A 72,089-nucleotide genomic window follows, 5' to 3' on the forward strand; every position below is an offset into this window, starting at 1 on the left:
ACTTGGGAAAGGATTTATTCCTGTTCCAAAAGTTGGTAGGAATGCTATAAACAAATACTATTTCAAAGTCTTTGGAGCTTCAGTATATTATCAAACTTCTACATTCATGCAAGCACTGAGATACTTCTTTGGACACATTTTTGCATCTGAGGATCTGACCGATAACGGTCCCTGTTCTTGAAAAGCTGGGGAGCTGTCTTATTTGTCAATCTCATCTATCAGCTCAATAGCCCCCACTCTCCATCTTATGCTCCACTCAGTTTTTCAGGCTCATCTGACCAGCTCATTTTAGCTTGTTAAGGTAATAATTACTAATTTGTTATAAAATTCCAGTCCCTGGAAGCTGGTTTTGCCCATTAAGCTTCCAGGAGGCAAGAGAATTAAAGCACTATCAGTTCAGGTTTCTTCTGAGCTCCCTCAACATTGAGCCTCACTCCTGATGCTCTAGAGCCGGATTGAGGCAGAATTTCAACTTCCAGGACTCAGTTTGGTTTCAGGGATTGGACACTTCCTTTAAAAACTGGTGCCACCCCATTTTGATTACTGTAGCTTTGTACTGTATTTTGAAATCAGGAAGTGCAATGCCTCCATCTTTGTTCTTCTTGCTCAAAACTGCTTTGGCTATTTGGGTCCTTGAGATTCTATATGAATTTTAGATTTTTTTCTCCTTCTGTAAAAAAAAAAGTTATTTGGATTTGGATTGGATTGAATTGAAACTGGAGATTACATTGGGTAGTGTAAACATTTTAATAATAGTAATTCTTCCAATACGTGAACATGGGATGTCTTTCCATTTACCTGTGTCTTTTTAAATTTATTTCATCAATGTTTTATAGTTTTAAGTGTACCAGTCTTTCACCTCCTTGGTTAAGTTTATTCCTAAGTATCCCACTCTTATCTTGAAGAGGTATCTGCATTCCCATGTTCACTGTAGCATTATTCACAATAGCCAAGATGTGGAAGCAACCTGAACGTTCATTGACAGATGAATAGACAGATGGATAAATAAAACTTGTGGCTTTTACATACAATGGAATATTATTCAGCCTTAAGAAGGAAATACTGTCATTTTGTGACAACATGGATGAACCTGGAGGACAATATGCCAAGCGAAATAAGCCAAACACAGAAGAACAAAATACCACATGATCCCACTTACAAGAGGAATCTAAAATAGTCAAACTCATAGAAGCAGAGAGTAGAATGGTGGTGGGGAGCCATGGGCTGGTGGGGAGAGGAAAATGGAGAAGTATCAGTTAAAGTTTCAGTTAGGCAAGATGAATAAGTCCTAGAGATCTGCTGTACAGCACAGTACCTCTAGTTAACATTGTATTGTATACTTAATTTGCTAAGAGGGTAGATATTATGTTAAATGTTGTTAATCATAAAAAAAACAAATAAAGAAGGAAACTTTTGGAAGTACTGGATATTTTTATGGCATTAATTGTGGTGATGCTATCACAAGTAAGTATATACGTTTCTCCAAACTCAGATTATATACATTAAATATGTACAGCTTTTTATATGTCAATCATACCTTAATAAAATGGTTTAAAAAAAAAAAACTAATGCCACTATCAAGCTTAAGCAATACCTGCAATTGCCACTAGGTAGTACCAGCAAGCCAAACATGTATGCAGGAGCAGAAAAAAAATGAAAAAAAACAGAGAAGAAAAGCATGAATGGATATAATGAAATTAGCTGAATATTTACAAATTATTTATAACAGACCTATATGAGATAGAATCAATCTGGTAGGGGAGGGGGAAATGTGCCCTCTGATTTCACATTATGATATATCCATGCACATCCTCCTAATTTGACTTCCAAAGCCCTCAATTTAATCTCTCACTATCCCTGAAGGAGAAACGTATGTAGTCATCAGACAAGTGAGAGACATTAAAAATGAGAGCAGATGAAATCACCAGCATAGATTTCTAAATACAAGTCACTGTTCCATTGACTCTACCACTGTATAAACTTTAACTTGTGCCTCACTCCAACTCTATCACACTTATGTAAGTCAAGCTTGAAAGTCAGATATTATTTACCACTCCTTCCCTTGTATAGTAAAGGGGGTTGAGGCTTGAATAAAGTTGCCCACAATCATAGCACTAGCAGAGCTGGAATTCAAATCCAGATCTGTCTGACTTTAAAGCCTTTTGTCTTTAAATTAAACCATGAAACTGGGGGACAGGATTCCTGAATCATGACTACCTTTATGTAAGGTTTCCTGGGGAGGGGGGTGCAAAGAAAGAAAAAGGCCACTTTATTTCTAGAAAGGTACCTCAGCTCATATTTCATCTGAAATTCATTTCTGACAAATACGAAATGAGTGACTTGGCCCAGACCACCCAGCAAGTCACACACAGAGCTACAGCTGCAGTCCAGTTCTCTAATCTTGCTAAATAGGAGAGGCAGGCATTCCAGGTGAAAGAAGTAAAGGTGAGGCAGCACTTCTAGGCAGAAAGTGATTTTAGTATGACACCAACATAATAATCATTGCTTATATTTATCTATTCCTTCCAATGGTCAGGAATTCTGCTAAGACCTTTACAACCACCATCTAGATACTGTTGTTGGTTGCCTATCCTAGAATCATTTTCTCCCCTTTTCCTGGAACAATAGGCATATTTTCCTTTGGGGAATGGCCTCTGCTATATAGCCTTTGAGTGATGTTTGATGTGGGTTTGACCTCACCCTCAGCTCTAGAAGTGACCCTTATATCTATCATCCCACCCCTTTTGCCCAGTGATTGTTCAGAGTGTATTCATGAGCGAATTCAGGCCTTTGAGACATAAGGAGACATCTGTTGAGGGCTTTTTGGAAAAAAGGTTCTTCTCCGTTCCATGGGAACTACCAGAAGAGAAACTCTCTTCTTTTAGATAGTGGGATATGAGGATGTAAGGTCTAGAACTGCCGCAACTACTGTTGATCCCCTGAGGTAAGACAGCCTGAGGGCACAGCTGATGCAAGAAGGAAGGCACAGCAAGAGAATTGTAATGAAATACAACTAGAGGCCGGATGAAATTGTATCTGGACCAAACCACACCTGAAGCTGACATACTTCAAGACTTCACAGATACACAGGCCAATACATTTCCCTTAAACTACCTTGAGTTTTCTGTTATTCACAACCAAAGGCATCTTAACTGATTTGCATAAGTACTAGTATTATCCCTGTTTTAAGAATAAGAAAATGGGGACTTAGAAAATTGCCCAATATTATACCGTTTGTAAGAAGATTTGACCCAGAACTTTGTGAACTGAAAACCTTAGCTACTAATCACAAATTACAGCTTTCACATGCTAACATTCCAAAGGGAGGAAAACGCCTCTTCCCCTCTGGCTTTAGCTAGGAGCTCCTCCTTAGTCCTTCTCAATTCTCACTTTCTATGGAACTTTGTTAAATAGCCTCAACTAGTCACACATTCACTGGACTAAGATGTTACTAGATTGATAATGTGAGCTCACAGGAGCAAATAAGATTGTTCTATTTGCTTTCAGACGTGAGATATTAGAATGACTCCTAGCCCAGGAATTGATCACGTGTCTTCACTATGGATTTCTGATTGTTTCCTATACTTAGACACAGTCATTTCTGTGTCTAGTCATTGACATTGCTGGACAAAGCAGAGTCAAAGAAAACATTGTGGCAGTGGCCGTGTAAACACACTACTGCTCAGAGTACACTTCCCCAGAGGGTGAGAGGGTGATCACAGACAAACCCACAGCATCATTGCAACACCTGTGTGATGCCAGTTTGGAACTTCTGTCTCCACTCAGATTCCACCTAGAAAAGATTCCCAAATGTCTCCACCCCCAACTATGCTCAAATTGGTCTTTGCCCACTTAACCAAACCTATAAAATCACCCTTTTCAGTGGTACCAAAAAAAAAGCCTGTGGAAGGGAAGATCAAAACACTTTCCAGTGGGATTCACCAGAAAGACATTCCAGAAGTATCTTCTCACAAAGTAAAATGCCAATAAGAGGTCACATATGCCTCTTGGAAGCTAAACTCTCCATTCTCTGTGATGGAAATACTCTGTCTCACTCTCTCAAACTTGTTATTCAAGTTGTTTTTTTTTCACTACCAATCTGACCTTTTCTATCTTTCTGTAAAGATCTCCACCTCTATAGCCTCCTCCCTGTACATGGCCTCCCCAGTTAATAGAATTTGAAAGGAATACTCCGACAACTGGGCTTTTGAGGTGGGTTTTGCTACATGGTTTTCTTATTGACTATTCAAAATAATTTCAGCTATTTTTTTCAATCATTATATCTGGTTTTCTGTTTGTACTTTAGAATCGGTTTCCCCAGAGAGTGGCAAAACAAGACGAGTCTGCATTTTTCCACCACGTGACAGCAGGTCGCAGGGAGGGAGAAGAGGGGGCGAGGATAGGAAACCCTGCAGAGGCATGAGTGGAGGAAGATGAAAGATAAGGCTCTAAATAGCACCAACACAGCTTATGCCAAGAGGGAAAGAAATAATGCCTCTTAGGGGTTTTTATATGGCTCTCTGGAGTAAATCCCAAAGTCTACAAATCAGTAACTTACCCCTCAGTAGTCTAAGTGATACTCTATAAGAACAGTTACTACAGTATATTAAGAAGTTCAAATGCTGAATCATGGGCAAGTCAGTTGACTCTAACTGTAACTTTCACGACAAACCCTGGATGTAGTCCGTGTCTGCCAGATGACCTTCAGGACTGTTCTGACTCTACCTCTTTCCAGAGCCCTACTCTGATGAAGTAGCAACTGGATTTTGTTTTAGACGCACTGCCCAGGTGTCTCCCTGGAGGCATACAGAGGAGTCCATCAGGAGAGGTCACTGCTGAGCCTCTAAGCCCCTAGATGAGCCATGAAGAAGTGGTACTATGGAGGCAGACCTCAAATAGAAGAGCAAGATAAGGGTGGACTCCTTAAAATCACAAAACCCTTATTTTCCAGTTAAAGAAATGAAGACCCAGAGGTTAAAGTGACATGCCTATGGTCACAACCCTAATATATTCAAGACAAAGAGCAGAACCTAAACCCACCTTTTTCCCACCATGCCTTGCTTTTTATCAGTTTTGGCAAATTTCTATAAATCAGATTACAAGACTGAATTTCCTAAAATATAATCTGAAGGTTTGGAAAAGAACTTAAGGTCAACTGATCAAACCTTCCTTGCTGGAGTCTATTCTATAACATAACTCTTAATTTCTGTCCTGTTTGTGCTTGTATACTCTCAGGGATGGGGAACTTATTACATCCCAAAGCAAAATATTCTGTATACAGAGACTTCGAGTTGGTTAAAAATAATTCTTCCTTACACTGGAGAGAAATCTGACTCCTTGCAACTTCCCCCTGTGAGCCTTAGTTTCGTTTCTGGGGTTACATGGGGGCAAAACTAAACCTTCTTACATCACAGTCCTTTAGTTACTTGAAGAGGCCTATAATGTCTCCCATTACTCTACTCTTCTCCAGGCTATACCCTCTAGTTCTTTTAAACACTCTACCTACCTAAGGGTTCCAAATCTCAACATGTATCCTGATCATTCTCCACTGGACATGCCAGTTTGTCCAGGACACTCCCACATGGGACTTACTGAAACAAATGTGAGCTCCAAGTACAGTCTAACCAGTACAAAAAGGAGAAGACCACCTCCCTTGTTTGGGTCAACAGAGCAGCCCCTGGAACCACATTTGGGTCAGCAATATAAAAGGGCTCTTTCTAACTTCCCTCCACAGCCTTCTCCCACAAAAGCGTAAAATATCTAAATGTTATCATCCACTGAACTGATATGCAGTTGTCCTTAGTAATCTTTCAATTCTAGACCAACCAAATGCAGATCAGCAGAGCAGAACTGGCAGTCTATGGAGATTATAAGAAAAAAGGGGGAGCCAGTCAACAGCCATTTAAGACAGACTTTCTTCAGTTTTGCATGGTTAAAAGGCAATTGATAAATGAAGGAACTTATCAAAGAAACCTTGAACATCATGAAATAACAGAAGCAACTAGGAGTGATGTTTCTGGGGATCAGTTTCTGGGGGTTTATTAAAATATGAACTGATACCCATCTATGCATCATCACTGAGGCAGTGTGTGTAAGAGGATGGATGCTGTTATACTTCTCAAAGTCTCTTGCAGCCAGTTTACAAATGTCAAATTGGTAAGTCATACTTCAAGACACTATATTTTGAAGTGATGCTACAACATTAAGTCCAAAAAAATGACAAAGGTTTAAGGATAATGTAAATTGACTAATTCTTAGGACGAAGAGTCTAACCTGTAAAAACAGGAAAGCAGACCATTCAGATGACTGATAGAAAGGAATTATTATCATTCTGAAACAGATGGTTTCTCTAATATTTAGGCCTCATCCCCCTTTAAATCCCAATGGTTCCAAGAAAATGGTCAGTGCCTGAATTAACTGCTCTATAGACAGTTTTTAAATTGTTGAAATGTCAAATGAAATGCTTTTCATGTGACAAATTCATACCACGTGTCTAGAAGATAAGCTGAATGGTGGTAAAAAAGTTCAGCCCTGTGTGGTTTTAAATGTTGACTTTGTAGGTAAAAGGGAGACCAAAGAGGAACTCTAAAGCCATCAATTATTTTGGCTTCAAAATAAAATTTCAAAGTCTACTGTTGTGTTTTTAAATTTTTATTTTATTATTAGGGGGAGGTTTTTAGTTTACCTCTATCTCATGAATTTCATTGTGTTCAAATAGAGTCATACCTATCTAATTTTGTTTTACTTTTATGTTTACATTTAAGGAAGCTTCATTTCTGATCATGGTGTGTGGAATATGACTAGAGAGATGGCTGGATAGGGAGGGATCTTTCAGTGTAGTTTGGTATGACCTGGGAATTAACAGAAGTATCATGGACTGAAAAATAGCATGGAAAAGTGCTCTAGAAAATATCTAGGTGAGTGAAACTGTTTTGGACTGCTTAACTCAAGCTTCACAGAACGTCTTCATAAAATGGAAAAATGAATTTTTACCATGGCCAAAGTAAATTTTGCTGACAAAATAAAAGGCAATATCATAGAGACCTTGCTTTTTGAAAGCCAATATAAATTATTTGGGAGTTGGTTTTATAGTTCCTTCTCTCTGGATAACATAAATGACACGGCATATAGCCGTGGATAAAAAGCTCCCCCAACACACTCACATACTCAGGATGAGCAGGAGAGCTTGCTTCTACCCATTTTCTTTCTTTTAAGCTGAAGAGAAGAACATGAGGCCCCTGCAAATTAACTCAGGAGTGCTGCCTACCATGCTTCCTTGCTAATAATTGCCTGAAAGGAAGAAAACATTTAACCTATTGCTTGGCCAAATGTTAAAATTCCTGAATTCCAGTGCATTAAGTATATTTGTGAGTGAAACAGCAGATTTTCTTTCTAGCGTGGGGGGAATGGAATTAGATTTACCTTGCCTTAGCAAAGGTCAAGCAAGTTTTGCTCTCTCATCAAAATCAGTGGTTCTCCAACTTTAAGGGGCATTAGAACCACTTGGAAAGCTAGCTAAAATGCACAGTCCTGAGTCCCACAGGGATTTTGACGGAGTAAGTTGGGAGAGACGCCCAGAAGACCGTACTTGAAACAAATACCACAGATGGTCCTTGGTCCATACTTTACAATAACCCATTCTAGAAACCCCACCACGCCACAGATATACACAAAACAGCTCCAAGTGGTCCATGAATGATGGCTTGACAGTGAATGTTCAGCACAAATAGAGATTACTTTCCTTTTTCTCCTCCCACTCTTCCTTCTCACCACCCTTTCTGCTTTCCCCTTTGTTTCCTTCCCCTCTGTCTTTGCATTCTCAGCTATGAATCATGGAAAAGCAGAAGAAAGGGTGAAGAAGAAAGGGTAAGCAGAAAAAAGGCCTCACTCTGCTTGATTTTCTGAGCACCAGACTGTCATTTGTTGGTGTCCTTCTTAAATTCAAGAATTGTCCATGAGTCCGGTACTGATGACACAACTTCCTTATCTTTCAGATCCATGATTTCTCCTTTCTTTTTCCACTGATAAAAGCTTTGGAATCTCCACAAGCCAATAAATTGAGAGGTAAAATGAAAGGAAATTCCATCTAATACATTTTATTTATTACAATACTTGTTAGCAGCTCAGAGATTTACTGAAAGAATTGAAGCTAGAGAACAAAAGTATCAAGAACAAATTTGTTCATTCATTCTTTTATTTATTCTAACATCTATCTTTTGCCAGGGCATAAGAAAATTAGGTAAAATAGTTTTCATTGTTGTTAAAGAGCTGTTCAGGAAATAATTAAAAATAAAGACATCGAAGAAAATCAACCAGAAGACTGAAAAATGCTTTCATAATATAACATCAACTTTGTTTCTCATTTTCTAAAGATGATGGATCTCCCTTCATTTACAAAGAATATCTTTACTTAAGTCACTCAATCAATCTTGGATTGACTCATTAAGCTCCTGACAAAAACAAATGAAGTTGAGTACTTTCCCTATTTTCAATTATTCTAAGTCATTGGTCATTAACATGGTGTCCTTGGATCCCAAGGAGCCCGTAGATAGAATACAGAGGATTCATGAACTTGGATGAGAAAAAAAAAAAATGCGTCTTGATTTTCACTAACTTTGAACTGGTATTTAACATATCTTTCATGAATGTAGGAAATAAGCCACAGTAATATTAGCAGTATCTGTGACTATTAATAGAGATCACAGATTTTTCTTATATTACAGTTGCACAAATGTTGAAATAGTGTTTACATTCATCACTATATTAAACTACAGTAGTTTGTTGACCTGCTGATATATTGTGTTACTTATTATTAATGCAACACAATTTTTTGAACGTATCAATCTGTACTTCAATATAATTGATTTCATTATAATCCTATGTACTTCATTTCATGTATATAAAACAGTACTTTAAAAATAGGTCTATAGCATAAGAAAGGTAAGAACTCCAGCAATAAACTCTCAATACTCTAATTCTGTGTCAAATTAAATAATCTTTAAACAAAACATATTAGGTTAGGACTCCATACAGGTTCCTTAAGTGAGCACAACTTAATATTATGCCCTTGGATTCTGAAGGATCTTGAATGTAAGAGACATTTACTCAGGACATTTCTGCAGACATGCCCATTTCTTTATTCATTATCCTTTATAAAGAAACCCACTAAGTTAATTTCTCTTAGGAATTCAATACCAAAAAAAAAAAATACTCCAAATGGATTTTTATGATTCCCTTTATCAAATAACAAGAACTATGTCTCTGTTTTTTAGTTGTTCTTGTTTTGCTAAGGCTGCTAAGAAGATCAGAACCAAATTTAATATCTGATTTTATTGACAATATCATCCCAGTTTTGGTGTAAAATTACCTCCTTTCACTTAAAATAGTTTGCTGTGCTGTTTTAGCTGACCTATGCTGTAAGGTCTTTTTTTAATTATAAGTTGACATAAAACATTTTTTGAAGCAGGAAAGATGAGAATTATGAAAAATGGTTTCAAAGAAATATTTTAAGTCCTTCCATCTAGATATTTTCCGAGTTCTCTCTTATCCTGGGGAAAGGAAGATTTTTTTAATAGGGACTTTACTTCCCTCATGTAACTTCTAGATGCATTCTGAGTCAGTGTTCATGAGCTCTACAACCTCTAATCAACTGCCAGAAACGAAGGCGCTTCTGTACCGGATGATGGAAGTTGTTATGTTATGGGGGCTCAGCAGGCCAGGCCCACCACAGAAAGATTCCACCAGTCTTGATAGAAATAAACTGCCCCCATGACATTCCAGTGATTCAGTTCTCCCAAGCATTAATGAGCTGTTATGCAAATACTCATGAACTGCAGAAAGACTCTGTCTTATAAGGAGTTACTCTTGAAAGCAGCATCTGATTTTTTAAATCAATGTAATTGTCACCCACCCACTATACTGTTCCTCCCTCTCCCATCCTCACTTCCATCGCCCCATAGCCCAGGTTCACTCACCTACTCATGTAACCTCCCAGAGGCTTCCCAAGCTTCCAGAAAAGTCAAAGGAATAAAGGTTCTGAGAGAGAAATGTGAACCTATTTGGGTCACTTCAAATCAGGCATGAGATTCCTTGAGATTTCACCCTAAATGAAGCACCCATTCTCTCCACGCACCAAATGTGGACCTTGGCCTGACCCGCTGTTATTGAGAAGAAGAAACAAGTTTTCTTAGTGAGTTCCTGATAAAGAATAAAGAGAGCTGAGGGCTGTAACTTCAATTCTGCCCTTGACCCTCTGAAGACCCTAAACTATTTTAGGCAACAGTTTCCCAACAGATGCTAAATGGTTGAGCTCTCCTTTGAAAGTACCCTGACCTCTTGAGACGAAAAACCATAATCACAACCCACATAAGGGCTTGACTTATGGTAGCAAAGCGTAGGAATGATTTTCTGCTTAGGGAGTAGTGGTCAACTGAAAAAAAAAAAAAAGAAGGGGAAAAAAGGCAAAACAAATCAAAATGCTAAGGCTGAGGCTTAATTTCAAAATTGTCCTTGCACATTGTGTTTGCTGAAGTCTATTTATCACAATGATTTGAGTTGCATCTTAGAGTCATAATTCCTCAATAAAAATGCCATCCTTGAGTAATTGACAGATGGCTCTCAGGCATTCAGAACAGGGAAAAGAACATTAAATCCTTCAACAAAGAGATAATAAATAGCTACTGTGTGTCAAGCCCTGAAATAGAAATCAGGTATATTTTAGTAAATAAAACATGGACAACTTTTTGGTCACTTTTTAGAAGGTTAAATATACATCTACCCTGTGACTCAGGAATTCCCCTTCGAGGTACTTGCCCAAGAGAAACGAATACATATGAGCATAAAAATACTTGTATGAGAATGTTCATAACAGCCTTATTCCAAAATCTGGAAACAACTCAATGTCATCAACAAGAAAACGGAGAAACAACTTTTAGTATCTTCATACAGTAGAATGTTAGTCAGCAATAGAAGGAGTGAACTGATATCTGCAGCAACATGAATGAATCTCATTAGGCATTACATTAAAAGAAGGCCAAGAATAGGCAAAACTGAACTAAAATATGTTACTAAAAAATAGTCATGTAGACCAGAAAATGGTTACCTTTGGTGAAGAACTAACGAGAGAGGAGCATAGAGGGAACTTTCATGGATAATGAAAAGACACCATCTTATTATGAGTGGTGGTTACATGGGCATACATAATTGTCAAAGTCATCATACTGAACATTTAAAATCTTTCCTCCTTGTTTTATGTAAATAAATAATCTATAATGAATTATTTCTTCTAGATCATCTCAAAAAACAAAAGAAAGAAAAACGAATAGGCATAGCCCTTGTGGTACAATAGGGAGAGACTGACAATGCCCGAGCAAATAAGCAAGTTGATAAGTACATGAACAGGATGCAGTAGTAGTAAATAATAGAGGGACCTCATTAGTGTGGCTGTGGAAGAGAAGACAGCCTAAGAGCCAAAGGGTGAAAAGAAACAGCTGTGTAAAGAGCCCACAGGAGAAGCATTTCAAGTAGAAGAAATGGTGTGTGCAAGGGCCCTGAGGTAAGAGAGGGTGATGGTTCCAGGAAATGAAGGGGCCAGTTTGGCTGAAACATAGTGGATGCTGAGGAAGCTAGCATGGGGAGGTAAAAAGGGGTCAGAAGATATCGGTCAGGAAGGCCATGGGCAAGAGTGGATTTTTAACTTTAGAGCACTGGAAAGTTATGGAAGGATTTAATACAGGTGAATGGTGTGATCTAATTTATGTTTTTAAAATATCACTCTGATTGCTAGGGTGAAAATGGAGGAGCACATGAACTATGTAAACCAATTTCTCTCTTAAAAGCTATTAACCTGTTTCAGAATGAATTTTGTTCAATTATACAGAGCAATTTTACTCTATCCTATCAGTCTTCAAGGCTTGGGTGTCGAGTGTAAAAGAAGGATAGTTCTCTACTAAATGAAACAGGTTTGCCTTTTTTTATCCTTTCATTTTATCCTTCAACCTGAAGGGAAAAAGTACTCAAATACTCTTCACTACAGAATGAAGCTTGTCTATTGGGAAAATGCAGCCCCAGCTGTTGAGGTTGAAGCTTCAGGAGGGGGATACAAAGAGCAACTATAAACAAAGAAGTTACCCCAATCAGCCAGTCCCACCTGCTGAATCAAAGAGTCCCAGAATCAATGAGTATGCATGTGGGGAGAGGCACAGACTTCAAAGCCAGATTACCCTCTCAGGCATTCTGCAGCTATCTTTTAAAGGCTAGGTTAGCAGAAAATAAAAAAGCAATTTTCTCATCTCTTCTCCCCCGCACCTCCACCTTTCAACCTCACAAAGAGGAGACAGCTCAGCCTGCAAAACTAACATGAAAAATACCCATCAGATCTGCAGCTAAGGAGCCCCAGAGACACAGTTATTTTCATCACCAAGGACTCTGCAAACATTCTCAAGTTATCTGATTATGCACTACTTGGAACAATGAATAAGATTCCACCCCCATGGGGTTGCCTGATTAAACAAAAAGTAAAAGTTGACAAATAGAGGGAAAGAGTGACACACTCAGATATCTTCTATCTGCAGTGGAAATCAATGCTCAGCAAATGAGGTGGGGAAATACTTCATAATGGGAGCGATCAAAAGAAAAAGCTCCAGCAGTTTACTTTGTTTTCAGCCTGTCAGCTGAAGCAGGTGCCTTCTCACTCAGAAATCAGTAGAGCAGGGAATACCCATGGTGACCCCCGCCTCTTCCTCCCACTCGGAGAGAAAACTTTTACTTGAGAAGAAACAAATTTCCCCAATATCTTTAAAGCACTGAATTGTTTTAAAAACAACAAAATAAACACAGGTAAAAAAGAAAATGCAGTCTAATCGAGTTATAAGCAGGAAAATTTAAAAACTGACAAGTCAGAGAGAATGAGCTCTAATTATAGACATATTCAGAACCTGATTCCCATATTTCTGGCCAGGAATACTTTTTTTTTTCCCGATAATCCACCAAGCAAGGATCTTCATTTACTCGACTATGTTATTGTCTGCGAGTAAGTCATTCAATGAGAATTAAGTCTTAGACACAGTACTTGCCACTTTTTTATCCCTAAAGCCAACCGCTGATTTACTATTGAGATCTCCCCACCCCCCTTTCTCACCTCATATACAACTCTTTTTAATTTAAATGTTTTGCCGAAGTAAAGGATCTGTGCGTTCGGTAACCATTGGTTCCAACAGACTCTTGGAAGAGCATTAAGTCTCTTCTAACTTAAAACATGACGCTTAAACTCAGTATACTGAAATTCAAAGTATTTTGAATTTACCTAAAGGAGAAAATAAATGCTAAGCACTGCTTGTTTCGATTTAGAACCTAAGCATCTCCGTATGATTCTAAAACGAACACACCATAGTATTTTAAGTGTCTAGAGCAGCCAAACATTCAGGAAGCCTCCGTACCTCTTTCAGGAAAGGTGAAGCAGGCCAGTGACAGAGAAGGTCACGGAGGGGACTTAACCATCGGCTGATCTGGAAAGTAGATCCGGGCGGTCAAAGACTTCTCACCCCCTCCCCTGCCCTTGCAACCTATATACGCGCACAGTTCCCACAGCTGGAACCATTTTCAAGGACGCAGCCTTGAAAGGGTAAGGTGTTATTGAGACCATCTGGATTGAATACGTGACTGCACCTCGTTAAGGCCTCATAAACTTTTATAGGACCTAGCAGGGAGGCGAGAGAGCCACTCAGTTGCAGCCGTCCAAGTCAAGTCTTGCAAGTTCCCTTGCTTATTAAATTAAACCTACCGCCTACCAACCTGGAGTGATCTCTTTCCTCCGTCTCCCCTTTTCCAACGTGTAGGGGGCCTGTTTATAAACGAGCAGTCCATTAATAGCTCTCCTTGAAAAGAGAAGTTTCTCGAAAGTGCTTGAATTTGAATCCTTGGGAAGAATGGGAGCAGCCTGATGGGGGGATTTTGCTGTCACGCTCATTTCCTTTCACTTTTAAACTTTTAATTATTTTTATTGAGGTATAATTGACATACAATATTATATTGGTTTCAGGTATACAACACAATGATTTGATACTTGTATGTATTGTGAAATGATCTCCATGAATTATTTATTTGATAACAGGGAATTTTGAACTTTGTGACCCCCCTTCACCTATTTCATCCATTCTCTATCCCCCCGACCCCCACCCCTCTGGCAACCACTAATCTGTTCTCTGTATCTATTAGCTTGGGGTTTTTTTGTTTTGGGCGTTTTTTTAAAGGAGGTCTGAGAAAGCCCTCACTGAACTGAGAAAGTGATGGTCAACACTTTATTTAAAAGATAAAGGACAACATCTAAGTGCTAGTTTTTATGGAATCTTGTCAGGGGGCGGTCTTTGAAACCATAGCTGAATTAGCAGCACAGGAGGCAGGGAGCGCCATGGTCAACATTTGGAGCTATTTCTACTCTGGAGGTCCCAAGCCTGGGTTCCCTGTAAAGTGTCCATGATTGTGGTCACTTCCTTCTCAGCCTGGCTGAGCAGCGAGGCAGACTCTGGGAAGTATCTGACAACCACACACGGCAAGTGACCCAAGAAGAAGCCCCACAAGATAGGAAGCAGAGTGGAGAGGTCACTTAGGACCCATTAGGGCTGCTAAATCAAAACAAGTCTGAAGTCTGCCCTGACTCTGAACGTTCTAATACGTGAAAGAATTACAAGCCGTATTTTAAAGGGACATTTGAGTCTGGGAATGCTGCTACTTGCTGGCAAACCATCCAGATACAGGGTGTCAGCATTAAGCAGAAGATGTTTTTTTGGTTCTTCCTATGTGTCAGGCACAACCCCAGGCACTGGGTCCACAGCAGTGCAAAGAAAAGGAACTCCCCTTTATGGAGTATACAGTCCAGTGGAGAAGATACAGTCTAAATACACAAACACAATTCAGAAAGTTCTAATGTGCAAATACTGGGGCCTAGAGGAGCTAATAACTAGGGGGCCTAACAGTCTGAGGAATCAGAGAAGGCCTTCCTGAAGGAAGTGATGTTTAAGCGGAGCCCTAATAGCAAATGGGAGTTATTTAAGCTGAGAGTGTATGTGTGTGAAGCTGAGGGGGAGGGAGTAATGGTTGATAATTTCCAGGTAAAGGGAGGCCTGGAGGCAGTGAGAATCTATCTGTCATCTGTCATATTTAAGGAATTGATAACCATCAGGTACTGCTTGGAGCAGAGAGCCTGGGAGATTCACCTGGGGCTGGAGGGTGATAGTGTAGCTACACAGGGAGCTGGAGACTCGAGCAGTAGGTAAGCCGTGTTAAGAATTTGAAGCTAAACTCTTAAGTCAGTGAAAAGCCATAGTAAAGGAGTGAGTGGCACAACCAGGTGTGTGATTTTAAAAGAATGTTTCAATAGCAGGGTGATGAATGGCTTGCTGGAGTTCAAGAGTGCAGGAGAAGGACTTCCCTCGTGGTGCAGTGGTTAAGAATCCACCTGCCAATGCAGGGGGCAGGGGTTCGAGCCCTGGACAAGGAAGATCCCACATGCCATGGAGCAACTTAGCCCACACACCACAACTACTGCGCCTGTGCTCTAGAGCCCCTGAGCCACAACTACTGAGCCCGAGTGCCACAACTGCTGAAGCCTGCGTGCCTAGAGCCCGTGATCTGCAACAAGAGAAGCCACCACAATGAGAAACCCGTGCACCGCAACGAAGAGTAGCCCCCCGCTCGCCTCAACTAGAGGAAACCCGCGCGCAGCAACAAAGACCCAACTCAGCCAGAATTAAGTAAGTAAGTAAGTAAATAAATAAATAAATAAAAGAGTGCAGCAGAAGAGCAGGGGAAAAAGGACCATGAGGGGAAAGTATCTAAAGGGATGGAAAGCATATAAATGGTGGACTTGATAATGGGTTGGATGTAGGGGTGATGGAGAAGTAGTCATCAGAAATGACCCCAAGATCTCTGGCCTGGGCAAGTAGGGAGAGGGCAAGGCCATTTACTGAAACTCAGGACAGGGAAAGTAGAGCAGGTGACAAGCAGGGGGAGGAGGACCTGAGCTCAGTTAGAGGTGCATGAGAGACAGTAAAGTTTATTCTCTCTGTAGAAAACTACGTTGATCAAAGATTAAGGGGGCTCAGAAATCTGGGGACCTAATTTACAACAGTGAATCTGGGTACTTGGGTTAGTTAGACACAGAACTGATCCCCCAGATCAACCCACCCACCCGACCCTTGTGGATTTCCAGCTGACGCAGCAACTCAGCTGGGTGTGGGGACCCATAGCGTGCTGCACGTCCTCTTTCCAGAAGATCATCAAAATGACCACAATACAGGGACTCTGCACTGCTGAGATGACTGCAAGTGATCTTCAATGAGGTCAAAAATTAAAAAGGAACCTAAAAAGGACTCTATCCCACTGCCTGAGATTCAATACAGGTTATTTCCTGTTCAATACAGGTTATTTCCCTCCATGAAAGTCACACCATCTTAACAATCATTGTTTACTCTGTTCCAGAGGGCATCGCAGGCCATCTCAGCATGTTACCTTTCATTGGTCCCACTGTTCAGATCCACACAGGAAGACAGAGCCACAGAAAATGGTGTGGATACTTCACATTTTCTCTTGGGAGTGTTCACTGGCACAGTTAAAGAACATGTCTATTGCATCAAAGAAATTCAGTTTCTAGAAAAAAAAATTTCCCAGATTTAAAAAGAAAGTTCGTTTATCAAATAAGAGAAGCAAAATTGTAATATTTGACCATGCTAGTTTTTCATTACTCACATAATTATACATACAGTTTTTCAGAAAAGTGATTTCTAAGATTAAAATATTTACACCCAATTTCTATAATTAGTTTCTCTAAAGAAATGAAACCATAAAAGTTACTATTTCAAAGATAAATGTTCAGTTTCTAGTAACTAGAGTTGCCACATCTATTCTGGCTGAGAAAAGGAAGTATAGATTAAACACCTCATCTAGTTTTAACAGACTTTGTGTTTTAATAGCAGGTCAGTTTACTGGGATTTATTTAAAATAAAATTATCAAGACAAATCATTAATTTTATTCACAAATCAACACTTAGATTTTTTTTCCTGTGTGTTTCCAGAAGTATTATCTTATGCAACCATTCAGAGCATCTTCATGCATAAAACAAAACAAAAGAAACAAAAAAAAAATGTCTATACTCTCAGGTGGGGAAAACCTATGTCATTTATATTTGCTGCTGTATATATTTAATGACTATTGATCACTATACACAAGGCACAGGGACACGCAAATGACCTGAATTATGTTTTCCTTGAGAAGGAAAAAATTGAAAACAACCATCAACCATGTTAAAGTGTTACAAAATTCCTCTAATCCAGCCATCTGAAAGGAGTATCCTTATTTATGGCGTATGTTACTTGGAATCTAGTTGGGTTTTTGTTGTTTTTTGCGGTACGCGGGCCTCTCACCGTTGGGGCCCCTCCCGTTGCGGAGCACAGGCTCCAGACGCGCAGGCTCAGCGGCCATGGCTCACGGGCCCAGCCGCTCCGCAGCATGTGGGATCTTCCCGGACCGGGGCACGAACCCGTGTCCCCTGCATCGGCAGGCAGACTCTCAACCACTGCGCCACCAGGGAAGCCCGAGAGATACTTTTAAAACACAAATCAGATCATATCACCCTATGATCAAAAGTCTACAATGGCCCCTATTTCACTCAGAGCATAAGCCAAAGTGCTTACCGAGTCCCACAAGGACCTACCTGAATAGTTCTTCGCCTACTCCCTTACCTCTCTGACCTCACTTCCTATGACTTTCTTTCCTTATCCTTTATTTCACTCTAGACACACTGACCTCCTTGTGGTCCCTGGAGTATTCCAGCCACTCTACCGCCTCAGGTCCTTTATACCAGCTGTTGCCTCTGTCTGGCAACATGCATGCCCCCAGATCTGCCTGGTTTACTCCCTTACTCTCGTCAAGTCTCTCCCCAAATGTCACTTTTTCAATGAGACTTGCTCTGACCACCCTATTTAATATTATAACCTGCTTCCACCTCATAGTCCCATATTTCCCCGACCTCATTCTACATCTCCTTTTTCCTGAGCCCTTATAAACTTGTAGCATATAATATACTTATTTATTTAATTTACTATTTGTCTCCACCAGCTGCAATAAAAGCTCTATGAGGATAGAGGTCTTCTTTGTTCACCAATGTATCTCAAGTCTCTGGAATGATGCTCCCACAAATATGCTGAATGAATGGATGAATGTGTTCAGGAACCCCCTCCATTCCAGAGCAGTAAGGAACTGTCTGCTGCATATGGCCCTAAATGAGAAAAGTCAAACCCAAAAGAGACTTGACTGTTAATCAAAGTAGAAGTTCAAGTCTTAGGATTTCATTTTCCCTTTTCTTCTCCCACATAGGTTGCCTATCACTCTCTTCATGTGGGTAACTATACAGGAAAGAATTTTTACTTTCCTGGAACATGGACTCCACTCACTTACCCCAGAACTGGGAAGGAATGGAAGACTGAGACTATGAATTCTTACCTACTCTCCCAAGCAAGGACCAATTCTCTTCCTTCAATAATCATTGAGCTCAACTCTGTGCCAGGAACTGGAAACGTGTTGGTGAGAAGGACAGGAAAGGACCCTAATCTCCTGGAGATTAAATTCTAGTGTAATTACATATCCATACCAAGGTCTGTGCCCAGATGCCAGTTATAGAACTTATTTCCCTTGTTGGGGAGAGAAGAAAAACCTAGGTATTCTACGTTACATTCACCCCTTAGAACACGCAGCTCATAGTGTGGTCCCCAACTAGCAGCATCGGCTCACCTGGGAGCTTGTTAGAAATGCAGACTCACAGACCCTATCCCAGGCCTATGAATCAGAAACTGCTCTTTGAATAAGAGCCCCAGGTAATTCTTATGCACAGGAATGTTCGAGATGCACTGCCTTGGAGCTCTCCACTGACTGCGAGCCCATTGGTATCACGTGAATTGTGGCCAAGGGAATTAGAGGCAGAGAAAGGAGAGAATTCAGTTCATTTTCCCTTTTGCTTATAAACAAGGACTATCACTTGATGCCATGGATGATAGTAGGAATTGTAGTAGATGATTCTAGATTAATGTCCTGGATTATTTAAAAATCCACAGCACACAAAGCTGATCTGAAATAAATACATGAAAATCATTTGCTGACACTTTGAGCTTTCAAACACGTTCAAGAGGCAGTAATTAAAAGTCTTCAGTAAATATGTTTGAGTAGAGGTTCTGAAGCCAGACACCCTGATCTCTAAGCTGTCACTCTATCATTAGTTGTGTTTCCTGGGCCAATTTGCTTAGCTTCTCTTAAGTTTCAGTTTCCTCTTCTATAAATTAGAAATAGTAATAGTACTTACCTTCTACATTTATTATGAGGCCTACATAAGGTAATGCGCATAACGAAGTAAGCATGCAACATACATACAAACTTTCAGTTTTAAGGTGAATAATTTCTAGAGATCTAATGTACAGCATGGTAACTATACTTAATAGTGTATTGTATACTTGGAACGAGTAGATCTAAAGTGTTCTCACCACAAAAAAAAAAAAGGTAAAGAAAAGAAAGAAGCATAATGCTAAGCATATAATAAGCACTCAATAAATTTTAGCTTTTATTATTATTTTGTTATTCTGATCAACATTTATTCGATAAATATCGAATATGAGTATGAAGAGCCTACTTAGATTAGCTGATCAAACAAGACCTCTCTGGGGAAAGAAGGTTTACATGGAAACCTGGAGGATAAGAAATAGCCAATCACATTATGAGTCATAGAGTCAAGCCGGGCAAGGGAAGAGCAAGGTACAGATCATACGGGGCTTCAGAGTCCAGAAGAGGGGGTTGGAATTTATTCATCATCAGTGGAAAGCTACTGAATCCTTTCAGACAAAGGAGTCTGAAGTTAAATAAAACTGAAGTTAAATAAAAAGTCTGAAGTTAAATAAAAAGTTAAATAAACATAAATGTCTATTGAGGTGCCACTGGGGGCAAAGGTCCGGGAAAAGTCCCTGGGACATATGAAGATGAATCAAACATGGGGTCAGCTTCTAAGGAACTGTTATTCTAATAGTCTGACTGGAGACTTAATGCCAAAGACTCCACCTCTCATGTCCTCCCGCCCTTCCTTTTGCTCCTGAGCCTTCCTCGTTGAACACTTCCAGGGACCCGCTCACACTTAGATCCTTTCTGGAACTTGTGCGGACCTCTGTCCCCTGCACCCCTGGTTCCTCCGTCTGATCTCTCAGAGCACCTGGCACACACCTGTGGAATAGAGCGTCTATCTCGTGTGGTTGTAATTAGCTGCATTCCTTTCTATATTTATTTAAGGCTAAATCTACGCTTTCCATTTCTGTAGTCTTACTACCTGTTATGATGCCAATTGGACATCTCCATAGGAAAGTCTCCCTGAACCTCAAACTCAACGTGCTCAAAGCCAAACTAATTACACGCACTTTAAAACTGGACTCTGTGCCCCCAAAACTCACTAGACTCTGAAATTCAATATTTCTAAAATTAAATACATCATCTTCCCTCATAACTAGCTGTTTATCAGAACTTCCCCCTTTCTGTTAAAGGTCTGAACTAAGTGGATGAGTGTCAAGTCATAATCTCAGCAAAGGAAATGACACTATCTTTCTCCTTTCTTGTTTGCATAAGTAATTCATTCTGGTTTGTTCCTCATGAGAACAGGAAGTTGCTCTGAAATGTTGGTTGGGAGAGAGAGCATCAGCAACCACTTCATGAAGTTTGGTTTACATGCAATTCTGTGGCTGTCTCTACCTAGACTTAGAGCAGAGGCTCCAGGCCCCAGTAGAATGAAAGCATTTTTGTGGTCAGTGATGCTACTGTGATTCTGGCAGTTAACAGGAACCATGGCATTTAAAAGATGAACACTGTATCACTGTGTTGGGACACAAGAGCAAAAACAACTGTTAACCCTCTTCTTAGTACCTCAAAGAATTAGAAAGTGTCATTAAAAAAAGGAGCAGAATGGTGGAGTTCAGGCAGAAGAGTTCAAGGAGAAGAGAGAGGAAGAAGAAAAGGAGAGGAGAGGGAGTTGGGAGGAGGGAGAAGAGGAAAAGAGAGAACGCTAAAATAAAACAGGAACCTCCAACCTTTGCAGAACAAAATTGATTTTTCAGTGGCCTAGAGCAAAAAAAATAAAATCTTCTCAACTGAATATTGAGGAAAGAGAAATAGAAAGTGACTAATCAATCTCAAAGATTGACATACAGAATGGTTTCTAATGGAAATTGACCTGGAAGTCTGGAGAGATTTTTGTTATAGAGGCAAAATCCAGCCAAGCAAAGAAGCTGGAATGTAAAATCAAAAGAAGTAAGAGCGGGGCCTCCCTAATGGCGCAGTGGTTAAGAATCTGCCTGCCAATGCAGGGAACACAGGTTCGAGCCCTGGTCCAGGAAGATCCCACATGCCGCAGAGCAACTAAGCCCTTTGCCACAACTACCGAGCCTGTGCTCTAGAGCTGACATGCCACAACTACTGAAGCCCACGGGCCTAGAGCCCGTGCTCTGCAACAAGAGAAGCCACCACAATGAGAAGTCTGTGCACCGCAATGAAGAGTAGCCGCCGCTTGCCACAACTAGAGAAAGCCCGCACACAGCAACGAAGACCCAATGCAGCCAAAGATAAATAAATATTAAAAAAAAAAAAGCAGCAAGAGCAATTTACCTTTAAAATCAAAATATTAAGACCTACATGGGAGAGAAAGTGTCTTATTCAGAAAAAAAAAATTACAGATTGGTATTTTATCTTATCTGGGTAATCCAGAGTCCATGTGTATATTACAGCTCTAAGTGACTGGGTAGCATATACAGATAATTCTTATAGTAATATATATCCTCATGTATGTTTTAAATTAGATAATATCATCACCGAGCAAAATATCTTCAGTACTCAGAACGAAGCATGTCCAAATGACAAATTGTCAGTATGTTAATAATTCCCAGGGTTCTGTCTTTGGTCTTTCTTTTATTCTATTCTTTTTCCCTTTGTGATCTTCTCCTCATTTTGAGAACTGCATATCTACATCCATACTGTGTATTTTCATGTGTGTGTCCCTCAGGGTTTTGTTTCCATCGTATTGCCACATAACAAACTACCATACATTCAATGGTAAAGAAACATTGATTCTCAGGCTCATGAATCTGCAAATTGACTGCAGTTCAGCTGATCTAGAATGGACTTGGCTAGGCAGCTCTGCTCCAAGCTGAGGGTTAGGCTCAGATCTGCTCCATATGGGTTTTGTTCTGTGACCCAGAATGAAGGGGGTTTTTATTTTCATGGCAGGCATTAGAAGCTCCTTCTCTGAGTGGAAATATACAATGCCTCTCATGGCTTAGGCTTTGAAAGGGCAGCTATCATTTTCATTCACATTCTGTCCGTCAAAACAAGCCATGCACCCAAGCACACCATCAAAGGCTCAGAGAAGAGCAGTTTTCTCATAGAGGCTGAGAAAGAGGAAGTGAATATTTGCTGAATGATATTTAATCTGCTAAACTCAAACTCAGTGTCTCCAAATCTCTCATCCTCCTTGTTGTTCTCCTTTATCTAATGACTGGCACCATTATCCATCCAGTTAGAAAACCAAGAGTCGGACTTCCCTGGTGGCACAGTGGTTAAGAATCCGCCTGCCAATGCAGGGGACAGGGGTTCGAGCCCTGGTCCAGGAAGATCCCACAAGCCATGGAGCAGCTAAGCTCGTGCGCCACAACTACTGAGCCTGTGCTCTAGAGTCCGTGAGCCACAACTACTGAGCCCGTGTGCCACAACTACTGAATCCCGCATGCCTAGAGCCAGTGCGCCCCAGCAAGAGAAGCCACCACAATGAGAAGCCCATGCACTGCTACGAAGAGTAGCCCCCACTTGCCGCAACTAGAGAAAGCGCGCGTGCAGCAACGAAGACCCAACTCAGCCAAAAGTAAATAAATAAATAAATTCTTTAAAAAAAAAAGAAAACCAAGAGCCATTCTAACTTCTGCCTACCCTCAGTAACTGTTTATCAAATGTTATTGATTCTCATTTTTACATTTTTAAATTATCTGTACTTAATTTAGGCCTGTAGTGAAAACTATAATGATTTCTCTGATTACTCCTACTGTCTCATTTCATAGCTGGTTGTTCTATTACCCTCAAATGAAAAATATTAGAGAAAGCAAGTAAACCTAGATGATCATTAAAAGCTCTTTTTTAGAGAATTCCATCTAATAAATGTGGAAGAAATGATAAATTTATAAATCCTTATGAGCTATTGACTCAAGGAAAGATCATCGATAGTTGAAGCCATTAGATCAGGGGTTCTCAACCTCAGCACTACTAACATTTCTCATCATCAGACTTCTTGTCTGTTTTCAATTAACTGACAGCATCTAAGTTCATTGTCCTTATGATTTCACATCCCTTGGACTTCTCAAATGCTGGAGATACTGCACCTGCCAGCACATTCCCTTCACCTGTATCCCATCCCAGTTCCCAGAAAAAGTTTTAACAATTCTACTCACCACATGCCAGAGTCTATCAGAACACTAGCGATGGGATCCTTATTGCCAGATGGTCGGTGGGCTGTCCACCTCTAAAATCCCATTTTGTAGTCTGCTTTCTCAGACCAACTTTCTTAGGTTGAGTTCTCTGGGAATAGACACCAAGAGAGAGATCTGTGGAAGATCTATTTATTAGGGTTAGCTCTCAGGAGCACCACATTTGTGGGATTGAAAGAAGCAGGACTAGATAAAGGGAGAAATCAAACTGCAATGAAGTTGCAACAAAGGCCACTACCTATCCCCTGGGAAGTTCTAGAAGCAGGATGGCCCTTCAAAGTTGTTCTAAGTTGTGGCAATGACATTGTACCATCACATCAGCCAGTCACTGGATGCAGGCGCCTACAGGGAGGGTGTGAAACCTTGCACAAGGCAGCAGCCTTCAGCTGAGGGCAGTTTCCCTCAGCTGTGAACCCTCAGTGGCCAACATTCTCACTGCTGGGAAATGAGTGCCTTGGTGCTGAAGGGAAACGGGGGCAGTGCACTGCATTATCCACAACACATGTAAGCGTGCTGTAAGGTTTGGACAGAATCAGATTCAGCATGTTTTGGGGGGCAGGGGTGAAGGGCATATTACATCAGGACAGCTGAGGCACATACTATCTGCTTGTTCCACCCTAAAAACCTTTTATCTCATGCACTGGTTCTCTACAGTCAATTTTTCCCCCACCAGGGAACATTTGGCAATGTCTGGAGACATTTTTGGTTGCCACAACTGGGAGGGTGGGAGTCGAGGTTGCTACTGGCCTCTGATACAGTGCTGCTAACCACCCAATGGTAAACAACACAACACCATCCCCAACAAAGATTTATCACGCTCAAAATGTCAATAGTGCTAAGGAGTGAGAAAGTCAGAGGACCTCCTGGGCAACATCAAAGAGACTCTAACCCCTGAAGCTGGAGGGCAGAAAAATCTGAGAATCAGGTCCCAGATTTAATTAGTATCTTGCAGAGCAGTTTAAAATCTCTGGCAAGTCCACTATGCCAGAGGAAGGACGCTGGTTAGAAAGGAATGGTACCTTGAGACTGGGAAATAGGACATTTGGGTCAATGCACTCAAAAGCCTTGAAATATCAGATTCTCTTGACCTTTCTGGGCCTGCAGAAGAGGCCCACTCCTCTGTATTAAAGGTTAACATCCCACATTGCTTGAAGATGACACAGAAGCCTCTGCCTTGCAAGAAAAAATTACTTTCAAAACTCAAAATTTACTTCCACCTCCACCTCTTAGCCACCATCAACAACAACTAGGGTCATTCACAACATGGCATATTATGGTGGGAAGACCAAACTCTACCACCATCACCCTTCAGCCAAGATAGTAAGTCAAAACAATCTCGCGTGCTAGCGGGTGGAATGGCAGGGGTGGTATTCCTCATCATGTTTCCACTGAATTCACCAGTCTGACTCATAAAGAAACCATATGGAGCCTAGAGAATGACAATGGACTGCTACAAACTCCATCAATACTACCTGTAAGTGCAGCTGCCGTGACAGATATGCCATCTTTGTTAGAGCACATTAGCACTGTCTCAGCTACAAAGTACATACCATTGATCTGGTCAATGAATTCTTTTCCATCTTATCAAGACAACAGAGCAGAAACAGTTCATGTTCCCATGGAAGAGACAATAGTATGCATTTATGGTTTTCCTCTAATGTAGGGCGCGGTCAGCTAACTGCTACGCGGCAGGAAGCTGAAATAAGCTGAGTCATCCTTCCTGTGGCCACTGCGCTTGCGCTAAGTATACTAATGAGGTTTTAAAGTAGCGACCTATCCGATGCTGGCTCACAAATCGCACCATCGGCGAAAGCCAATCACAGAGCGACACATGTTCTTAATCCCTATATAAGCAGACTGCTATAGGATTGCGGGGTCTTCCTTCCATCTTTCTTCAACCAAGCTGTGCTCCAATAAAGTGTGATACGAGAAGAATCTTGCGTGTGGCGGCTCGTTATTCTGCTGGTCGGAAACGGCTCGCCGCACTCTAAGGCTATATTAACTCCCTCCCTCTGTCATAATATAGTCTAAAGAGACTTGGACCATCTGAACACACATTAGTGTATTCTACAGATGGCACCATATTAGTCAGCCAAGATGAGCAAGACATGGCAAGTATCTTGAAGGCCTTGGTAAGATACATGCACTCCAGAGGGTGGGAGATGTATCCCATGAAGATTCAGAGGCCTGTCTCATCACTAAAAACTTGTAGGGGTCTGGCGGCCTGGGGGATAATTTAAACAACTCCTTTACTAGGATCTTCATCTCCCCTTGCCCTTTTATCCTTCCACCACAATTCATGCAGACTTCCAGTCACCTCTGTTCTTTGTTTCATGAATGACACCAAAAGCTATGTATCCAAAACTGAACTCATAACTTTCCCCAGAGACCCTGGCTCCACTCCTGTATTGTATCTCTTGGTGAATGTCTCTACCACCCATCCAACCACCCTATATGCCCCAGCTTTATCTCTCCCTTTACCCCAAATCCAATAAATCACTGAGCCCTAAACATCTCTCAAGTCAGGCTTCTTATCATCTCCTCCACTGTTATTACTCTAATTCAGGCCTTCAGCATCTCTTTCCTGGTCTGACACTGGAGACCAATATTAGAGTGGAAAGAAAACCAATTTTGGAAACCTGTTGGTCTATCGACCTAGGTTTTAATACTCATTTTACCCACTCTCTGCCTATATGAACGTGGACAAGTAAATTAACCTAACACTTAGTTTCTTCATCTATAAAAAGAGGTAATAAATATCCACCTCATAGGTTGGTATGAGGAGAAAAAGAAACTAATTTGTAAATTGCCTGCCATAGAGGTCAGCATATTTTCCTAGAAGGGTACACTTCATAGTGTAAAGCAGTCATATTCCCCCAAAAAATAAATTATAATAAATTTTATGTAATTCCAATCAAAAGTCCAGTAGGATTTGGCAGGGAAGTGGGTGGGGGGAGAGGCATTGGAGGAGTTGATTATAAACTCTATACGAAGAGTGTATATATATATATATATATATATATATATATAAAGTGCCAAAACAAAAGATCATAAAGATGCAGTTATTAAAATACAGTGACTAGTCCAGTAACAGAGAAGAAGATCAAAGGAACAGAAGAGAGAGTTTAAAACTGTTAAAAAATAAAATTCAACTGAGTACATTTGCTTTCTAATTAGCTTTATTCAACAACTCATGAATTGGGCAGCATACCATCTAATAAACAGAAGGATTTTCCAAGAAGCTGTACGAAATGGAAGGCTTTTACAGAAACAGAGCAGTACAAGGAGGTTATTAGCAAACGAAAAGAAAGTTTCAGGCAAGGTTACCTCACTAGTACTGACCAAAAATTTCCAGAAATTCCACTCCTGGGAGAAGTGGAAACTGCAATTAAGTCTTAGTTTGCTGTTCTGGGGACAAGTGGTTCCACCTTGGGCCTATTGATTCTTTTTCCTTCCTTTTTATTTTTTTTTTAACAGAAACAAACCCAAGCATAAAGGGAGCTTTGTCTAAGATTGTGCTGTCCTTTCAAATAAGTGTGAAATTAAAAGATGGTGTTGCTTATGTTATCCACTATCTATTTTGAAAAAGTTGTTTACTACTTATCTCACACTATATAAAAGTAGATTTTTAAATACATTGTGGAGCTAAAGCACAATGAAAGTTTTATATTCTAAGAAAATAGAGAAATATATACCTATAAGCATAGGGTGAGGGAAGTCCAAGTGTGACAAGAGCTATACAGGAAACAATAGATTTGCTTTTAAAAATTAAATGTTTTTGGGCTTCCCTGGTGGTGCAGTGGTTGAGAGTCCGCCTGCCGATGCAGGGGACACGGGTTCGTGCCCCGGTCTGGGAAGATACCACATGCCGCGTAGCGGCTGGGCCCGTGAGTCATGGCCGCTGAGCCTGCGCGTCCGGAGCCTGTGCTCCGCAATGGGAGAGGCCACAACAGTGAGAGGCCCACGTACCACAAAAAAAAAAAAAAAAAAAAAAAAGTTAAATATTTCTGCATGGAAAAAGTTAACAGACAGATGACACAATGGGAAGAGATCTTTGTAATACATGTAACTGACAAAGAGTTACATTCATACCACATAAAGAGCTGCTATAAACCAGTAATAAAAAGACAGCAGCTTAATTTTTAAGAGTAAATTATATGAGGTAATTCACTGAAGAACTACAAATGGCAGTAAATAAAACCAAAAATAAAAGAGTTTCACCTTCAAAAAAAAATATATATATATATATATTTTTTTTTATTTGCGGTACACGGACCTCTCACTGCTGTGGCCTCTCCCGTTGCGGAGCACAGGCTCCGGACGCACAGGCTCAGCAGCCGTGGCTCACGGGCCCAGCCGCTCCGCGGCATGTGGGATCTTCCCGGACCGGGGCACGAACCCATGTACCCTGCCTCGGCAGGCGGACTCTCAACCACGGCGCCACCAGGGAAGCCCCCTTCAAAAATATTTTAATGCAAATTATGGAGACCGTTTTTTGCCTGCTGGTGTTGTAAAAATTTTTACAAATGATCATATAAACAGGGCTTATAGTATAGAGAAAAGGCACTCTCACCTGGTGTGGGTAGGAGTGAAAATCAGTACAATTTTTCACAGAGCAATTTGATAATACTCATTGAAAGTCATAATATATAGCTTATGCCTAGACCTTCCAATTCTATTTTTCTATCCTAGAGAAATACTAGCAGAAATACACAAACATGTATATAAACATAGTCATTATAGCATTTTTTTTTGAAACAGCAAAACTTGGGGAACAAATTAAATGTTCCTTCGTAGAGACATGACTGAAGATGTGCTGATGGTCTATGCGCCCAGCCATTAAAAAGAAAGAGGTAGGTGTGTATGTATGGAGGAAGAGATATTCATATTGTTCTATTCAATCATTTTCTCAACACACTTTTATTGAGTGCCAGAAGAAAAGCAGACATGGATCTAATTGGAAAAATACACAAAGGAAAAAATGTCTAGGAAATCATTACAATAGGTGCTGTAAAGGAAACAGAGTAGAAAATAGTAGGTGTAGTCCTTGATTCATCTCTTTTCCATGCACCCAACACCCAATCAACAGACCTGAAAATTCCACTACCAAAAGTAATAGATCAAAATTTTCCACTTCTCTCCAATTCTCCTTCTACTATGCTTTTCAGTGGCTTCCACTAGAACTAACAATAAAATTTAAAGCCCTCACTGCAGTTTAGAAAGCCGTATGTGATCTGAGTCTCTATTAATCTCTCTAGCATTATCTCTTGCTGTCCCCAGACTCCAGCCCTGTGGTCTTTCATGCTATTCCTGCTACATGCCAAGCTCATTCCTATTTTAGAGCCATTGCTTTTGATGCTGGTTTTCAACAAGCAGGGAGGAAGGAGCCACCACAGAGGGAAGTCTGGAAATGTCTGGGGGCTATATTTGGTGGTGTGAAAGGATTTCAATCTAAAATGGAACTGGAGGGTATGCAATGAAGAACCTCACCTATGCGCCCTCAAAGGAATGGAACTTAAGAACCGAGAGACTGATTTCCTCTAAATGCCTGGTTTATGGAAGACTGAGTCTTGTCTCCTGACCAGTGAACATCTGCCGAGAATCTCTCTCCATCCTCAAGCCAAAAAACGTATTGCTTGGACTCTGCCTGAACTTCCTCCTCTTTGCACTGCTTGCTCATAAATACAGCCCACCCCAAACCCTCGTCAGACTTGCCTGTAACTTACTACAGCACGTGTTTCCTGAATAGCAATTCCTCCACTATTCTCAAATAAACCCGATTTCTGGTAACTTGAGCTTGCCTCAGTTTACCTCTTTATTTAGGTTGACAGTCGTCACAGTGACTAGTGGACCTACTGGCATTTAAGCTCTTAAGAAAGCTCAGCATATTGCTAGGTGCATTATGGTTTCCAAATACCATAAGCAAGCCATAAAAAGTTGTTGTCGGGGCTTCCCTGGTGGCGCAGTGGTTGAGAGTCCACCTGCTGATGCAGGGGACACGGGTTTGTGCCCCGGTCCGGGAAGATCCCACATGCCGCGGAATGGTTGGGCCCGTGAGCCATGGCCGCTGAGCCTGCGCGTCCGGAGCCTGTGCTCCGCAACGGGAGAGGCCACAGCAGTGAGAGGCCCGCGTACCGCAAAAAAAAAAAAAAGTTGTTGCCTCTGCTTGCAATGCCTTTAGCTTAATCTCTGCATTCCTGGCTCTTGTTACTTTAAATGGTACCTCCTCAGAAAGGCCTTCCCTCTGATGTAGTTTTCTAGGCTCTCTTTACCTTATCACCTTATTTTAATTCTCTACATGGTGCTTATCTGATAATTTATGTATTTATTTGTTTGCTTGTCTGTTTATTTTCTCCACCACCCACACCCCCAATTAGGATGTAAGTTTAAAAGAAGCAAGGAACTTGTCTGTCGTGTTCACCACTCTATCCCCTAAACAATGCTTGGCACCTAGTAGGTGCTTAATAAATGTTTGTTGAATGAATGAAGGGTATGGGTATTATAATGGGGTAGTATGACTTTGCTTTAGGTAAGAGTCCTTGGATCGTAAAAGCTTGGTCTTGAATCCTGGCTCTGTTACCCTGTGACTTTGGGAAAGTGACTTAACCTCTCTGAAACTAAATCAGTTTTTGGTCACTTTCAAAATGGACTTGTGGAGCTGTTGTGGGGATTAGTAAACATAAATGTTGGGTGCTTTGCATAATCCTCACAAAAAGGAGTCAATAAATTATAACTACTATGGCTATTTATATACTTCATGGTTTGGCTTAGGGCAAGAATAAGTCCTGTGACAAGCACCCCATTATTTTTAAATAAAAAGTTGGGTATTCTTACCCAAGATGGGCATCCACCTTGTGAGCCATAAGGTATGACAGTGTGGACTTGGCTGTAGAGCAGAAAAAAACATATTCATCTCCTCATCAAATGTTTTTCCAGCTACCTGGCCACTGACTGTACTCCCGCTTCCTTCCCAGAGCAGAGCAGTCTTTCCGTGTTCTTCTGGAAAGTAGGAAAGAGCCAATTTGCCATCCTAAAGGAAGTATCAACCACCTCAGCCCCTGCCTGGTGTTCTTCTCTTTGCCACCCTCCCAGACCCCTGCAGAAGCCTCCGGAATTTCTTAGAAGCCAGAACACAACCCACCAAATGATGCAAAGAGGATGCTGAGGTTTGAGCTGTCTTCCCTTGTAGCTCACACTTTAGAGTTCGTTTAACACCTTCGTGTCTCTTTCTCACCATCTGAGCCAAGGCTGTTTTCTCTTCTCAATGAAGACACGGGGTGAGGAGAAAAAGATGCATTGCATGTTATAGGAATCCCCAGTTTCTTCAAGCTGCAGTCTTTAATCTGTTACGAAGGTCTAGAATCTTAGTTCATTTACTTAAGGCCAGAGACCTTTGTAGCTTCCTGAATCTTCCACCTGCCTTCTCTTCCAATCAGGAACAACTTATAGAAACTTCCCTTCCAGAAAATGTGTACCAAGTTCCCTTCCACAGACTGGAAGTAGTGCAGGCGTGCTGCTGCTAGGGTGGGGTGTGTGAGAAAACTAAGACCTAAACCAAGTGAAACTAGAAGATCCTTTGCCCAGAGAAACTTTTGAGACACCAGTGATGCCTCTCCAACTCTCCAGTCTCCTTTGCAAAGGTTCCTGTCTTGCCTACGGTGTCTTACATGTGCGGACACTTTCAGAATTCGATAACGTCAAGGGTGCTTCTTACTAGCTCACAGTCTTTGAAGTGGTTCACCCACAGAAAGCCAGGGCTACGACAGAAGAACCAAGAGGTTCTATCCCTTCTGTGATGAGCAGCCAGAGAAGGTGGATTTCCTTAGTGGCTCACATCTCTTGAGGCAACCCTGAGTTAAGCAGAGGGTTTTAGCTATAGATAAGGATAGCAAAGAGCTTAAAGTGTTATATCTCACCAGTCAAAAGTGTACACATCACTCTATTTCATTGTATTTCAGGATTTAAAAAATAGGCATCAAGATGGATCACACTAGGCTGTGAACATAGTGAGCACAGACTATATTCGATATATTCAAATAACTTTTATAGAGAACCTGACACATGCCAACTGCTTTTATGTGTATTATGTCATATATTTTTTAAAAACAATAAAAGCAAGAGGCATGTGAGAAAATGTTTCAAAGGCTATGAAAACGTAAGATATTATTTCATTTTTATACCTCAGAATGAGATTTACCTACATGTTGTTCCTCATTCGTAGTTTTATGTGTGATGGGATTCATACAAAATATAGTAGGACTATGAATAATCGATTTTGTAAGGATTTTTTTCACAGTGACTTTATCAAGAAAGTTGCTGAGGGATATGACAATTCCACTGACTAACCGTCAGGAGCGATTTTCCAAGTCACAAAGTAGCCTCACTCCATTTGCCGTTAACAACATTCCAAAAAAATCATAGGAAAAGGAATTGGCATCCTTATTTTACAGAGGAGACAACTGAATCTCAAGATATTCATGTCACTTACTTAAGGGCCCACATACAGCTAGTTGAGCGGCAGAGGCTGAACTCAACCCAGACTTTCTGACCCGAAGCTCAATCTCTTTCATTCTCACCTTATTAATACCAGGATGCTATTTGCTGGTAGAGGGACAATAAGGGCAATTCAGATGGAACACAGTAGAGAGAAGAAACAAAAGAAGAATCTAAGAGAAAGTCTCAACACTGAAAATCTGTGACCTCTATCTATAGAATTACATCAATATATATATATATGTTATATATAATATAACAATAAATATAATGCAGAGTATTGGTAATAGGCAAAGTGAGACTCACACTGAAATGCCAGGAGCTAAGGAAACACTGCAAATTAATGGGATGAGGCTCATTTTGAGCACCATTATATAAGATACAGTTCTAAGAAGTCTCTTTGCATGTGGAAAGAACATAAGACATACGGTTAGACAACTAGAGTTAAGTCCCATCCACCATTTCTTAGCCACATCACCTTGAGCAAGGCTCACAACTTTTCAGTGTTTCAGTTGTTTTTTTGTGTAAAATGAGGATAACAACCTACCTTACAGGGTTTAGTGAAAATTAAACAAGATAAGGTACATGAGAGAGCTTGACAAGCCATAAAATTCTATAGGCGTATTAAGCAGCAAAGACTTATGACAAACGTGTAGAGGATTTCAATTAAATCTAAGAAAGCACTATCTACAATGTGATATAGGCCAGTACAGAAATGGGTTCCCTCACAGTTCAGGGAGCCCTCTCTTCCGAACATTTTCAAATAGAGAATATGTTGGAAATGGGTTCCACTTGTTGGAAATATGGCAAAGAGGACTTCTACCTTAGAAGAGAGGTTGCCTTACATTATTTCTAAGATTACTTATAACCCAAGATCTGTGATGAGTAATTTTTGGCAATGGGGGCAGTCTCAGGTTTATATATGGCAATCTTAATACACACAGTTTCCTTCCTTCTTAAGGCTGGTATAGAGAACTTCTATCCATGAGAAGAACTCAAGCAGAACTCTAAGGCTGGTTGGTCTCTGTGCCTTTGGCTATTAGTGAAGAGTTGGCCCTTGTTGGTACAAACCCAAGGATGTGCAGCAAGAAACAAGCGTTTTCTTCCTCTGTCACAGACTGTGCAGAGAAGTGTAAGAAGACTTCATGTAACATGAAGTCTTACATGACAGCAGCAAAACTATAATACAGTAAACGGCACCACCAGCCCCCCAATTGCTCAGACCCAAAATGAGAGAATCATCATTTCTCTCATGTCCCACATCCAATCCATCAGCAAATCCGTTTAACTCTAACATCAAAATGACTCTCAATACCCTGGTTCAAGCCATTGCCATCTCTCATCTGGAGTGCTGAAGCAGCCTTCTACTGGTCTCCCAACTCAGAGACTGTTCTCCATAAACTAGAGTGTTCCTTTTAAATTGTAAATGAGGTCACATCACTCTCTGTTCTCTGTTCCCAGCCCTCTAACAACTTTCTATGACACTTAGAAGGAAATCCACACTCCTTTCCGAAGCTTCCAAGGCCCTACATCATCTGGCCTCTGGCTACCTTTCCAACCAGTTTATATCAAGCTCATTCCACTCTAACCATATACCAAACATACCAACCACATCTTTGCATTTTCATTTCTCTACTTGATATGCTCTAAGTGGTGTGCCCTCACCACTTATCAAATAATCCCCTCCTTCTTTACCACTCTCTACCACCTTACCTTGCTTAAATTTTCTTCATTAACACTTACTACCATATGACTAATTAGGTATTTATTTGCTTCTTTTTTGTTGTCTATTTACCATCTCTCCATTAAAATATAACTCCATATGAGGCTTTATTTTTCATTGTATTCACAGTGCCTAGGGTAGTTTCTGGTATATGGTAGATATTAAATAAACCGTTTTTGAATGAATGAGCTTATGCTTCCTTTCAAGTACTAGGGTTTTGGGTGACACACTTATGGAGATAATTGTGGCAAATTTGGGGGATGATAGTGATGTCTAACACTCAATTTTAGGTATAACTTACACTGTGTGTGTAGTGTAATCTCTATCCATTACCCCCAAACCATCAATAAAATTTGTCTACACCCAGCAAGTTGCGGTAGTAGTGCCTTGAGGGAAATACAGGTATTCCACAATGGGAGTACCTTAGAGAACATCCACTGCCAGAAACCAGGTGAGAGCCAGGAAACCCATTATCATGTGGACTGCCCAAAGAACGGAAGTATTTCCTGAAAATTTCAGAAAACTTAGAGAGAAGACAACTTTCAACAGAATGTGATTGAGGTTCATGTCGTTTTACTGAGAAGGAGAAAAAAGGGTGGCTCTGTAGAGCTGAGGGAACCTCCAAACGAGAGAGGAGAGACATGTGCATTGCACTTTTCTCTAAAGATGTATCAGTCAGAATGGTGAATAAATGTCTCCCAGCAAAGGGAAAGCTTTAGCAAAAGGAAGAAAGTCATCACTGAGGTGATGCTTTTCTACCCTCTGGGTGAATTGTAAGGAGCAAAAGATACCCACTTAGCTGTCTATATTTCCAAGGCTGGTTGGCTTCTAGATGAATCCCAAAGATTCCTGGCTACTCTCAATAGTTATATTATTTCTGAATAAGGTCCATTTTTGAGTCTGAAAACCCTAAGGAATTGGCTTTAATTTGGCTCTCCTAGGATCACCTCATTCTCCCTCTGGATGATCCAAAACCCGGGGAAAGAAACACACACACACACACACACACACACACACAGAAAAAATTTATCTCTACTGACATCACAACTTAACCAAACTCCTATGAAAAAATGTTATTTAACATGTGTAATTTAACATGTAATTTAACAGCACACTTTCTTAGATAAGGATCAGGGAATGTCTACGGCTTAACCTCCTTAAGGAAATCTTATAGTCTGGCTTTGAGGAACCAGGCTTCTCCCCACAGTTCAACCTCTTCCAATGATCTGTTGTTTCAAATTAGTCATTCTCACAGTGATGATTCCAGTAAAGCTTTTTTTCTGTTAAGCTGTGGTAAGTCAAAACCTACTTCAGAGAATACAAAGTCACCACTCTGGGGGGCGGTGGGGGCTAAGAAAAAAACATGCTTTTCTGTGTTTTCAGTTGTTTAAAAAGAAAGAAAACCTCAAACTACTAAACCAGAAGTGACCTTTTTTTTTTTTAAGTGGTCTACTTTGGGTTTAGCATTTCATAAAGGAACAATGATTGACTCTACTTTTGATGAGCACATTCAAAAGGTTTTGGGGTTTTGACATTCCTTGTGTTCCCTCTTAAAGAAAAATAACTCAAGGAACTGTTAATATCTCTTCCCTGAAACCAGTACTTAAAGCATAGTAAGCTACAACCCTGTGTTCAGAAAATCCTGAAGGCATCCTAGCAGAGCTCAGAGTTAGACAGATAAAAGTACCAGTAGTACCACAACTAGCTAGTGGTATCAGTCATCACAGGATGCCCAGCACCGTTCCTACTCCTCTTTGCTCTAATACCATTATCTAGGAGGGCCCACTGACCCAAAAAAATGGTCCCGCAAACTTCCTGTGACCATTAGAACTGGTGTACTTGGATGGATGGAGTCATATGAAGAAGAAATGGATGAGGAGAATTTCATCGTGAGGCTTGGGAATACAGACCGTCGGCCAAAAGAAGGGTGACTACCTCTCTGACTTTCTCCATGAAGTACCTGGTCAGAAACCTGACCACATAGAGCAGATTAATCAACAGAAGAGTTTCAAAGAGAGCAGGTGACACATTCCAACCTGGACTTTTAGTTTTGTTCATTAATTTATTCAACAAACATGTATTGTGTATCTTCTAAACGACAGTTTCAGCTTTAATTACCTAGAATTTTTCCTCAACAGTCTCCCAAAAGCTCCTGGTAATGCTAACGACCAAATAGCTCTTTCTTTTTTTCTAATTCTATGAGTTAGGGCGCACTATATTTTTTCATCTGTAGCCTCAAACCCCCATTGAATAATCTAGTCAAAGCTGGATAAACAAGCACACACGTCCTTGAGGCAACACAATTATAGATTCACTACTCTGACAAACATACCCATTGAAAGACTTTTGCCTTATACTGAAAGTTATTTAGTCAACAAATATTTATTGAGCACCTAATATGTGCCAGGCACTGGGTTAGGTAGTGTGAATACAGTGGTAAACAAGGCAGAAAAGGTCTTGCTTTTGGAGTTTTTTTTCTAGCAGAAAAAAAAACCCAGATATTTTTAAGTGGTTAAATAAATAACAGGCAGATTCCTGGCTTTAAAAATGGAGCCCATGTGTGTGGAGAAAACCTTCTCAGATGTTTCTCTCTATGGGGAAAATGAGAAATGCAGCCATTTTTGGAGGAAGAAGAAGGCTAAAGAAAGGTTTGGGTTTTTTTTTTTTTTTTTTTGGTTTAGTTTGGTTTGGTTTATCTTTCAGTGACAGGGGATACTTGAATATATGTACATGCCGGTGGAAGTTATTTCATAGAGCTAGTTTGAAGATTTAGAAGAAAGAAGAAAATTTTTAAACAGGTAAAATAAGGAAGAGGAAATTAGTGCACACAGAAGGTCCTCTTCCTCCACTGTATCAGATGGAAGAAAGAGATCATTCAGATACAAGTGGGTTTGTGTTTTGGTGGTAAAAGTGAGGTTCCATGGTGGGAGGAGGGGAGGAAGTTGGTTTATAAAAGGAAAAGACATGATGTAGTTGTCTCAAACAGTGAAAAAAACATGCTTACCAGGGAACTGGAGGAAAAGTGCTGGGCTGTGTTGAATGCCTATTTGAAATCTGTGATCACTAATGTAAAGCAGTGGTTCTCAGTCAGGAGTGATTTTGTCTCCCCACCTTCAGCCCGGGGACATTTGGCAATGTTTGGTGACATTTCTGGTTATCACACATGGGGGCAAGGGCATGCTACTGGCATCTAGTCAGTAGAGGGCAGGGTTACTGCTAAACATACAACAATGCACGGGCAGGACAGCCCTCACAACAAAGATTTGTCCAGCTCATAACGTCAATAGAACCGAGGCTAGAAAACCCTGATGTAAAGTGATGTCATATTTATGTATAGATCATCTCGGAAAAGCTACAGAAGGAGACAGTGATCCTCCTTGTGGGCAGAGATGGAGCCACAGGACAGGATGAGAAAAGGGCTTATTTTCATCCTATATCTTTGTGTACCTTTTAAAATTTGTGCTATGTACATGTATTACCTATTCAAATCTATCAAAAGACAGAAATAATTCACTGATAAATAATTGATTTGGCCTTCCTTGGTGGTGCAGTGGTTGAGGGTCCGCCTGGCAATGCAGGGGACACGGGTTTGAGCCCTGGTCCGGGAAGATCCCACATGCCATGGAGCAACTAAGCCCGTGCGCCACAACTACTGAGCCTGTGCTCTAGAGCCCGCGAACCACAACTACTGAGCCCGTGTGCCGCAACTACTGAAGCCCGCGCGCCTAGAGCTCGTGCTCCGCAACAAGAGAAGCCACCGCAATGAGAAGCCCGCACACCGCAACGAAGAGTAGCCCCTGCTCACCACAACTAGAGAAAGCCCGCGCGCAGCAACGAAGACCAAACGCAGCCAAAAATAAATAATTTATTTTAAAAAATTGATTGGATGATTTAAGTAGATGATAGATAAAAATAAAAATAGTCAATCGGTTTGTGTCATTTTTCTGCAGCAACATCCGGCTGCTAGGATGCCAGCATAAAGAGAATGGGATTTTTACAAGAGGAAAACAGGGACGGTAACAGAGTATTTTGGAATTCAGGGTCTTTCCAAGGTTCTGATTGTAACGACAGATCGTGGAACCTAAGCTGGATAGAGAAAAGAGTGAAGATAGAGAAGGAGCTGATGGATATATAAGAAAATGATAGCATTTATTAAGTAGATGTCACAACACAGTAAAATATATATACATATTTTTAGGAGAGAAAATGTTGGACCAACTGAGTTGGAAAAAGGACATGATGTTGTGAAAATAAGGTGTCTGAAATCAAATTCCAGAGATGTTGTTATTTTTAATGATGAAAAAGTCTAGGGAGAAGTCATGGTAATGAGCATTTGGAGAAAATAGGAAAAGGTTATTGTGAGACCAAGGTGAGAAGGCAAGAAACCAGGTGTTTGAATGGATCCCTCAGAGCAGTGGCTTCTTCTAGAGAATGAAGTTCCTCCCATAGAGTGGCTTATTAATAATGGCAGACACTATTGTTTGACATTCTATGATGTGTTAGATACTATAAGTCCAAATCAGCCCCTTTTTGTCCAAAAAAGTCAAGTGATCTGCCCAGTGATTGCATAGTTAATAAGTAGAGGAACAAAGATTCAAATTCAGGCTTTTTAGTCCAAAGTCTGTGCCTTTTCCACTATGCCACATCTCTGCCCCCAGGAAAAGACAAATTGTCATCAGATCTATGGGAAGTTGGGTGAGCTTAACACTGGCAATAATATTGGCAATGGAAACTCTGGATAGTGGTAGATGGAGGGGAAAGAGAATATAGCGAGGAGAGGAGAGCCTGTCAAAGATGCAAAGATTTGCCTCACAGCTCTTCTCACCCTAGTAAATTCTTCTTAAAGTGGGCTTAAGTCATAATGAATGAGGAGGCCATGGAAGAAAGAAATAATAAGGAAAAACTCCAGATCTTAGTGATTTCCAAAAAGGACACTCATAATGTTTATCTGTATTTTAACATAGTTTTTGTTACATGTATTCTGTTCATTAAAAATGCACAAAATAGGGCTTCCCTGGTGGCGCAGTGGTTGAGAGTCCGCCTGCCAATGCAGGGGACACGGGTTCATGCCCCGGTCCGGGAAGATCCCACGTGCCGCAGAGCGGCTGGGCCCGTGAGCCATGGCTGCTGAGCCTGCACGTCCGGAGCCTGTGCTCCGCAACAGGAGAGGCCACAACAGTGAGAGGCCTGCGTACTGCAAAAAGAAAAAAAAAAAACCCACAAAATATATATAAATATTAGTTATATTATGGGGAAACAGCTTTAATAACTGACAATCAAAGAGTTTTGAGGACTATTAGAGTTGGTTGCCCAAAAAGCATTCAAAATCTACCACCAAATGCAGCCCATATTTTCCTAACATGTCCTTCCCAATCTCCACGTTCTCTCTACTTACGTAACTCTTCTAGTCACACGCGCGCGCACACACACACACACACCCCTACAATTGCACTGGAAATATACATGCTGTATAGGGAATGGACTGAGTCCTCAAAAGATCTCCCTTGCTTCTCTGTTAGCATCACCTGATGGCTCAGGCTATGCATTTACAAGTAAAGATGCTGCCAGTGGGACACTGGCCTTTTAGTCTCTTTAGCTTATCATGTAAGCCTAGTCCTCTTTTCCCACCCCTTATACATTCATGTTGCATCCATATACATGAAAGACAGCCTCCCCTGAGGTAGACAGTAGACCCACCCCAAGAGGTGAGTTAAAACGTGCCATTTTCAGTGTACCAAAGTGTGCTAGGCCACCTAAGATGAGTGTAGAACACCCTGGTAGCTGCTTTTCCCTGTCTCTGCAGCTTCACATGGCAGCCCAGAGTTTCGTGTTCATGTCCTCCTCCTGTCTGGCTCGTGGACCTTAGGTGAGATGAGGAGCTGTAGAACTGCTGGACCCTGTGGTCTCAAGATCCTCTTGGTTCATGTCTTCTCTCTTGACCTCAAGTGGACTTAAGAAGACCCTCATTCAAGACAACATTCTCAGTGCCTATAACAAGAAACCATAATGGAGAGAATCCCAAAGTGCTTTTCTTAGAGCTTATATAAGCCAAAAAATGTCTTAGATTCCTCAAAATTGACCAGAGAGGGCTCAGATACATTGACATATAAATGGTCAGCATTGGTGAGATTGAACACAGCCCCCAGGTAGCTGCTGCGGGCCCACATCTGGCCAGTAGTGCAGTAGTCCATCATCTTCCCCTCCATGAGCACCAGGTCCTGGGGGTACCTAAAATTCCTCGTGTAAACCTTGTGGTTCAGGGGCTGCTTGTTGCAGGACTGACCCCGGAAGTACACTTTGGAATACACAAAATACAGCCCAGTTTCATTGATCACAAGGCTGCCCTTCTTATACTTCACCCCAGAGACCAGGGCAATTCCATAAGTGTCTTCCCATTCCAGAGGGATGGATCTTGAGTTGGGCTTGCCTGAAACCAAACCAGAGAGGAGCTTTCAGCCAGGAATGCTCATGTATCAACAAACCAAGCTTCCAAGGCAAAATTGCGGACCATGCCTTGAGCAAATGCTTTTTACCCCAAATGACATAGCCCATATTGAGCCAGGTGACGGATCAGGCCTGACCTGTTACTGAATTTCTTCACACCTTTATCAAATTGACGTCTTCAATTTTATCATCCACACAACTGCGACAATAGCATATACCCCTAATCAACTGCAGTGAGAAATGATTGGGATGATTTTAGCTCTCTGGAACAAAGGTTCAGAACTAGTACCAAAACTACTAGGGTTTGAGGTCCCTTCATGAGGTGAAAAATCAAATCCAAGGAACTTTGAAGTTCTAAAGTTGGGAAGGACCTTAGGGATCATCTAGTCCAATCTTTACCTGCACTAAGGATTCTTCAGTGTGGGCGAAAATCCCCTTTCATTTGTATCCCCACAGCATTATGTACATTCTTAAGCAGAGAATGCTGGAATTATTGCTTGTGCACATGTCTTTCCCTGTTAGATTGTAAGCTCCTTGAAGGCAGGAGCCGTGTGTGGTTCATCTCCATGTCCCCCAGGCTTGGCACACAGCATGTGTTCCAAGAAATGTCTGTTTATCTAAATTGGATCATTTTACAGTCTCTGCTGAAATAATTTCAGGGACAGCAGCATACCACTTTCCATGATACTTATCCACTTTTCAGATATTTGTGGACTTTACACTGGGAATGCCCATACCACCTTGCTATCAAATCATTTCACTCCACTACACGACCACTAGTGCCAGGACTGGGCCTCGCCTCTCCTTTTTCTACTCATGGAGAAAGCAGAGTAAAGCTCTTACAGAAAACCAGGGAAACACGTACTAAAATAATTCATCATTCCCCATCTCCCCAGCTCTCACCGCTTGGATCTGTGCCCCAAATTCCCTAAGGGTCATTGGAGTGAGTGAAAAGAGTGAGCTCCTTATGGGCAAGGATCACGTCATAAGCAGCTCCATTTCTCCAGTTTAGAACAGGGCCTTGCCCAGAGTAGGGGCTCAATGTGTGTGTGAGGTTGACCTGACTAGAAAGATGTAACTCCTCTTGGGTTTCAAATACTGTCACTGGAACGTATCAACTACTGCAGAGCACAGTCGTGGAGACCAACCAGCTCTTCTGCTTTCTGCCAAAGGCTTTCCCAAGCCCATCTTCCAGATACAGACCTGTTAAATGAGCTGCCTTTCTCAGCTCCGTTTTCTCAGAGGATGGATTGGGGTGACCTGTTTCATAGAGAGATGAAAGATATACGTAAAAAATGACATAACAACTATTCTTTCTGTGGGACTCTAAGCAGAGCATTTAAATAAAAGAAGTTTTATAAGCATAAATGGCAACAGTCTAACATAGCCAACTCATTCAGGTCCAAATTGTAGGAATTACAACAGCCTGTATTTCAGAAACAGAGAGGTAAAAAGGAACTAAATTAAAATAGACACATGCATAAATTATAATGCTACAATAAAATAATAGAAAGCTTAGTTTATAAAGATGTGCCATATAAGCTATTGCATTTATAACTGGCCACAACTCTTTGAGGTAGAGATTACTGTCCCATCTTATAGACGGCAAAACGAGCTTAAAAGTTGGGTGACTTGTATACGTATAACTGAATCACTTTGCTGTACACCTGAAACTAACACAACGTTGTTAATCAACTATACTCCAATATAAAATAAAAAGTTATTTCCTGATAAAAAAAATAACAAGTTGGGTGACTTATCCAAGAAGACCTGTTTACTCAGTGTCAGAGTGGGACTGACACTCAGGTCTCCTGAGTCCAGATCCAAGGCTCTTTCCTCTCTGGCTCAGCTGCCCTTAGGACTCTGCAGGACAAAGCCTGAAGACTGCTGATCTCCAGGCCACTAGGTCTTCCCCAATGGCATTCTACAATCTGCCCCAAATAAATTATCCTAAGATCTCAAACACCTTGAATGCTCCTCATTGAACGTGTAATTATGTACAAGTGTCCCCAACCATGTGATCTCTGCCTATCTGTCCAGCCTTATCTTGCTTACTCACCCACGCTAGACATAGCTGTACAACAGTTCTGAACACACCCAGCTTCCCTGCCTCTGTGCCTTTGCCCATGCTGTTCCTTCTGCCTGGGATGCCCTCCCAAACAGATCTCTGTGCTAAATTCCTATCAACCCTGCACATACCATCTAAAATACCTCTTTTCTTGCAAAACATTCCCAAGCCTTTCTAATCAAATATGCTTGTTTCCGCCTTTGAAACCTAGAAGCACTCTGTCGTCACCTCTCTTGTCAGTTTTGACTCCCCTTTTTCTGTGGTAACTGTATAATTCATCTTACTCCCCAAATAAATGGCAAATTCCTTACTATATGTTTAATCCACCAGAGTAATTAGCTCGGTTTCTACCCCAAGGCATGTGATCAGTACATGTTTGCTAAATTAAATGGAAAGATTTAAAATACACAACAGTTCTCAAAACAGGTACTAGTTCTCTGACTTTAGATATTTCAGTGGAATAGCTCTACCACTTAACTAATGAATTTAGCTAAGATGTTCAAGAAAGTTTCATAGAAAGGCACTCATCCACATCAGGCTCTTCATGATTAGCCTGTAAAACTCTATATGGCCTGAGAGTGCTCCAATCAGCTGAGGATATGATGTAAGCAATTATTACCTCTGTAGCCACCCAAGACCACCCACCATGAATGAGGTGAGGTGTTAGTGAACAGGAAAGGCAAAACTGAGTCTCTTCTATATTCCTACACCACAAACCATCTGTGCAGCTAATCTGGCATTCAGCCATGAACTGACAGGAAATGGAACAGAGAATCACATGTGGTATATCCCTCGCAGTGTTATTCTCATAGAAGGTACTCAATAAAAATATCTGCTGGATAAATGATGGAATAAATAAAGGAGAAATATATCCTATATTTTGGTGATGACTGTAGCCTGCTCCAGGGTCTCTGCACATGCCATTCTCAGTGCTGGAATGATGTTCCCAGCCTCCTACCCACCCATACACATACACACATCCACATTAACAACACCTCCTTAGAGGGGACTTTGCAGACCACTCAATCTTAGGTCACACTTAGTACAACTTAAAAGTTTGTTGTCTGTTTGCTTGCTTTTGTTTATCTTCTCTATCATGCTAAGAGCTCCATGAGGGCAAGCCACTTGTCTCTCATTCTGTCATCACCCACTACCCAACACCCAGCCTGGCACACAGGAAATACTCCAAGAACATTTGTGAATGAATAAAAGATTTAATGAGTTAACTGTGGAAAAATGAAAGTGAACCAAATAAGAAAGTTTAAATAACCTACAATAGAACCTTCCAGAGAAAAATCACAGTTAACCTGTTGGAGTATAAATCCTTCTAGATGTTTACTAAGGATATAAAAATATGCATATGTCAATATTAAACTAAACACACTGCTTTATAACTTGTCTTTTATCCAACAATATAGAATGCACAATCTCTATGGCATTAAATGTCCTTCTAACATATAGCTTTTAGTTGCTGCGTATTATGATCTCATCTGAATACACTGTCATGTATTTAACTAATTTCCTATTAAGAAGCATTTAACTTTCTTCTGACTGGTTTATTATAAATAGCCTTATAAGGAAGTGATGAACATCCTTATTATAAATTTTCAGGCACATTTTGATTATTTTCTTAAATAATAAAGCCTTAGTGATGAGATCACAAGGTAAATTAACAGTTTTAATCCTGTGATATTTTTTTCCCAACTACTCTTTAGAAAGGTGTAGCAATTTACATGCCCACTGACTCTCAACTGTTGAAGCAGACCCTTTTCTCTCACATTTTTGCCAACCTGGGGTTTTGTGTTTTTTTTTAAACTTCACTAATTTGATGGATAAACCTGGGTATCCCCCTTTTTAAATTTGCATCTCTTAGCTCATTAGTAAAGTTGCTAATTTGATTTCTGTGTGATAACTCACCAATTTCTGGTCCATCTGGGTTGATCTAGGAAAGATACTTGATACTTGTTTAGTGGGACAAGTGGACCTGACTTATCTGTTCACTTGACTTTTAATTACTAAAATGACTCCAGAAAGTGGGTGAAAGATGAGTAATTAGGTACCCATTTTGCCAGCCACGTTCCACTGACTTTCAAATCTATCTTATTTTAGAAATCCTCCAGAGGCTTTATTTTTCTAACAAATGTTTTTACTCTGCTTGGGTACATCTGGAATTTCTAACTCTTTAGGGGCTCAGACCCAGAACTGGAAACCAGAGGATCCTAAGGATGGCTCCTACAAGAGCCTACCTGCTAGGGCAATAGGGTGACTTGGGTCTCTCAGGCATATCCTAAGAAACTGGAACAGCCTCCCCTTACTGGGTAGCCAGTGCTGTCTTCTGTTTTCTTCCCAATTTCTAAGGATGAGATTTAACTATTGTCTTTGCAGAGGCATCTTGCTTGTCATCTTTATTCTCATTCCATGGCCATCAGAAAAAGACAGGAGTTTCCCTGTGTCATGAGGCACCAGAGCATGTACTGGGAAGCACTATAAGTGACAAGGCATTAGAAGCCTATGTTCCTTCACACCAGTAGTGTTGGGCACATCACCTAATCTATCTGGTGTTTTGTTTCTCTTCTGAAAAATGAGATGACTGGACCAGATGTTCTCTAAGCTCCCTTCCAACTCTTACCAAATCTAAAGTTCAGTGACTCTTAGTTTAATGAGTTGCAGTATTCTAAATCTATCTGTCCACAGTTTCCAAAACTATGTCCTGAAACTTTAGAAGGTCAACGTTCAACATTTTCATCTTCTTCCTGTCCTGGATCTCATACACAGGTTTTTCCTTTATTATCGAAGGTAGCTCACGATTGCCTCTGTGAGTGAAGTGGGACTACCCTTTGAATAATGGCAAAAGTCTTCCTCCAAGCTTTCCAGTGGCTGCAAAAGAACCATCCTAATGGGGATGATTGGTTGCCCACTTTTTAAAAGCTTAAATATATCCTATGGAAAAATTTTAAATAAGGTCTGACTCTTAACTAATCTCTTATAGAGATTAAATAGGAGAGCACGGGTCTTTCCCAGCAGCAGCTTTCTCTGCCTTTACCTCCCCTTCTCTCCCGAGAAGTTATAGCCACAGCCCTGTGCATGGGAACCAGGAGGCCTGAGGAAGCGGACAGGCCTGGAGCCAACTGCTAAGGGGCAAAGGTCCAGGGTTTTATATGTGTGTTGCTTTTTCCAAATTCAAGCAGAAATTATTTTTACTTTTGTGTGATACTCAGCTACACTAATTTTGAACAATTAAACTCACTTCATATTTTAGGGCAGCTCAAAGAACCAAAATGACCAGATTCAGAATTGGTTAGGATTCCTCTTTCATAGTATACATATGCCCAGGAATGAGATGGAATTCAAGGCATTCCCCCAACATGGTTCAGCGCTAAGGACTATCTTTCTAACTCATGTACACGCATGAAAGGACTCACCTATTTGCTTCTCCAAAGACGATTCTGTATGCCTTTGGCTGGTGGACTGGTGAAACAAAAAGAGAAAAGGTATATAATAAATATGAAGTTCTTTAAGCAAAGGAGGCAGAATTGTCAAATAAACTAAGCACTGGAAAGGGAATCTAAACACCTTAGAACCTCTGCTAACTCAGACTCCGGCCAAGTTGTGCCTCTCCATGCCTCAGTTTTGTGATTTGGAATAGTTCCAATATTTTTAAGTATTTTCAAGGAAATTTAGTTTGTCCATTTGAACAAATTCACTTGTAAGCAAGATTCCAAGTTCCTTTTCTTTCTTGAATCACTGAGTATAAGGTAGGTAGCAGCCAACTGAGAAAAGAAGAACTCTAGTTACCAGTCGTAATTTGGCTCTGATCCTTCCCAACATAGATAATATTCCTTCCACTCATTTGAGCCCCCATTTCTCTGCATATAGAACAGATGGCTAGAGCGATTCATTTCTGAGACAGGAAAAAAGGATTGTGAAGTACTTTGCAAGCAAGACTGTGGTCCATATAGATCACTGTCACCTTCCTCCCTCCACTACAGCAGGGCTGTCTCACACCCATGCCTTCGGGGCACAGCAATCCACAGGGCAGCTTACCTCTCTGAGTTCGGCCAGTTCCTTCTGCAGGTGGAAGAGCTGAAATAGTCCCAGTCCCAATCCAACCAGGGCCACCAGAACCATGAAAAACATCACAAGGAGACACAGGCCTGTGTTGTGGCCCCTCCTCTTCTTCAGAGGTGGTGGTAGTGGCGGTGGCCTCCTTTGCCCGGGCCTTCCTGGCGCAGAGGACGGACAGGGGAAGACTGACCCTGGAGAAGCCCAGGGAGAGCTGGCACTGCTGTCCACCCAGAAAATCTGGGGGTACGGGTAATTCAAGGGCTGCTGCATGGCAGCCAATGCCTCGGGCCAGCCCCCAGCCAAGGGTTTTTCTCCTTCTCAATCCTGGGGAGTCCCGGGTGTCAAGGACGGGACTCCTGTTTCTGACTGCTCGAGAGAAAGAAGCCGGCTCTCTCTTTATAGAGTTCCCAGAACCCAGGGAAACACCTCTCTTTTGTTCTTTCTTTCCCCCTTTCTGCTTCTCAAAGAGACACCCACTTGCTTTGCATCTGAAGCTGAGAAGCCTCAAGAAGCTCAGAGCAAACCCGGGGCAGTTTCCGCCCACAATCTACTGATAAAAGCTTTCAAAACCCCAATTGCTGCTGCCTTGCTGCCTGAGAGGCTGGTAGGGCGGGCTCGTCTCCTCAGGCCCTGCGAGAGCAGGTAGCAGCAGCACAGCCCTGTTGACTTCGGCCATTGCCCGGCTATGGGGAGAGTGGCCAGTGGGGCTCACTCAGGCACTGAGGGGCGAGAGCACGGAGTCGTGGCCAGAGAAGCCGCTTCTATGTCTCACCTTTTGCAGGAGGGAATCGTCCCCCTGCTGCCAGCCCTTCCCCACACCCAAATACTATTCACCCCGACATAGCAAAGCAACATAATTCACAGGTTACAAACCTGCTCCACCCACTTTGTAGAGGTCAGATCAGAGGCTACAAACCCATCACCCATATGCCTCACGGAGCCCACAGACCTGCTTTGCTTATGCCTCACAAGTGTTCTTTCTACTGATTGTCCCCTTTAAAAATGTGAGTATTCCATATATTTTTAAATTTATATTATCTTTATATTATGTTTTGAACCGCTAGACTATTGGACCGTCTGGAGACCCTCTCTGCACAACCAACCAGCTGGGCAGCAGCTGCTCTTGGGGATGGGACACAGATGTTCCAGGCTGCCCAGCCTGCACACCCTCCACTATATTTCTCACGCATCTCACTGTGTGCAACGGCTTTCCTGGTCCCTGTAGGCCTTTCTGTTTGCCATATCTGTTATGGTCGTCAGATGGCGCCCAGTTAAATTTGGATCTCAAATAATAACTAGTTTTTAGGATAAGTACGTCTTAAACATTGCATGGAATATAGTAAAAATTACTCCATTTTTATCTGAAGTTCAAATTTAACTGGTTATCCTAATTTTTTTTTTTTAACTAAAGATGGGACTCTACCTAAACTTATTTCACATTTTCTCTGGCTTCAAATACCATTTACAGTAATTTTCAAGTGCTCAGCTCCACATAAATCATATAAACCTCTCATAAATCCCTATTTTCCATTTTATTAAAGGGTTCTGCCTTTGAAGTTTCATCAGTTGTTATATCATGTTTTGGCATTTCTATGACTATCATTCTGGCTCTCCACCTGAACCAAACCAACACCAAACTTATTTCCCTGCCCCATTCTGCCCACCCCCGTTCCCAATACAACCCGTTTCACCTGAGGTCACTCTTTATGGTGACAAATTCCACTCCACCTCTTCCCCTCCTCCAGCATTGCACTAGTCACGCAGGACTGTCGATTTTACCTGAGCCGTGTTTGTCACATGAGCACGCTCCCTCCCTACTGTCATTGCCTGAGGTCAGACTTTTATTATCTCACCTGAAATATTGCAGTGATACTCTAACTGGTTTCCAGGCCACCAGCCTTTCCCAAGCCCAAGTCACCCTGTATAATGCTGCAAGAATGATGTTTTTAAAAACATATTCAGTTATCTCACTTCCTTGCCTAAAACCTTCTGTCAGAAAGTTTGATTCTGGGAGTGGTCCAAATGCCTTAGTGTGACACACAAGGCAGTCTGTTGAAATCAGACTCCAACATCTGTCACTATCCCCTCTCCAGGCACTTCTGCCCACATCCTAGTCTCCATGCATGAAACAGGGAGACAGATGAAATCAGAATGACTGCACAATGTTCTCACTCTCTTTTACAGATGGGCAGAGGTTACGTGTTTTAGAACTCACATACGGCTTTCTTCATAGTCGTGAAAAATGATGTTTATAATTAATAATCAGAAAATATAATTTTAAGAATTCCACCATATGTACAACCAAAAGCACAACCCTTAAAGTATCCTGAAATAACTCTTAATAACAACTGAATAGAATCATATTTTTTAAACTATAAAAATTTTCCTAAAAATGACAAATATTCAGATAAATGGAAAAAATACACCATATCCTGGATGACGAGGATAGAAGGAAAGTGTCACATGATGGTTAGGGTGTGTGCTTCTGGAGTTAAACTGCCTGGGTTCAAATCCCAGTTCTTCCATTTATTAGCTGTGTGAACTGGACAGGTCACTTTCCCTCCTCTGTGCCACAGTTTTCTCATCTATAAAAATGGGCATGATCACAATAGTACCTATTTCATAGGGCATTATGAAAATTAAACGAGTCAAAACATTTGATACACTTAAAATAGTCCTCAACATCAAAGTAGGCACTCAAAAAATGTTGCTGTTCTTGCTGTTGTAAATACAGTGTATCTTCCCACAAATGATTCATCTGTAGACTTCATGTAATTTACCTTCTTTCACTAAGGATAAAAGAAGGTAGAGGGGGTGGAGATGGGGGAGAGATGTTGCAGGGAAAAGTACAAGTCAATGTCTGACATCAGTATCTGAGTGGTTGAGTCCCTTGACACCATGATGATCTTACCCTATGTCCTCATCTCTACTTGGTATTATCCACTTTTCTAATTTTTACCAAGTGCTAATATTTTTTCTGATTTCTTGTGAGGTTGAACATCTTGTCATATTTTTGTTATACAAATGTTTTCCCTTTTGTGTATATTTCCTGTTTTGTACACCATGCCCATTTTTCAATTGGGTTTCTTATCTCTTTGTGTTTATTCACAGGATTTCCTTGTACTTTATATTCTAGATATTAATCTATTGTTACTTTTAGACATTGAAAATATGTCACACCATCGCAGATTTCATGTATAGGCTTTAACCTATCTGGAGTTCATCTTTGTTTGTGGTATAAAAGAGTTCATCTTTGTTTTTCTCCATGTATGAACCAGTTTTCCCAACACAATCTATATTTTCCCCAACTGAATTACAGTGGTATATTTATCATATATGAAGTTTATACATGTAGTCGGGTCTTTTTCTGGGTTCTTATCTCTGTTTCATTGATTTATTTCTCTATTCCAGTACTAGGGTCACACAGTTTTCACAATTATGGCTTTCTAAAATGTCTTGAGAGCTAGAATGGTAAAATTTTCCCTCTTTGATCTTCTTTTTCAAAATTGACATAACTATTTGAGTATATTTAATCTCTCCTATATGTATTAGGAAAAGAAAAACTATCATGGTCTTAAAATGTTCTACTGGACTATTAACAGTAATTGCACTAATTTAGGGGAAGTGTTTTCTTTACAATGTTTTTGCCCTATCCACAGTTTTCCATGTGTTCTTTATGACTTTTAAAATTTTTCTTCAGGATGGTCTTATCCATTCTTTCTTAGATTAATTGCTTGATACTTTGTAATTTTGTTGTGATTATAAATGTTGTAATTTTCTGTGGCATTTTTAGATTCTGCGGTAAGCAACCTCTAAGATGACCCCAGTGAACCCCCCCCCCACCTCCTGGTATTCATGCCCTTTCATAATTCCCTCCTCTTGAGTGTGGGCTGGACCTACTGACTCACTTCTAACTAATAGAATACAGTAGAAGTGTTGGGATAGCACTTCCCAGATTAAGTTATAAAAAGACTGCAGCTTCTGCATTGCAGATGGCTGCCTTCTCATTGTATCCTCACATGGTGGAAAGAGAGAGGAAGCAAGCTCTCTCCTGGCTCTTATAAGGGTAATAATCCCATTCATGAGGGCCCCACCTTCATGACATCACCTAATCCTAGTTATTTTCAAAAAGCCCCACTTCCTAATACCATCACATTGGGACACAGAATTTTAAGTTATGAATTTGGGAGGGACACAAACATTCAGTTCCATAACACCCACCTAAACCAACCTTGAATTCCTGACGACAGGAATTTTAAGATAAATATTTTTTATTTTAAGCCATTACGTTTTGGGGTCATTTGTTATGCAGCAATAGATAACTATTACAGATGACTATAACTGGTTTAAATAAATGTTCTTCACTTTGTAACAAATAATCTTGAATCTTACAAACTTGTGGAACTCTCTTTTTATTTCTGATAGTGTGTCTATTGATTTCTGGGGTTTTTTCTATATAGATATACATTATCAGTGGACAAAATGAGAAGTTTTAATCTTCCCTTCCAATCCTTATGCCTCATTCTTTTACTTTTGTTTTTGTGTTGTCTCAAACCTCAAGAAGAACTATATAAAACAGTAACTGTGATTGTGGGTATCTATGTCTTGTCCCTAATCACAAAGAGACTGCACCTAAAGTTTCTCACAGTAAGTATGATGTTTTCCTAAGGATTTTGCTTTTTATATATCACTTTGGTCAATAAAAGTTTCCTATTGTATCATCAGCACACAGATAAAACACAAATTAGGATAGCTTGAGAAGGACTTAATAAAAAGGACTGTTTACAAACATAGAGGTAAGGTGTAGGGAAATCAAAAAGGATAGTATAATATTCTAGCAATATTATAAGGAACAGGGTCGTTATGACCACTAGTCAAGGGGAAAGGTAAGCTACTGGAACCTAAGAAGGAGAGAATTGTGTGGAGAAGACAGCCTAAACAGGAATTGTGACTTCCAGTCAAGAATTGCAGCCAGCCCTAGATGAGCCTGGAGAATGAATACCCTGTCCTACCACCTTCCCCCTTCCCTCCTGCTGGGGCTCCACACTAGGCAAATTCAACCCAGAGCCAGAAGGTGAGGAAGTCCATTGATGTAGTCCATACAAGGTAAATTCACAGGAGAGAGAGCAAAATAGAGTCCCATTCCCCGCCATCACCTTCATCATGTTCGTACTGCCTAAAATTTTAATTCTGGCTTGTGATAGAGTCTTTTGGTCCCTTTTTACCAATATTTAAATGGTAATTTAATTGGATATATATTTCCGAATCTGATGTTCTTTATCTCTCTTTTTTTCAAAATTTTGCAAATATTACTCTTTGTCTTCTCACATCCAGATTAGTGAGAAGTCTGTGGTCAAACCAACTCCTATTCTTTTTAGGCATTTTTCTTTTTCCCCTCCAGAAAGTTTCAGAATATTCTCTTTGTATTATTAATTTCACTAAAATGAATATATATCACTTGGTTTTTCCAATATAGCCTATGTGGTACTTTACAAGCCTTTTCAGACTAAGGTCTTTTACCTTTCTTTAATTTGGAGAAATTGTTTAAATATTTCTTTCTCTACATTTGTTTTCTTCTGGAACTCCTATTACAAGGATGCTGACACTTCAATTTCTACTCTCCTCGCCTCTAAGCTTTTCTTTCAAAATACTTTTCTACTTTTTTGATGCTTTGCAGCGTTCAGAAATCTTCCAGCTCAGTAATACATTCTTCAGCTGTATCGTTTCCACAACTTAACATATCCATTAAGATTTTTATTTCAACTATTACATTTTTCAAACCCAATATTTCCAATTAGTTCTTCTTTGAATTGTTTTTCTTGACTAATGTTATCAGTATTTCACCTTTATATTTTTTGAGGGTATTTCTCCTGCTTATTTTAAACTTATTTTCTCTGGTCTGTTCATTTTCTCTGCCTGGTGTATTTTGTTCAGTATGTTGTCTTTCTTAGAGAGCAGTGTGCTCCTTGTGTGTCTGATCACTTTTCCTTGAGAGCTTGTACTCACTCTCCTGGGAATGTCATCTATCATGCAGGATAACGTGCAGCATGTACGTGGGAATTGGAGGTCGGGAGAGGTGAAGGTGGCTAAAGCCCAGGGATCCAGGAGTACCTTGTGCCCTTCCTAGAGAGCTTAGGGAGTTGGCAGATGGTCACTCCTTCGGAGGAAGAGCCTCTGGCATTGTACTCTGGGGTCAGTCATCCCCTGTTTGTCACCTACCTACCTTACCAAGTAAAACTTCCCGAGTTTCTGCCTGGCATTGCTCTTTTTCAAGAGATTTCTTCCTCAGTTGGAGTCACCTGCCTATACCTGCTGTTGACTCTTCCTCATCTCAGCCAGATTCCAGCACTATCTTGATATTCCCCCCCCCCAGTGCTGCTGGGCAATCACTGCTGTTTATCTGCCTCAAAATGACGACCAAGCAAGATAGGAAAGAGAAACACACAAAACCATAAACCTCTGGCCCAACCTATCTTCCTATGACATCTGATCCCCTTCTCCGTGTGCTGCTGTAAACATATACCCACATGTACACTGAGAGCCAACAACCATCCTTTTCCCCTCACGAGTTTCTCATGCTTATGTCAGTTTTTCAGGCCCATCAAGACACATCCTCTTTCTTGGAGTTGTTTCAAGGGACAGAGTCAGAAACTCATGTTCATATGTCAATTTGTCAGGCCTGCTATGTTCTTTGCATCCGTTGCCTCTAGCATTACTGTGGGGATTAATTAAATGAGTTAATTCTCGTGAGGCACTTTAGGAGAGTGTTTGGAATATAGTACATGCTCTATACCTGTTAGCTGCAATTATTATTTATCATCATCATTATTAATATACATAATAAGTCTATGAAAATGAGTATATTATCTTCATAGATGAGTAATTGGATTCAGAGGAGAAAAGTAACCCTGGTAAGAGTTTGAACCAGGGTTCAGTCACATCCAAGTCCATTGGATCTCCAAAGAGTGTGCTCTTCCTACTGTTCTTTTTATAGATGGCCCTTTTCTACTCCCACCACACAAGATCTGATTGGCTCAGGAAAATTTGCAAGATGTTGAAGGCTTTTTAATTCACTTTCCTAGGTAGATGACCACAACTTTCTTTGTGCTTCAATTTGATCTCTTGTCTCCAAGAGAAAGGCAACTTTGATGTTCTTTTCTAGTATAAAAGAATGGATTGGGGAATAACCTATCAAGGGGAACTCTTGTTTCTCCAGGCCACAGCAAGTTGAAGGGGGAAAATCAGGAAGCTGTGGATGACAGTAGCAATGGGGCTAAAATTATCCTTCAGCCCTGCCACCCCATGCAACACTATTATTGGATGTCAAGACTACTGTACTGTCCTTTGTGTATCAGTTGGAGTCTGGTCAGGGAAACAGAAGCCACTCTAAGTATGCAAAGTGGGGAAGGATTAATACAGGAATTAAAGACTGGACAAGCAAAGGTCAGGAAGGACAGTTTTAGGAAAATTTGAAGTGCAAAACCTATGCTACAACCAATAGTTTCAGCTTCCAGCAGCACTGAAGTTGGTGATTCTTAGGAGGACAGCAGAAAGCTGTAGGAAAACCCCACACTACCTCTGTTGTCCCCACACCACACCACACATCAGTAGCTGCTGTGACAACTAATGGCTTCTCCTTTACCACCTTCCAAATCTCATGCAGTTGTTTCTCATTGGTGGAATCTAATTGGGATCCCACTTGCAATGGAGTGTAGGAATTGTAATTTCTAGGCTTTATGCTCCTAGGAACAGAAAAGAGGGTAAAAAGACAGGGATAGTACTGAGTATTAACAACTTACATGTGGTACACTGTGTCTATCTTGTTCAACATCACTGGGTAAAAACTCAACGAACATATATTGGCTGAATTAATCAGTGCAGGAGGGTCCCAGGTCAGGCAAAGCACTCTTTGGTGGGAACTGAGATGCTTCTGCCACCTCATTCAGTGATGCTATGGGCTCCACCTCCTGATGATACTCTGCACGTGCTATTGGCCTGCTGCTGACTTATTGTAGAAGCATGGCAACATTGTATTTCTTCACCTTCCACTGAGGTGGGCCATGTCACTTCTTCAATTGTCACTGATGCAAATGTAAATCTGATCATGTCAATTTGCTTTTTAAAAGTATCACTTCAGTGGCTGCCTATTGCCTTTAGAACAAAATCTGAACTCTTTATCATGACTTCCAAGCCCTTGCATTATCTGGGTTCTTCCTAACTCTCCAACTTAGCTCTTTCTACTTTCTTCTTCTCTCACCACACTAAGGCCACACTGACTTTTCAGTTCATCAAATATGGCCAGTTCTTTCCTACCTCAGGACCTTTGCCTGCGATGCTGCCTGGAAAGTTCTTTGCCCCACTTATCTTTGACCAGGTGCTAGAACGCTTCAATCCTAAACTAAATATCACTTCCTCAAAGAGGCCTTCACTTGTCACTCCATCTAAATTAGATAATTACTATTTTCTTAATAATACTCTGGGGGTATTTTTCCTCTTCTGGTACTTATCACAATATCATAGGTATAGATATAAAATCCTGTCTATACTCTACACTTGATTGTATACCCAGCCCAGCACAGTGCCTGACAACTAATATGCACTCAATAAATAAATGTTGAAACTCTTTGCAGACTCCTCATAAAGTAACTTTACAGAATGCTCAAGTTACAATTTACTTCCTCAATTTCTCTTCAATTGTTGGCTTTTAAACCCTGAGACAAGTCAGAAGGCATTTGAAAGGAAAAACAGACTTACTCCTAAAGTCATCTACTACCATTAATAATCCAATTGGATCCCAAGCATCCTTTGGTCTTTCCTGCCTCCAGATGACCTTCTTCACACCCAAAGTATGTCCCAAGAAGCCAGGGAGATACTCTTTCCTCCCTCCTGGCTCAAACGTTTTAATACCATTCAGTGCATTACTATTTCTCTCAGGAGGTTCATCATGTTCTCCTGCAGTTAGAACCTGGGTGGCTGACCTTGACATGGTAAGTTAGGTATGGCCTTGTAGATTGACCATCTTTTATTCTCAGTCCTTGTATGCGAGCATGATAATACATTGTGTACAACAGGGAACAGTGTCAGAGGTCATACATTGGTTACCTAAATTTTGTCAGTGACTAATTGTTTTAATTTCTCAAAGAGAAATGGCTAAACATGAATTCTAAGCCTAGAATAGTGCCTTGTATTAGGGGCATTCAATAAATATCTATTGATTATATGAATATAGATGAAGAAACTGACACTTAAATAGGTTAAGTGACTTGCCTAAAGCCACACAGACTGTTGGTGTTTGAGCCAAAATTCTAATCCAAAAAGGACACAATGTGAGAGGGATTATGAAACAAGAATACTCAAGACTACACTGTGAGCAGTATTCCCAAGTATATAGGTCTGGGAACCCACTGTCTATAGGGCAGTAAGTAAGCAGGATAGAGACAATATCTATTAAGAATGGAAACGTCTGAAGAAATGTAAAGATCAGAGCAGAAATAAATGAAATAGAGACTGAAAAAACAATAGAAAAATTAAACTAAGAGCTGGTTCTTTGAAAAGATAAACAAAATTTATAAACCTTTAGCCAGACATCAAGAAAAAAAGAGAGAGGGCCCAAATCAATAAAATCAGAAATAGTAAAGGAGAAGTTACAATCAATACCACAGAAATACAAAGGATCATAGAGATTACTACAAACAGTTAGACACCAATAAAATGGACAATCTCCCAAGATGGAACCAGGAAGAAATAGAAAATATGAACAGATCAACTACCAGTAATAAAACTGAATTAGGAATTTTTAAAAAAAACTGGATGTGATGGCTTCACAGATTAAATTTACCAAACGTTTAGAGAAGAGTTAATGCCGATCCTTCTCAAACTATTCCAAAAAGTTGCAGAGGAAAGAATGCTTTTTAACTCATTCTATGAGGCCAGCATCACCCTAATACCAAAACTAGACAAAGATATCACACAAAAAAGAAAATTACAGGCCAATATCACTGATGAACATAGATGCAAAAACCCTCAACAAAATTCAACAATACCTCAAAACAAATTCAACAATACATTAAAAGAATCATACACCATGATCAAGTGGGATTAATCCCAGGGATGCAAGGATGGTTCAATATCCACAAACCAATCAATGTGAAACACCACATTAACATATTAAAGAATAAAAATCATATGATCGTCTCAATAGATGCAGAGAAAGCTTTTGATAAAATCCAACATCTATTTATGATAAAAACTCTCACAAAGTAGGTATAGAGGGAACATACCTGAACATAATAAAGGCCATGTATGACAAGCCCACGACAAAAATCACACTCAACAGTGAAATGCTGAAAGCATTTCCTTTAAGATTAGGAAAAAGACAAGGATGCCCACTCTCGCCACTTTTATTCAACATACTGCTCGAAGTCCTAGGCACAGCAATCAGACAATAAAAAAAAAATAAAAGGAATCCAAATTGGAAAGGAAGAAATAAAACTGCTACTGTTTACAGATGACATGATACTAGACACCACCAAAAAACTACCAGAACTCATCACTGAATTTGGTAAAATTAATATACAGAAATCTGTTGCATTTCTATATACTAACAACAAAGTATCAAAAAGAGAAATTAAGAAAACAATCCCATTTACAACCACATCAAAATAATAAAAATAAATCTAAGGAGAAAAAAGAACTGTACTCAGAAAACTACAAGACACTGATAAAAGAAACTGAAGGCAAGACAAACAGATGGAAAGATATCTCATGTTCGTAGATTGGAAGAATTAATATTGTTAAAAAGAGTATACTACCCGATGCAATCTACAGATTCAATGCAATCCCTACCAAAATATCAATGGCATTTTTCACAGAACTAGAACAAATAATTCTAAAATTTTTATGGGAACACAAAGACCTTAAACAGCCAAAATGATCTTAAGAAAGAACAAAGCTGGAGGTATCGTGCTCCCTGATTTCAAACTATACCTCAAAGTTAGAGTAATCAAAACAGTATGTACTGGCACAGAAATAGACACATAATTCAATGGAACAAGATAGAGATCCCAGAAATAAAACCACACTATTATGGGTAATCAATCTATGACAAAGGAGGCAAGAATATGATAGAGAAAAAACAGCCTCTTCAACGAATGATGTTGGGAAAACTGTACAGCTACATGCAAAAGAATCAAACTGGACTACTCTCTCACATCATGCACAAAAATAAATTCAAAATGGATTAAAGACTTAAAAATAAGACCTGAAACCATAAAACATCTAGAAAAAACCATAAAGCACTAAGCTCTTTGGCATCAGTCTTAGCAATATATTTTTGGATGTGTCACCTCAGGCAAGGGGAAAAAAAGAAAAAATAAACAAACAGGACTACACCAAACTAAAAAGCTTTGGTACAGTGAAAGAAACTATTGACAAAACAAAAAGTCAGCCTACTAAATGGGAGTGAAGGTGAGAAGATATTTGCAAACAATATATCCAATAAGGGGGTAATATGCAAAATATATTTTTTTAAAAAATCATACAACTCAACATCAAAAATACAAACAACCCAACTGAAAATGGACAGAGGATCTGAACAGACACTCTTCCAAGGAATACATACAGTTGGCCAACAGGAACATGAAAATATGCTCAACATCACTAATCATCAGGGAAATGCAAATCAAAACCACAATGAGATATCATCTCACACTTGTCAGAATGGCTCTTATCAAAAAGACAACAATGGAGAGATATACCATGTTCTTGGATTGGAAGAATCAACATTGTGAAAATGACTCTACTACCCAAAGCAATCTACAGATTCAATGCAATCCCTATCAAACTACCAATGGCATTTTTTACAGAACTAGAACAAAAAATTACACAATATGTATGGAAACACAAAAGATCTCAGATAGCCAAAGCAATCTTGAGAAAGAAAAACAGCTGGAGAAATCAGGCTCCCAGACTTCAGACTATACTACAAAGCTACAGTAATCAAGACAGTATGGAACTGGAACAAAAGCAGAAACATAGATCAATGGAACAGGATAGAAAGCCCAGAGATAAACCCATGCATATATGGTCGCCTTATTTTTGATAAAGGAGGCAAGAATATACAATGGAGAAAAGACAGCCTCTTCAATAAGTGGTGCTGGGAAAACTGGACAGCTACATGTAAAAGAATGAAATTAGAACACTCCCTAACACCACATACAAAAATAAACTCAAAATGGATTAAAGACCTAACTGTAAGGCCAGACACTATAAAACTCTTAGAGGAAAACATAGGTAGAACACTCTATGACATAAATCGCAGCAAGATCCTTTTTGACCCACCTCCTAGAGAAATGGAAATAAAAACAAAAATAAACAAATGGGACCTAATGAAACTTAAAAGTTTTTTACAGCAAAGGAAACCATAAACAAGACCAAAAGACCACCCTCAGAATGGGAGAAAATATTTGCAAATGAAGCAACTGACAAAGGATTAATCTTCAAAATTTACAAGCAGCTCATGCAGTTCAATATCAAACAATATCAAAAAAGCAAACAACCCAATCCAAAATGGGCAGAAGACCTAAATAGACATTTCTCCAAAGAAGATATACAGATTGCCAGCAAACACATGAAAGAATGCTCAACATCACTAATCACTAGAGAAATGCAAATCAAAACAACAATGAGGTATCACCTCACACGGGTCAGAATGGCCATCATCAAAAAATCTACAAACAATAAATACTGGAGAGGGTGTGGAGAAAAGGGAACCCTCTTTTACTGATGGTGGGAATGTAAATTGATACAGCCACTATGGAGAAAAGTATGGAGGTTCCTTAAAAAACTAAAAATAGAACTACCATATGACCCAGCAATTCCACTACTGGGCATATACCCTAAGAAAACCATAATTCAAAAAGAGTCATGTACCACAATGTTCACTGCAGCTCTGTTTACAATAGCCAGGTCATGGAAGCAACCTAAGTGTCCATCAAGAGATGAATGGATAAAGTACATATTCCATGTATACAATGGAATATTACTCAGCCATAAAAAGGAATGAAATTGAGTTATTTGTAGTGAGGTGGATAGACCTAGAGTCTGTCATACAGAGTGAAGTAAGTCAGAAAGAGGAAAACAAATACTGTATGTTAACACATATATATGAAATCTAAAAAAAAAAAAAGGTTCTGAAGAACTTAGGGGCAGGACAGGAATAAAGATGCAGACATAGAGAATGGACTTGAGGACATGGGGAGGGGGAAGGGTAAGCTGGGACGAAGTGAGAGAGTGGCATGGACATATATACACTACCGAATGTAAAATAGATAGCTAGTGGGAAGCAGCCACATAGCACAGGGAGATCAGCTTGGTGCTTTGTGACCACCTAGAGGTTTAGAAAAGGGAGGCTGGGAGGGAGACCCAAGAGGGAGGAGATATGGGGATATATGTGTATGTATAACTGATTCACTTTGTTATAAAGCAGAAACTAACATACCATTGTAAAGCAGTTACACTCCAATAACGATGTTAAAAAAATAAATAAAATATAAAAAAATAAAGTTTGGAAGAAAAATAAAGCAGATATAATTAAATATGTAAAAAAAAAGACAACAAATAACAAGTTCTTGCAAGGATGTGGAGAAAAGGGAACCCCCCACCATGCACTGTGGACAGAAATGTAAATTGGTGCAGCTCCTATGGAAAACAGTATGGAGACTCCTCAAAAAGTTAAAAGTAGAACTACCATATGATCCACCAATTCCACTCCTGGGTATTTATCTGAAGAAAAGGAAAAGACTAATTTGAAAAGATATATGCACCCCTATGTTCATTGCAGCTTTATTTACAATAGCCAAGATATGGAAACAACCTAAATGCCCAGCAAGAGATGAATGGATAAAGAAGATGTATATAATGGAATATTACTCAGCCATAAAAAAGAATGGAATCTTGCCATCTGTGACAACATGGATGAACCTGGAGGGTATTGTGATAAGTGAAATAAGTCAGACGGGGAAAGGCAAATGCTGTCTGATTTTACTTATTATGTGGAATCTAAAAAACAAAGCAAATGAACAAACATAACAAAACAGAAACAGAGTCATAGATAAAGAGAACAAAACAGGTGGTCGCCAGAGAAGAAGTCAGTTGGCGGCCACGGGGGAAGAAATAGGTGAGGGAAATTAAGAAGTACAAACTCAGTTGCAAAATAAATGAGTCACGGGTATGAAATGCACGGTGTGGAGAATATAGTCAAGAATTATGCAATATCTTTGTATGGTGACATATTGTAACTAGACTTACCATGGCGATCACTTTGGTATGTATAGAAATACCAAATAACAGGCACTACCATAATGTTGTAGGTCAATTATACTTTAAAAACAAACCAACTCATAGAAAAAGAGATCAGATTTCTGGTTACCAGAGGCAGGGGAGGTTGGGAGTGAAATTGGATGAAGGCAGTCAAAAGGTACAAACTTCCAGTTATAAATAAGTCTGAGGGATGTGATGTACAACATGATAACTATAATGAACACTGCCATATGTTATATATGAAAGTTAAGAGAGTAAATCCTAAGAGTTCTCATCGCAAGGAAAAGAGCTTTTCTATCTCTTTAATTTTGCATCTATATGAGATGACGGATGTTCACTAAACTTACTGTGATAATCATTTCATGGGGTGTGTAAGTCAAATCATTATGCTGTACACCTTAAACATATAAAGTGCTGTATGTCAATTATAATTCGATAAAACTGGAAGAAAAAAAGCCTGGAAAGGCCTGGGTCTTGTGGGCTCTTTTATTAACCCATTATTGATGTTTGAAATGTTTCTTTGCAAAAACATGTGTCTTGGTAGGTTTGTGGGAAAGTCACATGCACTAAGGACTGACGTAAATGTCAAAGTCGTTGTTTTTGTCACCCACTGTTTCCTTTGAGTGTCTACCAGATGTGAGTTAGGTCTCTGCAGCTGGATGCCTCCAGAGCCTTCCATCCTCAGGGTCTCATGAGAAGAAACTTTTGAGCACACAGCCTCTGATCCTGGGATGTGGTTCACTGTCTGTTATGGACCTTGAGAGAGCCCCAGTCCAGTGAGTGAAGAGCCCTAGGCCTTGTACCAGTTCGTTATTTGACAAATGAAACGTTGCCCGCTGAGCTTTATTTGCAAACTAGCTGCAGTGCTGTCTTACCAACCTAAAACCTTACAGGGCTCTAGAATCTCAGTGCCGGAATAGGGAAGAGATCACTCTGTCGTGTCCCTAATTTTACAGATTTGGACCTGGGCTCCAGAGAGGTGAGAGGACTCTCCCAGGGCCACAGCCAGTGTGTGGAAGAGTTGGGAAGAAAACCTGCTCTGTCTCCTTAGTGTTTCTCCACCACAACTTTCACATGTGGAAATGAAACACAGTAAACATTTGTTTCTGTTCAATTCCATCCATACATGTTTTGAGCACCTAACAGGTGCCACGCAGCATGGAAGGTACAAGGACACAGCCGTGGTCACACACAACTCCTTTAGGAGCTCTTAGTTTGGTGGGTCCTGCCCCTGGTGTCGTCTTCACATCCCCTGAAATTCATCCAGTCTTTTCTGTCCCACCCTGGTCAATCACTAATGTTCTGTTGGGATGGGTGGGAAGGAAAAGGGGAAGGAAAGAAACATTTACTTAGCAACTACACTGAGCTAGGAACACTATACATTACCTTATTTGACGCTCAAGCAGCCTTCCATGATTCTTATCTCCATTTTACAAGTGATTTGGAGAAGCTGAAGAACCCACAAGGAGGCTGAGCCTGGATTTGAATTCAGGTCTTCCCACCAGACCACACTGTCCTTCTAGCTTTTACTTCACCTCACAGCTGTCTCCTCCTCCCTGAAAATTCTCACATGCCTTTAGAACTCCTTCGACAAATAAGTTCCCCTCCCCAAACACATGCCATCAAAATCCCTACTTGTCATTCTAGGGAAACTGAATTCCACATGGAAGCTTCTCATTGTCACTTCCCAACCCCTACACTCCCAAGCCCACACTCCTCCATGCCTCCTGGGTTTATGAGGTCCACCTGCCTCTGAAGCCACACTCTCAACTCCTAGCTCTACTTACCTCCCTAAATGCATTGTATTCTAGAACTGAGACCTGGACTGAGCTACTCAAACTCTACCCTCTACCCTCCCTACCCACCACCACAGGACAGGCAGCCCAGTATTGTCACTTCCTCTATCAACAGAAGAGGTAACGGGAGCCCAGCAAGGCTGTGTCCTTCCACAGCAGGAACTCCTGGACCCCTACACCTCTACTCCTCAGGTGTCTGCTCCCAGACCTCCCTGACCCACCCTGTGGGGAGGGGTCCCATGTCATGTTGCATGTGATTGTTTTTTCCATCTCCTGGGGATCTCTCTATCATTCCAGCCCATTTCTTCATTCCCTCTATCCGCAGTTAACTCTATTTTATCTTAGTCTAGCATCCTGGGTTAGCCCAATATCCCCGAGTTATGCCTGGTGAACTCTTCCTTCCCAAGTCAGCTCAGACATCACCTCCTCTGTGACGCCTTCCCAGGCACAGCAAATCCCTCCTTCTTCAAGGCTCCTGTAGCCCGTTTATTACAGCACTTCACATACCAAGTCATTAGAAATCTCTTCTATTTCCTAAACTCAAGCATCTTAACTCCTGGGACACTTTCATGTCAACTTCGCAATCTAATCTCTAGCCCAGAGGCTGGTACACAGAAATGTTCAATAAATATCCCGAGTATTGCTTGTCTAGATAGACCCTGTGGAGTAGAACTAGAACCAAACAGTGGAAGGTTCTGCTCCACTAGACTCTGAATGCCTCAGAGGCAGGGGGGAAAATCTTCTTCCATCAGTGGGTCCCTACCGTGTTTACAGTCACAGCGCTGCGAACACAGCACGAGCCACCCTGGGCTGGGGTCAGTTCCCAGTTCAGGAGATGCCTAAGCTCGGGATAATGATACATCAGCAGAGATTTGGGGCAAGGGCTGCACTAAATGTTCTGAGGTCCCTTCGAGCTCCAAAACCATGGTTCCATGATGAGGGAGAGGTTGGTTAAAAGATCAAAAGACAGATAAGAAAAGTGGTAGACAGAGGAAGGTAGAGGTGTAAGAGGCACAGGGCAGAAAATAAGGGTCAGTGAGGAAAGGGAGGCTGAAAACTGGAGAAAGAGAGGGGACTGGAGGGACTAGGCAAGAAGGAGGACAAAATGAGGGAGTGGGGCCTCACTAACCGCAGGTAGGTGCTCGCACACTGGGCATGATCAGATTACTGAGATCCCACTGCCCGTGGGCACAAAGTCATAGAGAAAAGCTGAAATGCTGAAAGCTGCTGCACTTGGAAATCAGTCTGAAATGGACTTAATGTCTCTCCCACCCAAACAGGAAGCTAAATCCTAAGAAAATCAGCTTCAATTGACAGAAACCAAGCCACACGGGAACACAGTTAAAGCACTTACTGCCCTGCTCCATCTGGCCCTTCTCCGTGTGTCGCAGCCTGGCCAGCCCTGAGTCAGCATGCCGGGAGGACCAGTCCTCAAGCAACGAGGCTGCAGGGAGGGCAGCCCACCCCGCCAGCTCTGGTGTCCCACTGGCTCCATAACCCATCCACCCCCTTTGCCCAAAACTTATTGCACGTTACAAATGGTGACACTGCAGGCCGAGCTCTGGGACCAGGCCGATTTCTGAATAGGAAATAACAGGCACCCTGCACTCTGGTCACCCTGGGGCTGAAGGTCCTGCTCTAACTTCATAACCTGGTTCTTATCAACAAGCAACCATGTGGTGCCCCTAGGGATGTTTACCAAGTATCATGAGTGTCAATATTTACAGAATACCCATGCCGTCCAGACACTGAATCAGACCCTTTATGTGGATTATCATGTCAATTCCTCAAAATAACCCAGTGAGGTTAAATATCCCCATTGGCAGATAAGGACACCAAAGCTCAGAAAGGTAAAATAATTCTTCCAAAGTTATACGCACAATTATTAAGTGGCAGAGTCTGGATTCAAACCCAGGCTGTTGAGCTCCTGGGTCCATAACAAACTGCATCCAGCAATAGGATTTTGTTCCTCTATCCCCGAGGCCCTGCCCATGTGCCTGTTGCTCTCATGCTCGGGCCCTGCTTTGCTCACTACTGTCTTCCCCAGGCCTGCTCCCCTGCCCCAGACTCTCCTCCCCAGGCCATGAGCCTGGCACCTGTGCTTGCGTCCCCTGACGCAGCCCCGTGACAGATGCCCCATCAGCCTACCGAGGCACCTCCCCGGCTGTCTCCTGTCCCATGCCTCACTGCAGTGGAGGCCAGCCTGCCTGCCTTTTTATTGCCAGCTTCAGAAACCCGCCCCCATCACCACTACAGAGGTTAACCTCTGCATCTTTCCGTCCACAGCAGGTCTGTCCTTCCTCTGACAGACTGGTTTTCACATACACTGAGACACCCAAAGGCATGCCCAGGACAGTGATTGACAGCCGGCTGAATCAGCTTCCTCTCTGCAGATATCTAACCCACAGGAACCCGGATCCTACAATCCACATCATCTTTATACATCTCATTACTCACACATCAAGGTAACTTGGCTGTAAGGAAAGGGAGATCTTAGCCCTGGGCCTGGCACTCCTCAAGCTCCAATCCTCTGAGGGTGGGGATTTTCGCTGAGTGAGCAAACGTGTTGGGGTTTCCTTCATCTCGCAGCTCTGCACCTTCCTTATTCTTACACAGCAAGTACTGCTCTCACAGCTGCATCCTAACCTGTGTGTGAAACCTACATCCTGACGTGTGTGTGTGTGCACACATGAGTGTGTGCAACAGCTTGCAAAGGCACTGCTAACTCTCCCTGGGCTCATGTAACCCACACAGGACAGAGGGAGGCCCCAGAGAGGGTCGGGCAGAGCATAAAGACACCGACAAGGACCCAGTGACTATGGCCACTAAAGCAGTTTCATTTCCACGACTCCTGCAGTTGATTCTGTTTCAGCTCCAACTCCATAGAGTGAAGAGTGGGGAGCAGTGGGGCGGGTGGGACACTGAGGAAGTGGTCAGAGTGGCAGGAAGCATTTCCTTTCACAGGCCTTGGGGGCAGAAGCTAAGCATCATGACCTCTTGGTTCAAAAATCTCTTCTCCTGCCCCACAGCCCCTTTCTCCAGCTTATAGACACATATTTTCTGTGTTCTCCATTTCTTCACATTTTCCTCGACCTGTGTACTGTCATCCCTCCTGAAGAGAGATCCCTGTGTTCATGGTCACAGAGTTGCAACTGAAATTCATCTTAGCACTCAGCCATCAGTTCATTCATTCATTCTTTCTTTCACTCTGCTTCTACCACGTGCCCCTGTGCCAGGCATGGACCCTGCCTTGGGTTTTAACACAGTGTGATCATCCAGTATAACTTTCTCATTGTCCAGTTAGAAACCTGAGATGAAAGACCTTCCCAAACTGAAATGAGCATCATGGCTGGCAGCATATCATTTACATTAATTAAATATCTCAGAGCGCTTAAATATGATATATGTTGAATTCAGAGGTTTCCTGTACACAGATGTCTCTCTCCTCCCCTGCTTCATGGCCTCCATGCTTCAGGCACACAGGAGGCATCTGCTTATTTCTGTGGGCAACTTCATGTCACAAGGTCAGTGGAAAATTAAGAGTTGGTTGACTGTGTCCCAGAAACTAAGTCTAGTCCACACTGGATCTGAAGATATCCGTGACCTAGTGACCTCTCTTGTCCTGAAAGAAGGGTTGAACGTTATTGTCACTTACACTCCTCTTCTTGAATCAAGCAGAAAGGTCTTCTTTAAATTTAATCCTACAGTGCCTAAGTTGTGCCATCTACAAATATGGGGGATGTGCAACCCAGAATATTATGGGTTTTGAGTGTCAGCCAAAAATCAAATACTTTAGAAATAAAATGGAGTACACTAGAGAGAAAACATCTAGTTGTCCAAACCTAACATTAAAGGTGAGAAAACCGGGCTTCCCTGGTGGCACAGTGGTTGAGAGTCCGCCTGCCGATGCAGGGGACACGGGTTCATGCCCCGGTCTGGGAGGATCCCACGTGCCACGGAGCAGCTGGGCCCGTGAGCCATGGCCGCTGAGCCTGCGCGTCTGGAGCCTGTGCTCCGCAACGGGAGAGGCCACAATAGTGAGAGGCCCGCGTAGCGGAAAAAAAAAAAAAAAAAGATGAGAAAACTGAAACCCAGGAAAAAAGTGAATGACTCAGTCTCACCCAGGTTATGAGTGGCAGAGCCAGGGCCAAAACCTCCAGTCTTCCAACATCCGTCAAGGCCAGGTGCATCCCCCTGCAGGCTCCAAACACTCTGATCGCCCTGGAGATAGGGCTCAAACCACATGACTTATGGGTCCCATTCAGATAAATCTATGATGCTCTTTCGTCCCCAGATAACTGGTTTTAGAAACTTTGTGTTTGCCCTCATTGAGGAGCAGAGATTGTGCTTCTTGATTGTTTCACTGGATTGAAAAAAAAAATGAAATGTTATTTTTCCTCTTGATGAATGCCCTCCACAAGAAAATATTCAACTATCTAAAAAAAAAAAAAAAAAAAAAGAAAAAAACCAGCTCCTCTATGGAACCAGGAGGGTTTGAGGAGAATGGGGAGACCCAATTTTAGAAGCCCAGCCCTTAAAGCTTAGATGGAGAGAAATGTTTCTATATGAACACTCTTGCTTGTAGGAAGGATGCAGAAATCGTTATAGAGTGACTGCGCTTGTTCATTGTGAGGTAAATTTGCCCTGCAACAATCACCCCATTTTTGGTAACAACGTTCCAATTTTCTTTGAGAAGTTTTCCTCCCTCTCTGTCCATGTGGTTCAGTTGCAGCCGATCCCATCTAGATGCCATCCTGCTCCAGGACTCAGACTCGGTCAATAAAACCATGAATCTCGCTGGCTTCAGTGACTGGGTCAGAGCTGGCCAAGGGCCCCAAGCTGGGCCATTACTGAGCATCTCTGGAAACTTTGCTGGTGCTGCTGGGAAAGAAGCGCTCTTTTTCCGCAGGGCTTGTTAATAACGCAGAGGGGAGGCCTGGCCCTGCTTGTCTAGTCATCTACAGGGGAGCGTCTAAGACAGCTGAGCTGAGAGATGGGCAAAGATAGGTACTTGACAATATCACCTGAGTATATGATTCCAGCGGGGCCTAAATTTTATAAACTGTGGGGGTCAGAACATTTTCTTTCTTTCTTTTTTTAGTGTAAGCCTATTGGAGTTGGGTTTCTGTCACCTGAAACCAAAAGAGACCTAATAAACCCACGGCAAGGATACGGAGGGGATGCTTAAAGAGAATAAGAGTTTTAACGAACGGGCACTGACAATGTGTGGGGCAACTGGCCTGAGTCTGGCCAGCCCCTGAGAAGAGGAAAGGTCCACCCCACTCAAATAATCAGGGCTGCCGGGTGGCAGAGCAGAGCTCACCAGGAGAGAAGAGCTCATCCTGGGCTGACATCTAGACCTCCACCCACCTAACCTTCCAGTGAGATTCAATATGAGAATATGAAACTGCTCTCGATGAGGTTCACCTCCTCTAACTCCCACAATGCTTTCCAGGTCCCCAGAACATAATTTTTATTTTAGAGGCACCCAAAGATGTCTGATTTATTAGAAAAAAAGCTAAACAGTGGAAAGGGGGAAAGACTGAGAAAGAACACTTGTGTGTGTGTGTGTGTGTGTGTGTGTGTGTGTGTGTGTGTGTGTCTGTGTAAAATGAGGATGGTGGTGAAGGAATCCTTCCCAACCCTAAGTTCCATGAATAAGAGGGGGGCAAGATGCTGCAGCTCTCGTGACCCTGGTCAGACTGGCAGTAAAGGAACCGCTAAACTGAAGACATATGGAGGGCAGAGGTCAGGTCTACCTTATTCGCTGTTGTATCATCAGCACCTAATTAGAGAGTTTAGCAATCAGGAAATATTTGTTGAAGACAGGAAGGCAGAGCTTGCTATATGCCAGCCAATGATGGGGGTGTGGGGGGAGGGAAGAGAAAGCTGAGACAAAGGGACGGAGGTAGGAATCTGAGAAAGAAAGAGCACCAATGGTGGTGAGATGGGACTTGAAGAATTACCGCCACTCATTTATTTTAATTTGATGTCTTTAAAAAAAAGTTTGGGTCCATTCAACCGAAAGCTCATATGAAGCAAGTAATCAATTCAAGGAAATTGCAAATCTGATCTGTGACCTGAATCCTCCTTGCTCCGTGTCATCAGAATCCCCCAGGCATTCCTGCCAGCCTGACTCAGCCTGTTTCCTGAGCAGTGAGGTCAGCTGCAGTTGCATCTCTGACCGTCCTGTCCACGACCAGCCCTCCTCCTCTGAGGTGAGGCACACACAAGTGATGCCCGTCGGTGGGCCTTTCCCCACAGCCGCCCTTCCAGGGCACAAGCTTCCCAGACAGGCACCTGTTGCCCAAGGCTTCGCCTCCCTCCTACTGCCACGCACAGTTCAAGCCTGGTCACTTTCTTCTGGAGCGGCTCTGACACAGCTTGAAAGTCAGGGTTTCCAGAGATGAGACACATCAGAGGCTGCTCTGCCCACAGCCCTCTGTGGTCTGAACTCTAGATCTCAAGCGTTCCAGAGTGCAGTGGAACAAGTGTGTGCTCCGCCTCAGAAACAGAAAATCAGCCCTCATCTTGTTCCAGGGGGTGGCAACACATGGGTAGAGGGAGCCCCAGCTCTGGGTCCTCTAGAAAACGAGCCAGCCTCCAGGCACACGGGCCAGGGTTCTCAGAATGTTAGACAAAGGAGGCTTTAACCACGGAAACTCAGGCGGCAGGAGCCGTATGGAACCACAGTGGCACAGCAAGTCAGAGATGCTGGTCAGTGATGGGGCTGTGCCAGGAGCAGCTTTTCGTGTTTGATGCTTGTCAATCATAAATATGCATCCTGTTTACCTAAGTTGTGTAGCGTAAGTTCACATGGTTAAGTCCCAGCCTGTAGGCACAGGAGATATATTCCTCATCTTCTGATGTGTGCGTGAATACGCGAATATGCAGATAGGATGGGTATATCAGCATCTGTTTCACAACCAGGTAAAGTTAGCTTTGGCTCTTTTGACCCACTGATAATACAAGACAATATTTTACACTCATTAATAAGCTGTCCCTAAACCAAAGGACACAAACAATGTCCTTTAAGTTGGTTTTCCAAGTAATCACATGCACTGTTCTGTGTTTTGACAACAGAAGAAAGTGCTTTTCTTACTGGAAAAGGGCATGAAGAAAACAGAGCAGGAGAATTCCCCTCCCACCCAGTGGCTTCCTCACTGAAGATCTTCACAAAGATGTTCCTTTGATCGTCAAAGATTTATAAAATTTTAAGGAAGTACAAAAGCCCTCGATTTACTACACACTATCTGGTGGGAGATATTGAAAAGTAAATACAAACTTAAAAAACAGTTATAACCTCATGGTGAGAGTAGGCACAGTGCCATGGAAGCCAGGAGAAGGGTCACCAATCTTCCACAGGCAGGGTGGGGGTCAGAGAAAATATTTCAGAGGTTGTGATGCTCAAGCTAAGTCTCAAGCAGCTAAGCCGCAAGGGAGGGAGCATCGTTCCCAGCAGACGAAGGAGCAGGACAGGAAAGCAAGGAATGTCTGCGACCTGCCTCGCAAGAGCTCGCCCTGCTTTGTTTCTCTCTATAGTACTTAGTGCCATCTGCCATTTTATACCTTTATTTGTGTATTGTCTGTCACCAGCAACTAGCACATAATTCCCCCGAGGGCAGGGACTTAGTTCTGTTCTCTGCGATAATCCCTGCACCTAAACATGTTCAGCATGTAGTAGGAATCAAATACTTGCTGAATGCATGGATGTTGGCAGGAGTGAGAAATGAAGCTGGACAGTCAGGCAGGGTAGCCTCGCCATCATGAGGGCCTTGTATGCTCTGCTAGCGAGTGTGGACATGAACTTGGAGACTTAGTGCCATATTTACAAACTGGCAGCCCATAATTTACAAACAGTTCATGCAGCTGAATATCAAAAAAACAAACAACCCAATCAAAAAATGGGCAGAAGACCTAAATAGACATTTCTCCAAAGAAGACATACAGATGGCCAAGAGGCACATGAAAAGATGCTCAACGTTGCAAATTATTAGAGAAATGCAAGTCAAAACTACAACGAGATATCACCTCACACCAGTCAGAATGGCCATCATCAAAAAGTCTACAAACAATACATTCTGGAGAGAATGTGGAGAAAAGAAAACCCTCCTACACTCTTCGTGAGAATGTAAATTGGTGCAGCTACTATGGAGAACAGTATGGAGGTTCCTTAAAAAACTAAAAATAGAGCTACCATAATCCAGCAATCCCACTCCTGGGCATATATCCTGAGAAAACCGTGGTTCAAAAGGATCCATGCACCCCAATGTTCACTGCAGTGCTGTTTACAATAACCAAGACATGGAAGCAACCTAAATAAATGTCCATTGACAGATTAATGAATAATGAAGGTGTGGTATATATATATATATAATGGAATATTACTCAGCCATTAAAAAGAATGAAATAATGCCATTTGCAACAACATAGATGGACCTGGAGATTATCATACTAAGTGAAGTAAGTCAACAGAGAAAGATAAATATCATATGATATCGCTTGTATATGGAATCTAAAAACATGATAAAAATGAACTTACTTACAAAACAGAAACAGAGTCACGGACTTAGAAAACAAACTTATGGTTACCAAAGGAGAAACCTTTGTGGGGGGAGGGATAAATTGGGAGTTTGAGATCGACATATACACACTACTATATTGAGATCGACATATACACACTACTATATTGAGATCGACATATACACACTACTATATTTAAAATAGATGACCAACAAGGACCAGTTTTAAAAAAACTGGCAGCCCTTGGACCAAACACAAGAGTGTTTTGCTTGACCTATACTGTGCTTTTTAAATTAGGGTATTTTAAAAAATTTTTATTGGAGTATAGTTGATTTACAATGTTGTGTTAGTTTCAGGTGTACAGCAAAGTGAATCAGTTATACACATATATATATCTACTCTTGGACATATACATACTATATATAAAATAGATAACTAATAATGACCTACTGTGTAGCATAGGGAACTCTACTCAATACTCCGTAATGGCCTATATGGGAAAAGTATCTAAATTAAGGTATTTCATTTAAAAATAAAACCTAGATTTCTAGCTTCCCTTTAAAAATCAGAGGGTGCAGTAATATGGGGCCTGTAGTCTTTCCAGGCAAAGTCAGCTTGTGCTGATAGCAGGTAGCCTCTTAGTAAGACCTGTGCTCTCAAGTTCACCGGGTTCTTCTCCAGTCTCAATTGTCTTGTGAGGGCTTCCTTCCTCACATGTCACCTGCTGCCCCATCTAGATAAATGAGTTTGCAGCCTCTAGCCTGAGTTCAGAATGTCTGGTTTAAGAATTCCAACATGATAGCAAGTCTCCAAAATAATCTCCCAATGGCCCATGCCCCCCGGTAGTTATGACCTCCCACAGTGCATCTGAGCTGGTCCTGTGTAACGAATAGAATGTGATGGAAGCAACACTTGTGTGGCTTCTAAGGACAATTCATAAGAAGCTAGTCACCACACAGAAAGTCGGACTCCTCTGAGGCTTCAGTGCTGTGAGGAAGCCCAAGCTAACAATGGGGAGAGGCCATGTACACAGAGAGAGTCCCCAAGTGTTCTAGATATCCCATCTGAGATGCCAGACATGTGAAAGCCATCTGGACACCCAGGCCGGAAC

General features: G+C 41.3%; 1 protein-coding gene across 1 annotated transcript; it reads right to left on the bottom strand.

The window, feature by feature from the left end:
- Window positions 1-39,271: 39,271 nt before the first annotated feature.
- On the bottom strand, window positions 39,272-46,870 carry FASLG (Fas ligand). Its single transcript, XM_079927265.1, has 4 exons — window positions 46,320-46,870; window positions 45,698-45,743; window positions 41,411-41,467; window positions 39,272-40,190 (listed from the first exon to the last, which is right to left on the bottom strand). The coding sequence occupies exons 1-4, from the start codon at window positions 46,608-46,610 to the stop codon at window positions 39,796-39,798; spliced, it is 789 nt and encodes a 262-aa protein (XP_079783391.1). The 5' UTR covers window positions 46,611-46,870; the 3' UTR covers window positions 39,272-39,795.
- Between the last annotated feature and the right edge of the window lie 25,219 nt (window positions 46,871-72,089).

Source organism: Stenella coeruleoalba, assembly GCF_951394435.1.
Source record: "Stenella coeruleoalba genome assembly, chromosome: 1".
Taxonomy (NCBI): Eukaryota; Metazoa; Chordata; class Mammalia; order Artiodactyla; family Delphinidae; genus Stenella; species Stenella coeruleoalba.

Excerpts from the sequence above, each read along its gene's own strand:
- FASLG (XM_079927265.1), bottom strand. The coding sequence starts at position 46,610 with ATGCAGCAGCCCTTGAATTACCCGTACCCCCAGATTTTCTGGGTGGAC. Across the intron at positions 45,744-46,319 it reads AACTGGCCGAACTCAGAGAG|TCCACCAGCCAAAGGCATAC; the intron begins GTAAGCTGCCCT and ends TTGTTTCACCAG. Across the intron at positions 40,191-41,410 it reads AAAGGCAGCTCATTTAACAG|GCAAGCCCAACTCAAGATCC; the intron begins GTCTGTATCTGG and ends GTTTGGTTTCAG.